The sequence below is a fragment of the Calypte anna genome, chromosome 1, assembly GCF_003957555.1.
Source record: "Calypte anna isolate BGI_N300 chromosome 1, bCalAnn1_v1.p, whole genome shotgun sequence".
NCBI classification, from domain to species: domain Eukaryota; kingdom Metazoa; phylum Chordata; class Aves; order Apodiformes; family Trochilidae; genus Calypte; species Calypte anna.
In genome coordinates, this window is record NC_044244.1 from 189,024,361 (window position 1) to 189,078,247 (window position 53,887).

Below are 53,887 nucleotides of genomic sequence, written 5' to 3' on the forward strand. Positions count from 1 at the left end.
AAGGACACAGAGCTTGGTGACAAAGGAGAAAGATGGTGAACAAATGAATTGCTTTTGTACAGATGACCCTGAGAAAGGCCCAAAGTCAAAGGCAATTGAAGTATTGGACAACAGTGTTCAAAAGCTGCCTGTAGTGGTTTCTGCCAGGTCGAGGGAAGCAGAACTTTGTGGATATTTGTTGTAAATGAGCAGGACAGCACCAAAAAATGTGTCTGATCCCTGTCATCAAATTCTCCTCTTAATGGGAACAACCTGGCTGGGCCCCAAAGACTAACTGCTCAGGTCAGGGGGACAACAGTATAAATGTTTGCAGTAAATGACTTCTGGGCTCAGAACACATTTGTTTAATCAAAAAGATTTGTGTAGTGATCAAAGAAAATACTCTACCAAAAGCCACATAGTTTGTAGAGATTAAGTGCATGATCCAGGCCTAGGAGTAGAAACATCTTTAAAGATCATTGCTGTAAATCTCACTGCTTTCAGCAGAAATCAGGGGTGCACTTAATGGTCAAGATCTACTACTCTTAATAGGAAAATTTTGCACAAATACTTTCTAACCAGGGCTAAAAATACGTGTGCACAGAGAAGCCAAGAATAAGTTATGGACAATAATTTTACATTTGTAAAATCAAGATAACAGACTAGCTAAAACATGAAGAGGTGAAGTTCTCTGCACCTCTGCAAAATGACTATTTTTGTACAAAATGTCAGTCTGTTTCTGGTTTATGGACAGATAGGTATGGAATATATGGTGATTTCTGATAGATGGGAAGAGTGAATCTTTATAGTGTGAATATTAACCACACCATTATTTTCCTTCTCCCTACTTCTGACTTATGCTCATTTTCACAGTAGTGGTTAAATGTATTTTAACTATTAAAAAAAAAAATCTACCCAGATTGAGATCCATGCTACAGTTAATTATCATGGATTATTTTTACCAGTCATAGTTTTCACCCTGCTCATGGCATACCTGCATCCTTTAATGAGGCTGCTGGTGACCTGGTTGGCCAGAACATAGAGCATTGGAGGAGATGCTGTACCATAAAGTACATCTGCATAAACAAGGCCCTGGTATGTCTGCTAGAAATCCAATTATTTTTCTACTGTGTGGGGAGAGCTACATAGCTCCATTTGCTAAGAAAGAATCCCAGAAAACAGGTTATATGAATGGAAAGCTTCATACAAAGCTCTTGTTCTTCCAGGCACACATACATTGATGTTACCTAACACAGGTTCTCTGCACAAACATGGATGTAAAAAGCTCCTTTTTCCAAGCAATACTCTATTTGGCTATTTCTGAAAGCACCTGAGTGACTGATAAATCAAACACTAAAATACCAAGGACTGTCACTTCAGAAAGGTTCCCGTTAAGTTTTCCAAACAGTGAAATGTCAGGGCCACCCAAAGAACACCAGCTATGAATGGGACTTGAGCTCCTTTGAAATGCTGAGCTTCATGCACACTGACTGAACAGGGACTCTGCAGAGAAAATATGGGAGAAGTGGAGGAGGGAAACAAAACCCATATGTAAATTTCTGGCGCTGTAATTAATTCCACCAATAGTGCCCAATGCTAGTTAATAATGGAGATAGATAACAGAAAGTATTCTGAAGGGAGTGCTGCAAATGTACTTATCAGTTTGTGTTCTTGTCATTCTTCATGACATTTTCCAAAGTAATGCCACACAGGGAGAGCTGGAAGAACGATCGAGTGGAATGACTGATGTTGTGACCGGGCTTTTGGTCTGCATATGATGCAGAGGGACAGCTTTATCATGGGGATTTATGACAGCAACATATGGCTGGTGGTATCCAGGCTGTCCAATAAGAATACTACAAACCAAAGAAATGATACTTTTACTGATGTTTTGTACTTTGAATGTATTTCAAAACTGTGTCTTCTCAGAACTGGTAGAGACTTGGTGTAATTTCTTAATTTACATGGCAAAGAGACTGTTCATCTGTGGTGTCAAAGGTAATTGTTGAGCTAATGAGATTTCGTATAATTTATTCAGTTAAATAAACAGACGAGATTCAGCTGGTAAGAATGGCCAAGAGATTAATTTGAAATGTGCAAATGAAGGAATTGAATCTGGGGAAAGTATTTCTTGCTGTAATTTGCAGGGAAACTGCACAATCAGAAAAGCCAGAAGCTTTTCTATCATGTGGTGTCTATCCTTACACCCAAGGACAGGCTGGATCCTGTAAGTAAACCAAAGAGCTTTCAAACAATTCAGACTAATGGAGTAATTGATGCCAACAGCTGATTGTCATCTTTGATGTGGATCAGCATCAACAGGGGAGAAGGTACTTTGGTGGAACGTTTCACATGTGCAGAGAGCAAGGATATAGAGGTTGGAAACCCCAGCCTGTGGTCCTGCCTGGTGCAGGAAGGTGAGCAGTGAGTGAATGCAGAAGCATCTGTCCCCCCCTTTGCCCACCACAGCCTGACTTGCTCTAACATCATACTGCTCTCCTCTTGCTCTCCATCCCACTCCACATGGTTCATCCTCATCGCTTCTCAGCTTTGCCACAACAGCTCAGGCTCTTTATCCTAATTCCAGCTGCTAGGAATCAGCCATGTCCACACCTCAACTCCAGAGTCCTGCCTGGTCAGTCCCAGCTCCCTCCCAACTTCGATCCTTGTCCAAGACATCCTCATCTCCCCTCCAGTGCACCAGAGGTCTGCTCCTTTACCTCTGATTTCAATCCATATCTTTCAGTTCCTATTTTTACTCATTCTCCATCACTTCCCTCCAGTAATTCTGTTCTCTTTGTATCCATTCTCCATATCACAGGCCAGGTCTGCTGGAAGCTGCTGTCCCAAGGGCTACTAAAGCACAAGAGCATTAGGAGGAGGGCAGGAACAACTCATTCAGTGTTTTCGTGTTTAGTACCCTGCACAACCTGTCCCCAAGCCTACAGGGCTCCACTGAACAGGCAAAGTCTTATTACAGGAAGTATCAGATATTCTTAGTAAAATAAAAATAGGAAACAACAATAAATTGCTCATTTCATCTTCAGTACTGAAACATTTCCCCTTGCTGGAATGCTTTGGAGTCTTGCTGCTTCAGCAGGAGAGGTTCAAGTAAATAAGACCCTTTTGCAAAATTATCTGGACAGAAACTGACATTTTAATTTTCCTCACTAGAGCTTGGGGATAGAGGTCCAAGTGCAAGAGGCAGTCTTTTTGAAAAAAGCAGCCAAAGTATATTGTGAAAAGCCATGAGAGATTCTCTGAAAGAACCAGAGATTTTCCTGAAGGGGAGCAGAAGTAGATTTAAAGGCTGAAGGAGAAGAATGTAGTATACTGAGCCATGAAAGCACTGGGGAGAATGAAGGGACACAGTGTATCCTAACTCTCAATAAATTTTAATCTATTGTTGACACAAGAGATATCAGGAAGGAAGTTGGGAAAAACATTGAGAGTATGAAATAAAAGGTGCCTGACCTTGGCATGACAGAAGGATTCTTTCTTTCTCAGAAGCTCCTTTAACAGCTCCCTTACATTGCTCCCTCTCTCTTTCCAGAAAAAAAAAAAAATTAGCATAATCTCTTCTTAGGGATTGCAATGGATTCTGTATCTCCCTTCTTGTTCTTAAGGGATTTATTTTATTTTTTTTTATTTCTTTATAGAGGTTTGTTCCTTAAAGGGACTTCTTTCCCAAGCCCAGCAATACTATAAACCCAGAAAAATGAGAGCCAAGGCAAAATGTTAAAGGCATCACTATACACTCTGCTATGGAAAACTACATTTAGGGGGTGCACAGAAACTTAGCTCTGCCTAGGGACATGCAACAGAAAAAATGTTCTGACTTTTAAATGTTGGCCATCTCAGCTTAGACTAAGGATAGAATTAATCTGGCTATCTATCATTCCTGTGTCAATATACAGATCCTTGGCTACACAGAGCTGTCAGAACAATGCCAGTTTCCACTTGTGGGACCAATCACAGCCCCATTGTCCCTGCCAGTGGAAGATGCAGCTTCCATTTGGTAGTCAGTCATTCCAAAAAGACGCAGGGATTCTTCCTGTGCCTCCATTATGGGAAAAGATGTGCTTGTGTGGGAGTATAATTTCTTTAGGGAACAAACCAATGTAATCCCCATGAGTCTGCATGTGAACCTTCCTGGTTTCTCATGCTGTGCCAGAGGACATTTACATAAATATAATAAGTGATGCAACCCTCAGTTTAAGACAGAAACTGCGTGGTGTGCTTCTCACTTCACCAAAAAGCCATATCCTTTGGCAGGGATAAATCTCTTGATACATTTCCTCAAGAGCTCAGAATGCCAAACAATAGAAAATTAACAAGGCAACTTTCCCCAGATGACAGGTGAAGTTACAGTCTATAAGCTTTTTTCTTTTCAAACTCATACCTCAAATGTGCAAGCACCCTATGAAATAAACAGGACCTGCAGTGTGGAAGAGCTAAAAACACTACAGAGCATTCATACAGTAAAATTAATGTTGCACAAACTGTATTTGTTCCTTTTGCCCTTGTTTAGCAAGACTGAGAATCTGTGCTAAGAAAGGATCCAGAACCAAAATAGGGGGGATGTCAAAGGTCCCCAGTGAGATAGAAACGGTGTGTGTCTGTCGGTGCTGTACCCTGGCCTTTGATTACTGCCCAGGAATTTCCTGACCTGTGATTACAAATCAGTACCATACCTCTGATGGTCTCCCAGAAAGTTCACCTACTCCTGACAATTGAGATTCATTGAATACCCACAGGAAAGAGTCAGTCTCACCCTGAAGAAAGACAGCAGGACCTGCTGAGGGAAACTGAGGCACCCCATGTGAAGTGACCTTAAAATTTCAGCAGATGAATAGTAAAGCTGAGTTTTGTAAATTTAAGCCTTGTGCTCTACCCCGGGCCACATTTCTCTGCTGTGCTTATACTACCAGATCCCACTCAAAAGTTCATTGAAAATGAATAAAAAGACAACTATTGACTTAGTGGTCTTTGGACTTTGTTCTGCAGCTCAATGGATTAGTGTCATGGTTTATTCAGAAATATCTACAAAAGGTAGAGAAAATACCCTATTACGTTTGAACCCATTCACTTCTCATAACATATTTGATTTATTTGTGTGTATGTAAAGAATGCTGTCAGTAATGAAGGTGACACCCTTTCACTCAGATCAGAATGTTATGGATCAGCTGGGCAACTGGCTGGGGGCTGCATGGAGACTTGTGCCTTGTTAGTATTTATTAACTCTGTGAGAAAATGTATTTACTAAATCACAAAAATAATGCTAGTGTGGTTTTCCCCATTTCCAATTTCATCCTTCATCTCGTTTTTTGTGGAGGAAACGTAACACATTCCACTGCTGCTTGCTGCAGAGATGACAAAATCCCTCGTATCAACAATTAAACTGCAGCCATGAAAACAAGCTCAGAGATTTCTCCTCCATTCTTTCAGGCAAGGGAAAGCTCATTCCCACAGTTTTGCTGCAGAGAAGCTCAGGAAATTCATTAATGCTTCAGAAGGAGGTAATCAATCTCTTCAGGTCAAAGATGAGAGGTAATGGCATCAATGCTTAAAGAGCAACCCTTCGGCAGTTCATTTGGTGGTGGCTTTGGATTATGGCCATTCATTTCTGAAGCTGAAGGTCAGGTTTTGTGTGCTTGTTTCCCACTTCACATCATACTTTTTTTGTTTTCTTTTTTTCTCTTTCTTTCTTAAAAGGAGAAGCTTCATAAAAGGCAAAATGGCAAAATAATATTTCATCTGGAAGTAAATGGACGTCCCACTACAGAAACACCTAACCTTTGACATGCATGTGATACATAAAATGTCTACATAAAAGGGCAGCATACATTCAGAGGAGAAGTGCTGTGAAAGATAAAGGATGGTGCAGAGCAGTTTATGCCAATTTCTGCACCTGAAGGCCTGTGGCCATTTTATTCCCAGGAAGCACAATGTGGCTACATTTGGAAACCTGAAGAATGGATAAACTGTGAATGAAGCTTCATTCTCTTTTAGCTTTCTGTTCTGCCTGCCCCCTGGATGCTGAGAGATCTGCAATACCCCCTCCAGCCTCAGCTCTGTTCACCAGATATGAGCATCCCACACAAACAAATGCAGATTAAAGAAGATAGCTGTTCTTTATATACAAGGCACTATTTTTGGTAAAGAGGAGGGTCACATAAGAATCTCTGGCTTCATGCTCTGCACTATTAGTAGGTGCAATTTATTTTCAGCACTACCTGCATGCTCTAGTTAACAGCATCTCTAGATGAAAGCCTGTTTACTGACTGGCAATATTGTGTTTGCTGATGAAAGGAAGGGCAGAATAAATTACAGGATGCCAATATTTCAAAAAAAACAAGGATGTGTTAGTGAAGTGCCCAACTTCTTTCTAAATAGTTTAGGGTTTCTGGGTTTAGCCAGACCACATGAAGAGGCCCCCATACATTTTCAGAAACACTGCTGGAGGGAAATGGGTCTTGTGCAGACCTGTGCTGTGAAGGAAGGACAGAAGTCCTGGAGAGGTGGGTGAAGAGCTCATGGCAGATGCCCATTGTGACAGCCTTTGCAATACAGCAGTGTGGGTGGACAGGGCTGGGTGGCTCCCTGTGACATTTCACCATGAAGGATCCTGCCCCCCAGCATCCATGCAACTCTGCCCCAGCAACAGCTATTAGGCCAGAGAAATTATTAAACCATTTAGTGTCTTTCCACAGAAAGTCTTATCCTTTGGGTGAGCCAGCAAGAATACCCTGGATCAACAAGACAGTGTGACAGAAATAAGTATTGTTTTCCAAATTAACTGAGCTTTCTGCACCCATGGGTGGAGAGAACTGCACAGGCAGGAAAAGGGCATCTATTTTGGCTTATTTTTCATTTCTTAACCAAACTGGGGAAAAAAAAAATCTCAAAAATGCCCATGGGCTCTGCAGATGTAGTTGCAGTGTGTGAGTAAATAAAAGGTTAAGTTAATTCAACAATCAGATGCCCTAACCAAAACTGAGGCCATCAAAACCAGAAAAACTAGCTCCAGACACCACAAGTGCTCTCACAATCACAGCAGACTGTACAAGCAAAACAGTCAAGGTCTAATTTTACCACCATATCTGCTAATCTGACACCAAGATACTTTCTTTGTTGTTATTGCTGAATTAGACTACAATAGCATAGCTCAAAATCAGAAGAGAAGACCAGGGATCTTTTATATGAGTTTAGATTTCTTTTTTTTTCTTTTATTTTTCCCTAATCTTTTTTACATCTGTTGAAGATTTCACAGTGTAGAATCCAAGGAATAAACTGAAACACAGATTAAAAATGCAGCAGTACCAAAAACAGTGCTAATCTCAGTTTATGTGCTCACATGGTAACTAAATCCCATATCATCCCTTCCAAAAATGATCCAGGCAGATTAAATCTGACAGGACAGCATGGGGTAATTTGTGCTGTGGTAGCATGCAGTGCACTATTTTCAGATAATTTCACATTTCCAGAGCATTTGAACATTTAGCTTTGAAACTCTGGCACATAAAAGGGAAAAAGCATTTGAGAAAAATTGTTTTCTCTCATTCCTCCTCACCTGCTAGTTCACTTTTGAAGAAGCAAAGGGACATGAGGACAGATTGCCATCTATTGGTGTGACCAAGAAATGCTGGGAGTGAAAACGTCCTGGTCAAATGCAACTCGAGTACCTGATTGTCAAAAATCTAGAGGAACTAAGTCCCCCTATGTAGCACTTGCTTAAGCACATTAGATATTGTTTGTGATATACTTACAACCTAATTTAATTAAAGGACAAATTTAGAAAAAAAAGAGATTTCCCTCTTTTTCCTATCAGAGGTATCAGAGACTCTCTTTGCACTCTGCTGTTATTTATAAAGGCCTTTCAAGATACATCCTGGTTTTGCAAAGCAAGTTAGAAATAATTAACAAACAAATTTATTGCCTCTAACAGCTCCTTATAGCAGAGGAAATTTAGTTTTCTTGGGAAGACAAAAGTGTTTATCCCTTTTTTGCAGAAAAACTCAGAGAAAGGAAGAAGTGAATAAATAAAATTAATTTAGGAATTTCAAGGCATTGACCCATTAATTGATAAGCCAGAAGAGGGTATGCTATATAAGAGGGGCAGGGAAGGAAGCACAAAGAGAACACAGAAGAGGTGAGGAGACCAAACAACATGGATATTTCACATTTTCAGCCACCTACCCCCTCCATCAGCATTTCTGCCATGCAGTCAGTATTTCCCAGATAATCTTTTGATTTTGTTGACTCTCAGAGTCAAGAGCAGACACATTGCCCCATGGGTGATGCATTGTGCCTTCCACCAGCTGGATGCTACTCCACTACCTGAGCAGTTTACATGACATTTTATGATTTCCTTCATGGTAGCACTGGTTATGGATATAGCACTGTTTATTCTAACTCAGCTACTTTTGCCTAGAGTTAATTTCACAAAAGCACAAATATAGGAACAGTCATCAGCAAGGAGAACGATAGTGGTGGGAATCTATTCTCCCATCATACCTGGGTCCAGAGCAGGGTATGGCCTCTGGCATTAATAGAAAAGGCTCTTTCTATCTGTGAACCCACAGAGAGGTTTCTTAGCACAGATTGGAATTTCAGTCCAGGTTTCAGTGAACCATGGTTCCCCTTTTTTCTTCCTCTAAACATTCATATTATGATAGCTCAAGGAGGTCTTACTTTGTTTTCTTTCCTCACTCATAAAAGGAACATGTCTGTATTGGGGTAGTCATCAAGCTCTATACTTGAATTTTCTATCCTTGTTCCATCCATAAGCCTCTGTCTGTTTTTACATTAAGTTTCTGGTCTCCTCTTAAACAGAAATGACACCTTGGCATGAAATCCCCTTCTTCCCAAGATGCAGAGAATTCTTCCACTCAGCACTGATAATGTGTGGGAGCAGAAGGGCTGCAGTTCCCCTCATGCCTTGGGAAATGCACTTAGGAATAAGGATTCCCACTGCAAACCCTATTATGCAAACTAAGGGCTCCCAAACCTCTGTTCTTGTGTGTGTCATCTTAGAAAGGAGTGCATGAAATGAGAAGACCAGAGAAAGCTGTTCCTGGGGCTCTGGGCTTTCATGTTGGCCAGTACAAGCCAGTATAGCTCCTTTGCATCTATTAAGAGTTGCCACAGTTTAGACCCATCCAAACACCAGCCCTTACCTTCCAACACCTCCACCACTTCTGGCCATCAAAACACTCTCCAAAAACAACAAAATGAAAACAACACTTCCCTGAATTAGGAAAAAGACTTTCCCCGACTTACTCCCTCTGTTAGTGGAAGGTTTAAAGAGGCTGATGTTAGTACATAAGTAAAGTAGAGTACCAGGGAGTTGGGCAATAATGCAGCTCAGAGCTATTTACCAAGTAGATTGGTTGATGTTAATGATTGTTAGATCAGCATGGAAGCAGCCTCTGGGGGTAAATAATAAACAATATTATCAGAGTTAGAGTGCAGGGAATATCAGATTCCACTGCTGACTGACAAAGTGAGAGACTGGGTTTTTTTCCTATTAAGAAACCAATTTATAGAGTTGTGAAGTTGCTATGTCTCTGTTTACTTGGAAATAATATATAGCTCTGATGTTCATTTGTTGTGTAAATATTTCTCAGTTACTTGATCTCCAAAAAGGCAGTTTGTGGTACTATTATGGTATGGGAAGGCTTAGTTGCTCATGAGCATTTGCTCACTTTGGTACTGTGAAATGAAATGTTGAGCTAAACCACATTATGAGAAAAAAAAGACTAATAATCACTAAGCCATGAAAACATGATTTCTTACTGAAAACAGTAAGAGAGTTTAATACTCAGAGGAAGAAAATTCTACTGAGGGATTTTGTTACTGTCAGTTGATTTTCAAGTGGAAAGACAGTCAAGGCCACATTCAAACCACCTAATAAAGGTGCTGAGTTTTGTTACAGCAACTGCTGCAGTAAGAAAGTTTAAAAAGCACCTGGTACCCTAGCAGGTGGCCAATCTACACTATTGTCCAAAAGTTCCAGGTCTTGGCTCCATATACAGTAGAGATTGAAAAATACTTCAGTGTCTTTGAGGCAAAGCACCCAAACAAGAGTTACCTTGTCTGCTTAGGCAGCTTGGGAACAGACAAAATACATCCCCAAGACCCTTTGCGGATGTTTGGCAATAAAAAATTGTTTCCATCATTATTGTGCAAATCTGTGTGGAAGGTGAGGTGTGTGGTAAATATAGGGCCTGGCTCTTGCTATTGACACCAAGTTATAAGAGGAGCAAAAACTGCTGAATTCAATGGATGAGAAACACATTCATGCATTGGACTCAGACTACCTCCTTCTGCCAACTAATGTGTCTGTGCAAAATTCTCTAAAGCAAATTCATACGTGGAAATGCCTTATCTTTGGAGTCTTCACCTTCTTGAGCATTCAGAAGTCTTGGCAATAATTTTGAATCCCTTCCACTTATGTCAGAAGTGAAAGGCTGCTTATTAATATTACAGTATAACTATCCTCAAGCACTTGAAAGAAATTTCAAGCATTTCTTAATGCGTGTAATAATGGGGTCCTGGAAATATACAGGACAGAAAGCTGTAAACAGGTGACCGCTGAAACTTTGAAGTCCTGGGAGCTAGTTTAGAAATTTCTCTACTAGCATGAGATGAATCACATCCACACAATAGAAGGAGCTTATGATGTTACATTCAGATTTATAGTTGCTTCAGTTAGGTCAGGTAAATCACCCCATTTCCACTCCTGTCATTCAATTAAGTTCTACAGATTCAGGGTTGTGTGAAACATTTCAAAGTTGAGAGCTCCACTGCCACCTTTTAAATTCCTGTCCATACTTTCAAATGCTCATTTGAATGATATTCGTAAAAATAGTTATACTATGAGAACAGCCAGCACAGGATCTTCAGTTATTTAAATCATGCTTGTAGCATTGGATAGAATTTACTTGATGTATGCAACTTATATTGGCCATTTTCAGAAAGAATTTCTCCTCCATCACTGCATAGTTTCCCAGCATTTATGACATGAAATATCCAGCTCAACAGTGCCTAGGCATTTTATTTCAACACACTGGATGGTGAAAACATAAGAATGCAATGACAGCCCAAATCCAGAGAAGTCCTGATAAAGCATCAGCATGTAAACATCTGTTCTGTTTTTATCAATATTCACTGTAATATAAATAAAATTGTAGGGGTTTGGAAGGGAGGCCATGATATAGTTTTAAAGAGAGATGTCTGGAAGTCAAGGAAAGTTTGTCCTTATCATAAATTATACATTCAGCCTGAGAATACTGAATATGTTCTGTCTTATTCATTTTGGGGCACTATTCATCACATTAAAAAAAAAAAATCAGATTTCTTTAAGTATTCCACTATTCCAGATGTGCTTTTCAGGCTTCTGGTTATAGATGGGAGAAAATATAGGATTAATAGTGTTGATTTCATTGACAATGGACTTGGCACAGGTTGATTCAAATTTCAGGGCTTGATTTTGCACTCATTTCCTATTGAGCTATTGGCTCTATTGCACTGTGTAGGTAAGGAGAGAAGGATCTGATCATAGGCATGGAAAGTTGCAGCATGGACTGCAGTAGGAGGGAGGTGGTTAAGATAAGCAATATATGCAAGTGTAGCATTAATGACACATCAGTATTGCCATAATGTGACAGAACCTGCAATCAGCATCCTCCAGTACAGCTAAAACTATAGTTTTAAACTTACTGATAATGCTGAGCAGGGGAGTAAGTCAGAACACAAGAACTGTGCTGTCAGTGCTGGTGCAAACAGAGCAAAAATTATGAGAAGCATTGTGGAGAATGTAAGTTCAAGGACTCCCTCCTTCCCAATTTCTGTTTCTCAGTTTTTGCCCAGGTTCCCAGTCAGCAGATGTAGCAAGTTCATCTCATAAGAGAGAGGAATTAAAAGATCAGTAGATCTTCCTGACAAGGAAGTTACACTACATCTACATACAGCATCTTTACATAATGTTGATTTGGAGGGATGAGATTTACCAGGAGCAAAACCATAGTATATCCTCATACTTTTACAGAAAGGCTGTATAAGCACTCATTAAGCCTATTTCATGCAGTGATATTTGTATTCTTCCTACAAAAAGAATTTCCCCTGGAAACTGAGTAGTCTTTCCCAGGCTTGCCTCTCAAATACACTGTTGACACAGCCACCAACACAGGGCATTGCCTTTGAACACCAATGCTGTTGTCCATTTTCACTTCATAGAACTTCATTCTGCAGCATTGTTCTGAGTCTGAGTGTGCTACCAGGAGCTTTGTCCTTCCAATAAACTTAAATCTGACACAATTTCTCTCTACTTCAAAAGGCCCATGGTACACTGCTTTAGCTGTAAATTCTGACTTTGAAGGAGCACTTGTTTCCAATCCCCTTTCTTTTTCATCTGCTTCAGCAGAACCTTTTATGAACAGAGCAAAGTCTCAATGACTAATTGTATTTTTGTGCAATATTCTGACTTTTGTGTTGCTGTGCAACCAATTATTCTGTAGCACCTGCTGCTGCAAGCCAGTAAATATTACCCAGTGTTCCTGATCCTACATGCTTTTTCAAAGAACTTTTCAAAGCTCTTTGAACATCACAAGTGGGTGACTTGCTAAGGTATTTTGTACCAAGAAGCTCACATTAAAGAACAGAAGAAAGAAAAAAAAAAGAAATAATCAGGCTTGTTTTGCTAACATGTGTGCTAAAGTCAAAAATTTGAATAGTTCTTCAGCACTTGCAGTGCAGCACTGGACTATATATATATATATATATATACATGACCATCTTCACTGTATTTTGCTGAAATTTTTCCACTGAGCTTTTAATACCAGGTTGTTGTTCCTTAACATCTGGTTCATATTTAATAGTAATTACTCATGTTGAAAAGAGCTTGGGGTTTGGGGTTTGGAGGGGACAGGAAAGGGTTTCAGTAGAGAAATGAGCTTTGCGCCATTCAAAGGGAATCCCATTCATGACAAATTACTTTCTGCTTTACCTTACTGAAACAGGGCTCAAAAAGACCTGTCTGGTATTTTTGTCCAGTAATTTAAAAAGCAGCTGAAGCAAGATTCAACTGCTTAAATTAAGGCATATAGCACTACTTTGGACCCACTAAGTTATTCAAACATCAGTATGGAAATGTCAGCCATGTCAGCAGGAAGACCCACGCCATTCTGGTTGGACAAAAGTATATCAGTATATAGTCATATTTGAAATATGTGGCTATAATGATTCAGCAGGAATTGTACAGACATTGCAACTTACCAGCAGTGATGAGAAAGATAGGTAGAGGTCATCTGGAAATGTTAAAACATGAGCCTTTAAACTAGCAGCAGTAGTACAAAAGTGATGTAATCACCACTGATAACCAAAATACTAAAGATGCAGTAGCTACAATGCAATTACCATTGGTAATTGGGATCTCTAGCTGCTAGAGGAGCTAAATGAGTTATCAATTTATTTGTCATTAAGAAGAAAATTTAATACAAAATGCTCTCATGTGCAGGAGACATTTGATTGACTTCTATCCTGTGCCAGATGAAGAACTATGTTTCTGAAACAAATCCCCCTCCTTGTATAAATGGATTTTGTCCCCCCATACTAAATGGAAATACATTTAATTACACCCCAAAGGAAGTCAATCCTTCCATTCTACAAATATTGAAAAGACACTTTAATTGAAATTCTTTATATTCCAGAAATATTTCCATCACTGATGTGACTCTTCTGGGGGCAGCAGGCAAATTTTATTTTCACCACATCTGGTGACAATAATAGTTGCAGAGCCATTATTACACAAAGCATACACTTGGGGTGATATTTACTAACAGAATGTAGATTTCTCTATTTTAACTGCTCTCTACAGGCTTCCTTTATAATCAGTGGGGAAAAATAAATATTTTTAGTTGTTATTTTTCTTATGCTTAAGTAGGCATTTAAAATAGGTCAAAAGAACTGCAACTTAGAAGGGCCAATTTCTCTACATCAGAAACACAGAACTCAAGGTTCAAGGTAGCTCACAAGCAAATGTCAGCACTGCAGATAGCTAGATGACATTAATTCAGTCCTGAGAATAAGAGACACAGATTAAAGTAATGCTTCTTAGCAGCAATTACCCATGTTATGAGGTATACTCAACTGTGGATTAAGAGAGAAACAAGTTTAATGTACCTTTGTCTTCAACCTCATAATAGTCCTGCTATTGCCACATTACTTCCACTGGGAAGTAATACACCAGTGGTGATAAACTGATATTTAATATGACAAATAACAAGAGCTGGTTATCAGTTTTGTAATGCCCTTATTAGCATATTTTTCAGCAGCACAGTTCATCATAAATGTCTAGTTAAATATTAGGAGAACAGCATCTGTCTTGTGTTGTAAAAAATGCAATAGAGAGGTTTACTTTGGTATGATAAAATGCATGGGTGTGGGAACATCACAAGGATCACACAGCAAGAAGAGGAATAGAAGAATGATGTGTTGATGTCACTTAGATTAGGAGGTCATCATTCCCTCAGCACATATCCATGCTTCTTTTCAGGATAACCAGACTGGGAAGCAAATGATAATAAGCAAAACTTGATGACTCGCGGGTGGAACAGGATGCAGAGATTAATTCCAGTTTCGAAGGGGAACAAAAAAAGAGTATCCAAAATCACCAACCTAAAATGAACTCAGAAGGCATGAAGAGAAATCGTCTGCTTGTCTTGTGTGTCACCATATGGAAACTCAGCCTGCCCACATACAAGTATCTGGGTGCTTCAAGGGGAACAGGCTAGTCAGACACACCTTTTGGTGTTCTATGTCTCAGTGGGGATGAATGAATGAAATAAGTTTTGGTTTAGAATATAATCATTTTCCCCTCTGTAAGGTCTCCTGCTGAGATCTGCTATGCTGTTGTTACAATGCTGCAGCATTACTTCTGACAAAGTACTTCTCTGTCTCCGTAAAAAAAACAAAAAAAAAAACAAACAAACAAAAACAAAAAAAACAAACAAACAAACAAAAAAAAAAAAAAAAAACAAAAAAAAACCAAAAAGCAAAACAGCTTCTCATCAGCCCAAATCTGCTGTTTTCTTTCCTGTCTGTAAATATACATGGGCAGGTATTATTTCACACTAATGTAAAACTCAAAGCTTCATGACCAGATTTTGGGAGGCATAGCTAAGAAAATATTCCTGTCCTGTTTAATTTTTAATTTCAGATTAGCAGCAGGACTATACTCACAATTACATTATTTCACTTGGGAGACAGGTAAGAGAAAAACTGACAATGACAAACTCTAGCCTAGGAAGCTCTGAATTATGAGACACAGGGTAGTTTACAGCTGGTTGTGTTCCAAAGCTTTGTGAATAAGCATTTTGAAACCTGGCACTCAGTTTAAGAAAGACAAATGAGTACTTGGGTATATTATTCATTCAAAAGTCATAGAGCTAAGCCCTTTGCTGGCATACATTGCCACAGCTCTACTTATTTCAAACAAGAGTTGATTTGGATCAGATGAACCTCCAGGTCATATTTTATAGCATGCTCAATTTTTTTAATAATTATTGTAGTTCTAAACAGGATTTCTCACTGCTCAGTTATTGTCAGCATCATACATGAAAACAAAAAGCCCTGCCACTAAGTATACCATACCTTCTAGCTGCAAAACAATGAATAATTATTTTCACGCTTTAAAGAAGATTAGATTTGATACTCCGTGTTGAGTTGTCACTGATAGCTGAGCAACTACATCTCCTGCACTCCTCAGGTGGACTCAACAATGATGTCTGTATTCAGTTTCCAGGTATTCCTTTCACCAGGGTGCTAGGTCATCAGGAACACTCTCTGAATGCAAAGCCCAAGTGGACAATTAAACTGGCTGTACAGAACTGGGTATGGTTTCCTATATGACCAGTTAAGAGGTGGCTGTAGGAGCCATCTGAAAAACTCATACATCCATTGTTCAGAACTACAGAAGTATTATTCATGCAGCACTCTGCACCTCCATTTGTTACTTCTGCCTTTAATTTACATATCATTACAATTCTTCCTTAGAAATAAAAAACTCTACATGGCTATAAGTACTGTGCTCCCATGTGATACACAGCAGGTTTTTTCTTGATCTGTCAATGATTTTATGGCTCATTCCCTTTCCTTTTGTATGACTATAGTAGTAACATACTGGGTGCTTGGGGAAGTCCTGTCTGTAGGTTGTTATTCTAACCATATGTGAGACAGAGAGGAAAAGGAAGGCAAAGGGAAAGGAGTGAAAAGGACAGAAACACAGGAAGGAGAAGAAAAATCAGAGGGAGGAGAGGAAGTGAGAAAGTAAGGCACATGGGCAACTACAACACATCTGACTGCACTGAGAAGTGAAATTGAGTGAATTGTAGATCAAAATACAAGCGAAGAGGTGGTTTCTTCATCCAGTTCTCCTCTATGGAAACCCTCATGGATAACAAACAAGCTTGTTTACCCCTAAAAGTTTTCTCTCTGATAAATACACCTCTTCTTTCTTTTTATTCAACAGGGTTTTTTCAGTGGCTTCATCTTGAACACATCCCCATCCTTCATCTCATTCTACCATGGTTTAATGTACTTGACCCTCTCCTTGATATAAAGCACATTTAGAATTATCTCACATGAGTCTGTTCTGTGCTGTCCAGTGTCATGATCTCTTCTGACTTCCTATGCCAAGCAGCCTTGGGCTAAATTTACACTTAGATGGAAGATCTTCTGAAAAACACATCTATACAAAAAAAAAACAAACAGTAGTTTTGGTAGCTCAGAACAAAAGGTTATTCTCTGAGTGTAGGCAATGTGCACCTTTACAGAAAGGTCCTATAGCATTTGCTATAGGATTACGAAAGGCCAGACCATTTTAAAACAGATTAGGAGATTCTTCAGTAGGGAGTCTACACCCTGTCATATTTTACGGCCCTGGCCCATTCACAGCGATAAATCCTGTCTCATTCAAATGTAAAATATAAACATAAAGCGGTGGGTGGTTTTTGACAAGTATAAAATGGTCCTTGTTCAGCAAGCAACCTATAAAACATCCTATGAGTCCAAAATCAGGCTGTATTTTTAACCATGAACATCTATGAATGTTTGTAAATTTGGTTCTCCCATCCTGAGGATATGACCAGCAAAATATGTATTATGGGAGTGATTGGTTGATCCTAACTGTTAAATAAATGAAATCTGTTCTTTTATGAGGTTGTAGAAACCTAATATAATAATGGCTATGGAAGACAGCTCAGTAAAAACTGATTTATCCCTGTGGATTATTATATTTTCCCATACATCTCATGTAGATCTGGAGCCATCCTTTCCCATAGGACCTCAGGGGAATTTGGGTTCGAAGAGACCCTAGAAGGTCTCTAGTCCAACTTTTTACCCAAAGCATGTTCAGGTCTGTGGTCACACCAGGTTGTGCAGGTTTTTATCCAGTCTGGTCTTAGAAACAACCTCTCTGGGCAACCTGTGAATCTCTCTTTTCCACATATGCCTGCTGTCTCTCATCCTCCAACCATGCATCATTTCCTTAGCTAAGGCTTTTCATTTGGTTTTTGTGTTGTCATAGATATGCCTTAATCTTTAAATTGTATTTATGAACCTTAATGCCCATAAAAATCCTGGTGATACTAATGAGATTATGCCCAAGTGCAAAAGCATCCATACCAGTTCTATTGCAGGACTGCAGACTTTGCAGACTTTTTCTGAAAGCAAAGCAAACCAAGTATCAAGTAAAAAGAAAAAAAAAAAAAAAAAACAAGAAAAAAAATTTGAGACTAATAATAAGATATTTTATATAAGAAATTTAAAGAAAATATTTCATGTTTAAGTAAGACATTTTCTGTAGATATCATTTGCTGAAATAAAAATAAATAATTAAAAACCAAAACAAAACACACACAAAAAATCTTCTGTTAGATATATAATTTAACAAAGCTGGTTATGTAAAAGAAACTGGAACAGCAGGTGACTAAAAGAGTCCAAGTTGAATCTTGAGGGGCTTTATGCAGTAGTGATCTACCTAGAACTATATGAAATTTTCTATCACCTTAGCAAAATGACATATCAGCACACTAGCTTATCCCATTCATTTGAAGACAGAGATAGGCAAATAAATGAAAACAAGATTGGAAACTGTGACATAAAAATAGAGAAAACAGTATACTGCAAGATAAAAGGAGCCTGAAGGGGGATGATAAAACAGTTTAAATACCCTGAAGGAAGTAATATCAAGGAATGAAAAGAATTATTCACACTATGTAGGAAAGCTAAACCAACTTGAGTCTACCAGGACCTGCAAATTTAAAAAAATAAAATACTTGGGCAAGACAATATGAACATTTTAGGAGAATAACAGTGCATAACTGGTGCTCCATCAGGGAGAATGTCACATTCCTCAAGTTTCTGGAGACCTTTGCTCTCTTGCTGATCAGCCAGTTGGGTCCTGGCCCTTTATCAGCTGTCTCCTTTCTTAGTGGCAGGGCTCACCCAGTACAGTTCCTTGCCAGGCAAGTTGACTGCCTTGGTTGGCTCCTCTACCCAGCAATATCAGGGATAATTAGAGACCATCCATGGCTCATCTATAACAGAAACATCTGTGGGAGCCAGACTGCTTCATAGAAGGTTACTTGGAAAATACTGGAGGTTGTCACACAACTCCACATGAAGAGTGGCCCAAAGCATCAGTGTGGTCAGTGGTGGAACTCCATAAGCTGCACCTGCATTAGCAAGTAGTGATGACCTCTGGGAGTGAATCAGCAGAACAAAAGCCCTCTCACTGAGGATGCTATGCTCAGACCACATCTAATTCAGAATGTTTCTTTCAGATGACATCTCATATAGTCCTATCTCCTGCAAGTTCACTACCATTTAGAATGGGCGAGCTGTTCTGCTGCAGTAGCTCTTCCAATCTTGCTTCATCTGAGGCAGTTCTAATTTAGGTGCTCTGAGACCACTCTGAACCAAAGCAGAGAATTATAGAAAGACAGAACCATTGAACCACTTAAGCTGGAAAAGACCTCTAAGATCATCAAGTTTAGCTGTCACTAAATCATGTCCTGAAGTGCAATGTCTACATTTTTTTTAAACATTTCCAGCAATGGTGACTTCACCACTACCCTGGGCAGCCTGTTCCAATGCCTGATCACTCTTTCAGTAAAGAATTTCTCCTAATATCCATTCTGAACCTCACCTGGCACAATTTGAGGCCATTTCCTCTTGTCCCATCACCAGTTATGTGAAAGAAGAGACAAGCACCTATCTCTCTACAACCTCCTTTCAAGAGGGATGGTTGGGAGATTCACTTCAAACCTACATGCTTGATCCAAATTAAAATGCTAATGGAGATAAATCCAATTGTTAAGAGTTTGCAGGCAATTATCTTAGCCCTCTTCAGGTGGGTCAGAAAATTCTGGGCTTCCTTCCCAGAAGCTTTTTTTTTCTGCATTTCTACGTTTGTGCTACTCACCCTCACACTTCCAGTTTCTGCAGGGAAATACATCAAATATTTTTTTAAAATCCTATTTTGTAGAACTCAAAAATTTTTTTTTCATTGGAAATGGCCATCTGTGTATATCACATCTAAACAATAAGCTTGCTTTTCTCTGACACCTTCTCCAAGGCCAAGACCCCCAAGAACCTGGCCCAAAGACCTCCTGAGATTCAGAGGCCCCAAGAAGGAAAATATTGTTTTGGACTATCCACAGAACAAAGCACAGAGACAGTAATCAGTCTACAATAGAACACAGTACCTACTTGAGGTTGAGGTACTATTTCTGGAGAGGTAATGATGCCTCTTCAAATGCACTAATACTCTGTGCCACTACAACTCTCCAATACGGTTCAGGATTAAAACAGAGCAATCATACATGGGAAAGAAAAATCCACATATATTACAATTAGATGAAAAAAATGTCCTTTTCAAAGCTCAGCACCACAGATCATCTTCAACTGTAAATCCATTGTATTAGTTATGATGACTCTATGTAGGCCAGAATCCGTTGAAATAATAAAGGACATGACAGCATAACCAAAAAATAAAAGAAAATGAAGGTAGGCATTGTCTTCATTATTCCTTTATATTGCAATAACTTCTGTGGGATAAATCAAGTGGATTTTACAAGCTGTGTGTTACAGTACAGATTCATTTTTCATAGCTTTCATACACATTTTTCTGCATTAAGCAAACAACTGCCAAGTAAAGGCTAAACTGTGCTTTTGGAGTCAAGCCATCCCTCAAGCAGTTTCACATGAATCACATTGTGTTTATTGGTAGCCTCAGACAAACAAGCAGTAGCCCTGACTAATGAGAACAAACATAATAAAATAGTTATGGCTCATTGCTACTGGAAAAGAGGGCAGAGGTAGCAGAACCACATTCCTGCTCATTCTGATCTTACACTGATGCTTCTGTCACTGCCAGATAGGACAGACATTCTTTCCCAAATTATTTTCTAAGGAAGGAGCACCTGACCAAAAGCAAGTAAATTAGGTATGACCCAGGTTAGCTGGATTTAATTCCCTGCCTTGATGAAGACTTCCCACATGAATCAGACAAGTAATTTTTCTCTCTCTGTTCCCAAGCTCTATGTATGGAAATACTTATTCCAGAAAGTATTAAGAAAATGTTTGTTGCATATTACAGGAGACTATGGCAAGAAGAGCCAGACAGTTCATGATCTTTCCCATGTGGAACAAGTCTAATTGTTTTGAGAGCAGCTATATACAAGCATGCTAACACTGTTATAATATAAGACCCCGATTCATTACTGTAGTTATCTTCCCAGGAACACATGGAAAAGATTATACCCGAGTAATATTTCATAATATTTTTCTTTAGAGCTTGAGAAATCACTGGGATGTTGAAATACAAGTGCCATCGTTCGTTTCCCAAATCAAGACAGAATGCACTGGATTTGGTGCAGCAGCACCACCTGTTGGTAAATGTCTTTACCTAAAAAGTAAATAGAAAATTATCAAAGTGGACCATGACATGAAATGTTACTATATAATTTGAAAACTTTATCTTCAAGTGTATCATTTTACTGTCAAGACCCATATATTAAACTAGGACCTTCATCAAGGGGTACCTGTATTACTAGTGTTGTAGAAATATTCTTCAATATGAATCATTCTTTTACTACAGGCAACATTTTCTTAAACCAGAATTTCACCTTTTCTACACACAGCAATTTTGCAGCAGCAAAGGATGCCTAATTTGCACAGAAGCTTCAGATCAAAATCCGGGTGGTTCTTCAAAGTGAGTATATGCAGAGAAGAGTGATCCTGGAAGAGGCAAAGCCATCGTAAGTGGCAAACAGTTTATCAAGCTGTCAGCAGTGTCATTTCTGGCTGTGAAATCTGAAAGAGCAGCAAATTTAAGGTTAACAAGTGATCATTACTTTAGGAAGGGTGGCATTCACATAACTGTGAAAACAGGGAAATCTCACCAGCTCTTACTGATGAGACTGTTTTTCCAATGTGGAATAGTAACTCAAATTACTAGAAGATTGTAGGGAAAATACACATCTTATCACCTTAAGCTCAGAAACAGGCTGTAGTGTGCAGATAAATATTTTGCACACTGTTATACTTCTCTGTGGGGATGTTAAGCAGGGATTGTGGCACACTGTAATAAAGGGGAATGACATGGAAAGGAAACTACCATCAACAGCAGAGATCTGAGCATTATTCTGTGGGAAAAAAAAAAGAAACACCAGACAATTTCACCAAGTAAAATCAAAATTAAGGAAATCTATTGTCAATGAATCTCACGTCTTCACATTTTACACTGTGACAGCACTTCTGGACCAAGAACACATCCTCAGCCATGTGCTGATGTGCTTACATCATGTAGCACACAAATGCCCATTGCTCAGAAGCTCTGCTGTGTTTTTGCTGCAGGGTATTGTTCTTGTTTAGTGCTGAGACCATCCTTAGACAGACCAAGCCATCATATCACTTGTTCTCCAGCCAAAGAGCCACTCAGAAATGCTGTTCAAAAGCCCTGTGGTCTTCTACTGCCAGCACAAGCTCAGTGTGCAATGCACCTGCACCCACTGAGATCTGTTCTTTATCCACAAGTGCTGGAAGACAAGGATGTCTATGTCTTACAATAAAATATTGATACTTTGTTTTAGACCTCTAGCAATGGATTACCTGCTCATTTTCATGCAATAACTCATTATTTTTACTATGGATTTAGGCTTAGACAGTTTGTCACACAACAGTTTGCATCCTACTTTGGAGAGCTGTGAGTCCAGCCAGGCAGTTTACATTACAAATACCTTGTTTTTGCCAGTCCTGCTTCTGATTACTCACACCTGACAACATGATCAGTGTCAGCAGTTTCAGTGCTCAGTTTCTCGTACTGGTTATGTATGATCAATCACACAGCTTTCCTCATTCTTAAAATTTCATCACTGACTGACATATCCATTTATTTACACGTAAGTAGACACAAGCTACAGATTTAACTTCTGTCAGAGCTACAAGGATAAAGGGAAATAGAGCTGTGTGGACGAGAAGCAGCAGCTGGGTCTCCTCAGTGCTCACTTGGTCTCTCACTGCCAGCAAATGAGGAAAATTTCAAAGGGGTCCCTGGAGGACACTCTACAGAACGTGGTCTTTTCCACTTTTTACTGAAACAGGGTTTTCACTTCATTTCAACCCTCCACAGAGGGTTTGCACACTGTAGCCTCTTTGGAAGAAAGCAGTGTTCACTGCTCTGCAGATGGAAGCATTACCTGCAAATAACTGCACTGACATTTTCTTCTTTGCCCTTTCTCTCCTGCCACAACCACATTAACAAGTCAGCAAAAGCAGGAAATGCAGATCAAGATGTTTCAGATGACTAATAGAGTTCAGATACCCCAATTAATTTGCTGTCCAACATAAAGCATCTTAAAAGAACCTCAATTTTTCAGCAAGTAGTCATTCAGCATTATATGAAGATAAAATAACATTCAATAACCTCAAAGGAGATGCCAAGTACCAATTTAAAGCAAATGAGAACATCTTTGGGTTTCATTAGGACTTCTCACAGACTTGGAGATAAATTATATATTACTTCTAAAATATTCACTTGTGTCTATGTAGAAATTACGCTTTTATCCCCTGCATATTTGAAAGGGCACTGTGCACTTCTGTCCTATGCTGAATTTAACTCTATATTTGCAAAGCATTTTTTAATAACGTGGTCCTTCTTTTTCCTATACTGCAAATAAACAGGGTAGTGTATTGCTTGTTACAGTACTGACAGGACACCAGAATACTCCACTTATAGCATCTTTTCCTTTGCATCATCTTCCACCAACTGTCTGTGATTTCATATAATTGTTTGGGTTCCCCAAAACAAGCGGGTTTTTTCTCCTTCTTTGAGATGAAACAGTTAAAACTGGTAAGCATTATGGTACCAAATTCTAAATATAATCCTAGGAAGTCTATTATTTGTTACACAAATATTTTCATTGAATAAGTTCATTTTGGGATAGACCTCACCTCTCCTAAACAGAGTCAGAAAAACAAAAAGCAGATTTCGGCAAAACTACCTGGGGGCTGTTCAAATGCCTAGGTTTTAGGATGTAATCCACAGTCAATTTTATCTCTGGCATCTTTTCAACACCTACTTTTTTGACTGACAGGCAACTTACCTGCCAATATGCTTTCCCTTCATACGTACAAAACAGATGTCTGAACTTTGTAATAATTGCAATAACTTGGCATGTTTTCTACATAGTACATATATATTGTCCTTTCAACCATGTTTCTCACATCTGCATTCAAGTATATATATTCTGTATCTGTATTGATATCTATATCTAGCCACTATTAGAATTTCCTGCCATATTTTCCCGTGTTCTGAATCAGCTCATTCAGTGTCTTTATTACTTTAATTGTGACCTCACTAGCAGTTCCACACATACTGCTGTATTCCTATGCCCCAAACAATTTTATATTTATACTGTGAAGAACTGGAAATGGGGAGAAAAGCACAGGTGAAACAATGCTCTCTTGTTGCAGTATTGGTTGAATATGCTGCTCTGTCAGAAGGTTGGCAAGAAGAGATTGTGAAAGATGAAATCAATCTAAAAAGCTGATAATTTTAAGACCAAAATGCAAAATCATGAGTGCAACGGCTTACTCTGGGACTCTTCCTTTTTCTTTGCTTTCCTGCATAGTTCCAACAGCTGCTGCCTGCTTGATGTATAAGCCAGGCAGTGAGAATGATGATCTCTTGAACTGCTGTTTCAGTTTACTGATAAATAGATCAAACACAGAAAGCTTTCTTTTTCTACCTTATTTTATTGTGGGGACTCTTCCTAATCTCACATTAAAAGCCTGCTCCCTCCTTTTTCAAACTGTCCACCAAGTTAAAAAACAAGCAAACAAACAAAACCCAAACCCTACAACCACAGTTACCATACAACTATAGTTTCTATAGAAACTATCCCTAAAATACAGGACAATTTCTTCAAGAAGTATGCTGACAAGTACAGAGTGTCAGCAAAGTGATACAATGGTTAAGAGCGAAATGAAGAATCAGCTGTGCTCCAGAGACTGAATTTCTCACAAGTTTCCTGCAGTGAAAGTTTCTCTGCTGAAAGAGGAATGGCTGTTTTAATAGGGAACTGACTTACCAGTGGACCACACTAAACATCACAAGTCCATCAGAAAACAAAGAAAACAGAGAATTAAAACTTAGGCCTTTGTGTCTTCAAGTTGCTTCTTCAAAACAGCATCAGTTCCAGCCAATGGGAAATGTTTTCTGCATTCCTGTTCATATCTGTGAAAGAATGACAGAATTTCTCTGGATAGAAATAGTGTTATCTGCTCTTATCATGGTACTGACATCTTCCAGTCTTGCAATACTGTGAGAAAAATAAATCTCTTGTCATTTCAGCCCATAAACGGCTCCCTTCGGCATTCAAAAGTCTGTAGAAACCATAATTACAATTGCAAAAAACCAGACAAAACCCAAGTAAGAGATCCCACATGCGTTCCCGACACATGACATCTCAGGCATAAGTGCAGACACTTTTCTACTCAAAGATGCTGCCAAATTAAAAAAAATGTCAATGCTATTTGTTCCTGCTACTGAAAAAAAATACGTTTTCTGAACTGCACTTCAAAATTACTTTGTATTGAAAATGCCTCCTGAACACAATTCAGAGATGTTACAGGAGAATTCTACTACCACCTTCTGGCTGACAGAAACATTTTGCACTTAGTTAACCAGCATACACTGAGTTTGTAATGCACCATTTTTTCAGTCGGTACTCTTCACACATTACTGCCCCACATTCTTTAACACACAAATAGGAAATACACAACAACAAAAAATTAAACCTTCATTTTACAAACTTTTCTGGAACAAAATAAAATAAATAAATAAAAAGCAAAAAAAGCCTAAGTATTTAATTCCTTTTTAAAAAAAAAAAAAAAAAAAAAAAAAAGAGGTTTGAAAATCATTGTTCTATAATTAAGAATGTTTAAATGTTTCATAATTGAAAGGAAAATTTGGACACAGATCTAAGCGGGGATTTTTCCCCTTCTTATCCCTCCCAAAAAAGTGTTATGGTTCAATCCACCTTAATGAAACAAGTTATGAATGAACAGAGAAATCTATTGTTTGCATTGCTAAAAACTGTAATTCACAAAAGGTGCAATCTTGTAAAGTCTTTTGCATACATAATTGAGTCCTACTGACATCAGAGAACTAGAAACAAAGATGATGAATATGCTGAAAGAATGCTTTACTGCAATGCAGTTGCAGTAATTTGAACTTTAAAAGAAGAGCATAGTCTAGACCGTAGCCTTGTTAGCTGTGTTATGGCCTTTTCTACTGTTGCCACAACTTATTTTTAAAACTTCAGGAGTGCAGTAACAAAATCTGCACTTCTTTATTTTGTGCTTTTTTTTTTAAAGCAACTATCTAGCCTTTAGCTGAAGAAAAGCCTGAGGTCAGAAAGTTAAAGGTTCAGAAACATGATGAGAAGGAAAAAGAACTTAATTTTTAAATATTTTAACTAAACTTTTTTTAAAAAACAATGCCTGATTTTGGACAGGAATGAGTTTAGCAATGCCGACCGAGTGCAATCACATGAACAAAGACTACAGGAGTAAAGATCAGATAATTTTCATAACCAAGACCCAGTTGTTTCTTCTCACATGTTGCTGCTGTTGCTGAAACAGGAGGACAGAACTGCCCCTCACCATACAAAAGAACCAGATTAAGTTGTTAGTTCCTTCCAGAATAAAAGGTAAAAAGACAAAAACCTGGAGATGGGTCAAATGTAATCTCAAACAACCAGTCTGGAAAATATCCACCAAATTAAAGTGAACATGTTACTACCCTGTAACTTTTAAGCAAGTAATCTGTATTTAGTTTCTCTTCTCCCACCAGTATTCATGTGATCCATCAACTTTATTTTCAGATTCCTCTGAGTCATAGCATTAGTACACTACATGTACCTACATGAATTAGCTGAGTATTTTCTCTCATCCAGGGAGCTGAATTTTTCAGATTTCATCATAGCATTTATGTTTGTTTATTTATTCAAAGGTTCTGTTGTATTTCATCCTCATTTCAGGTGCAGGAAGAATGGAGATCATTATAACACATAAATTGCTGCAAGTTATTACAAAGTACCACTCTGCAGAATGGCTGTACACATTGCTGCTCTCTGCAGCTACATCAAAGGCATAGAAAAACTTAAATGGGGAGGCATTAAAGTATTATTTGGACTTTGCCCATATCCTATTGAACTTGATAATGTAATTTTCAGTCACCTTATCAGGACCTGAAAGCAGACTTCTCAAAACTGATTAAAAATTATCATGATTTCTAAATTTCAAAGGCCCCTTGAGAATCCAGCTGTAAGTGACTAAGCCTCTCTCAAATTGAAATGCAGGCATCAGGTTACTTAGGTGACACCTTTGAAAAATCCTGCCTTAAATGAATTTTTACCATTACACATCAAGTCTATGCTACAGTCAGATATCAAAGGCAGGTGGTGAGCCTTAATGAAGCATCCACTCCAATTTAGCAGTAAGCACGCAGGTGGTTATTACAAGTGGGTGCTGTTTAATCCCTCTTACCTCCTGGGAATAACTAGCATTTCAAAAATGGTAACAACAACAATCACAGAACAAGAAAAAGAATTCTAAGAAGCCAGGCATTCTGCTTCTCCCTAAGATGTGACATTTTTAGATGTTCTGCCCATCAAATCTGAGCAACTGGACCGTTTCTTGCAAGCTCTGCAGGCTTTTGACTCAGCTTTTCAGGGATTTGTATTTTTATTTTAAACCTCTACTAAGCTTCCTAAAGAATGATTTAATTTTTTCACATTTTGATATTTCCAGTTCTGAAACAGAGCTACCTGCCTTGACTCTGAGTCCCCAGATTCCCTTTAAATTTCAAGGGTTGCCTCTCTGTTCTAAGAAAGCTGAGGGATCCCAAAATACCCTATGCCACTGACAAGGAGCCAGAACACTCAGGTGCCATACACACTGCAGCCCTACTCTGGACCTGAGGTTTGGCAATCTTCCCCACACCCTGTCAGTTTTATTCAAAACTGGTTAAATTTGGGTTTGTGTTTTTTGGTTTTTTTTGTTTGGTTTGGTTTTTTTTTTGCCATTCTAGGATTACCAGTTCTGCACAAACGAAATCTTGGCTTGCAGAGAGTAGGACCCAAGGCTTCTCACCGAACTAGAAAGTCAGCAGATTCTGCATTTCAAGAAGTGAACTAAAACATGCTGGTTTTCCACAGGTTCAGCTGAACATGAGGAAAAAAATGGGAGTGACAGGGTACTAGAAGAGGCTGCCCAGAGAGGCTGTGGAGTCTCCTCTGGAGATACGGAAAACCCACCTGGATGCAACCCTGTGCCACTTGCTCTAGGTGAACCTGTTTTCACAGAGGAGATGGACCAGATGATCCCCAGAGGTCCTTTCCAATACCTACCATTCTGTGATCCTATGACAGAGTTATCTCCAGGGGAGCAAACGTTTTTCTGAGTCCTTAAGACCACAGGATGGTCGGTAGCTCTGCACTCTGGAAGGAAACACACATCCCTGGTTGTACAAGTTTCATCTGTCCCACTAGCCAGTTTTAAAAAGTGAAGACAACATTGTCACAATCCATGTGTTGCTTTGACACTTCAAGTTTTCTGGTTCAGATTGTGGCTAATTAATCTCAAACTAAAAAATTATTTTCTTTGAAAGAAATAAAACTCCTTCAGCACAGGAGAAACTCATTTTCGAAGTCTAACCATCCAATTTGACCCCCTGACTAACAAGATACAGGAATTTCCTAGTGCAATTCCTCCTTCTAATGTACAATCTGTGCTTCAAAGACACCCTTTTTATGTATATGTGTGTGTATATACATATACACACACGCACATAAAACCAATAGATACCATACAAAACCAATCTTCATTCTAAAACTTCCAGTGATGGAATGATAACACCCTCAATCATCAGCACACCCTAGAATGTGATTTCAGGATTGCAGGTATGTGCCTTCCATTTCCAGGTACTGATTCTTCTTATGTGTCTTCAGTGACCCTCTATAATTTTATGATCTTTTGAGGTCCCTTTCAACCCCTAACATTCTGTGGCTGTGTATCAAACCCAGCAGTTTTCCATGGGTTTATGATCAAGTTTAAACTTCTCTAGAATTACTTGAAAATTCGCCCTGATCAGAACATTTCCAGACATTTTATATTCATGAATAATTAGCAAAATAGGCTGTGTTCTTACCACCAGCACGACAACCACCCAGAGAACATTTCTCACCAACTTCTTAAGTCTATCCATATGCATACTGACATACAGATGTCTGGAACAGCAATACATTCTCTGTGTGTCTGTTCATGGTAAAACACTGCTTCCAATTTTTTTTTAAGAATAGAACTTCTAAGATCAGAAAAATAGAGCACGGGTAAACCATAAAAAAAGACAAGTTTTTATTAATACTTGACTCTTTGCTAATTCTCAGGCAAGACAAAATACAAATATCCTGTTGTTAAAGACATCATAGAATTTCACTTGTCTAACACTCTGGAAGATTTTGCAATTAAAAATAAAGGACAAAACTCATTGAAACTTATCTATGTACTTTTACTGTTTTCAGCGACAGACCCAAAATTGAGTTACCAGCCATCAAGAGTTATTCTGTGTAACTCAATCTCTGTTAAAAACAGAAGTTTCTACACAAAATATACAGGAATAAACAAAGCTTGAAAGTCTATTTTTATCCACATGACTATTTGAACAAGTTACTCTCTAAATTTTCAAAACTGGGCTGAAAAATCTTTTATGCCTCCATATAAAGCATGGAAACTGCATTTTTGAAGCTGTGTAGACTTCTATGAGATGATTGGTGACTGTATTCTATAAAGTGATATTTTGGACTGACAGAATACATGTCATTTCACTTTATTACAAACCAGTATTTCCTTGTACGCTGTTCTGTGACACAAAAAACTCATTCCATTTAACATCATGTACAAAGAAGACAGCTATAGCTAAGTAACCTTCTGAGAATTGGTATGTGTTTTTAACAGCAGTTTCCAGATCATTCATTTTTTTTAGTCTCCATCACTACAGAACTTTGAACTATGAAATAAATACATTTAAATACATAAATACATTCTCAATGGAATTGCTCCTGGAAGACATGAAGGCATGTCTCCATGTCAGTGACATAGTAATACTTTTCTGGAAATTATATGGATTTTGAATTTTATTTTTTTCCATATTTGAACCACCTTCCATTACGAAGGTCATAGGAATGTTAGTGTTTAATCTATAGATCACTTTATATACACAAATATTCTCAGATCAGAAATTGGTTGGCTCCTCCTATAATGAAAGCATACTTGCTTACTGCAGATGAGGTGCAACCAAAGACACAAGAAGAAAGCACAAACTATTTGTGGATAAAAACAACTTTTTTTTCTTACATGGTACTTGACAGCAAGTAAGGTGACTTTCAAGTTTTATGAAAAATTACAATCTCGTAAAATATCCAGCAAACAGAAATAACTTAAAATTCTTTCTGTACAAACCGGGAAGCACAGAACATATTCTTATTTCTCCCCTTTCTTTCCAAACTGTTACTACCACGTGTTTATATGTTAAAATGCTCCTGGAAAATAGTAAAGGAATGTTTCTTTTAGCTTGAAACTAAGCAGCTTATCCTCCCAGTCTTAAAACAGGCCTCAGTGGGAGCTTCAGATCAGAAGCAAGTACTTGGTACTTGATGTAGCAAGCATGTGCTCCATGAATATGTGTATCTCTATGAAAGAAATCCAGGTAATAAAGCAGAGCACATTTCACATAAACCTCCAGGTTTGCAGACATTTGGGGATAAAATGGAAGCAGTCTCATTATTCTTTTTGCAACCTTAAACTTCCTTTTAAGAAGCACTTCTAGGGATCACTTAAACTCCTCATTCCATGCAAATCTGCTTCTGTATTTGTTGTATGCCACACGAACACCTAAGCATTTCTCTTTTAAACCGTACAGATGCTTAATTATGAAAAATCAATTTGTATTTGCCTGCAGAAATGCAGACAGCTGTAATTAGTACATGCAACCTATTATAATACATCAAAGAAGCTGGCACATACAGAGCACAGGTAAATCGGTCACCAGACAGGAGCATTTAGCGTAGCTTCCAAGGCACTGAGAAAACATGAAAACTCCAACCATTTCCACAGTAATTTCTGATTTCTTGTTTCTGTGCAAACAGAACAATCCTTAACACACACACACAGAAGTACATTCTTCAAACGAAAACTCATGTATCAAAGCCATTCAGGATGCAAGCATTCGGTTTTCTAATTACTACCTTTTTTTACGTATCCAAATATTATTTTTACGTGACTCGTACAACCTATAGTATCAAAAAACCCAAAAAGTTTGAAGCTCGCCCCGATGAGCACCCCCCACCAGCCCAGCCATGGCTGCGCTCAAAGGTCGAGGTGCTGGCCGGCTCCTGAGGCCTCCAGGCCGCGGCACAGCAAACGCCGATCACGGGAGCTTCCACCGCCGAGCACTCCGGGCTGGAATCCCGCAGCACCCTCGGGCCCAGCCGCCGGGCAGGGCTATGAGGAGGCCGGCTCGGCGCCACAGGGCCCTGGGGACGACGAACCGGTCAGGAGCCGCCGGCAGCACCCGACCCCCGGCGCCATCCCGCATTCGCGCTGCGCAGGCGCCCCGCCAGCCGGGGCCTTCCTCCACTTCCTCCTCCTCTCCCTCCTCCTCTCCCTCTGGCAGCGCCTGCGCAACCGCCGCTGCCCGCTCTCCCCTTCCCCCGAAGCTTCGTGAAAATTCAGGAAGGCTCCGGCTGTCTCTTTCCGCCGAAGAAGGCGCTCCGCCCCCCGGCACTGTCCCGGCTTCCGGCTGCCTCCTCCCGCTGAGCCGGGCACCGCGCTACCGACCCGGGGGTTAGGGGGGGGCAGGAAGCGCCGCAGTCGCGCCGGAGCCCGCTCCGCCGCCATGTCGTTGCTCTGCTACAACCGGGGTTGCGGCCAACGCTTCGACCCCGAAACCAACACGGAGGGTGAGAGCGGCAGGGAAAGGAGGGGGAGGGGAGCGGTGCGGAGCTCGGGGTCCTTCTTGCTCCGTTCACCCCTTTTGCCTTCGTTTTGGGGGACGAGAAAAAGGGTCTCTGGAAGGGCCTCTCGGGGAGGGTCTGCAGGGAGGGTCTGAGGGGCGACCTGAGGCGCCTGGCGTGCCCACCGTCTTGTGTGCCCTCCCCTGCTCCTGGAGCCGCGGTGCAGAGCTGTCAGGCCGCCGGGGACAGGAAAAGCCGTGTGTGTGTGTGTGTGTGTGTGTGTGTGAGATCTGTCCCTTCTGCTTTCGTCTGTCTATTACAACCCTGTCCTGGACCCAGCTTCCCCCCCGGAGAAATTCTTGTTCATGCGGTGCTTTGGGTGGCTGTCGGGCTGATGTCCGGGGTGGTGAGGCGATGCTCCGCTGCTGGGGGGGCTGCTCCGCTGCGGCTGGACAGCGAAACCCGCCCGGGCTGGAAGCTCTCGTCCCTCTAATGCGGAAAAACGGGGCTGGCGAAGAGCCTGGCTCTGAGGTTCGTTATAATAATAAAACAGTTCTCAGCAGTAGGAGGGAAAAGAAGCCATAAGAAGCAGTTTTGTACTTTACTGTCATGTGTTCTAAAGATAGAAAGTAGAGAACTTGAGCAACAGCATAGAAGGCCTTTGGGTGTTATCAACTACTTTTGTTTTTTTGTTTTTAAGTGTAGTATGTAAAGTTGCAGCAGGTAATTAGCGTATCTTAAAATAAGAGTGTGTCTGCTTTGCCACGTGCTCTTGCTGTGCTTCTGTCTACTGAGAATCCTGTACCTGGTAAAACATCCTCCAAGCGCTGTCATTTTAGGTTCGTAATTCCACGAGGGCTGCATAAAGGGTGATCCGAGTTTTCAGCAAGCTTGTCCTCAACAAATTTGTAAAGTAACCCCACTGGCTGAATTTCTAGAACGTCCTCTGCACTAGCTTATTTTTTGATGATCCACAGTATTAGAAGGAGACTAACGTGTTGTAGCATGTGTATATTCTGTGATAAAAAACCTTGGCATGAAGTGTGTTTATTTTTGTGAGCTAAGTATTTCCAGAGAAAGGGGCAGCATTTTAAGTAAAACTTGCTAACAGTTGTAACAATGAAAGCAGGCACAGTTGTGGAGTGCTTCCATTCAGTGATGTCTTCCACCACCATCCCCTGTGCCCCTTTGCCCCAAAAGACAAAGCAGATAGGTGTTTCGTATAAAAAAAGTCTCACTGGGACTTCATGACCTATACTAGTTATTAAAATCACAGTGCTTTGCCACATTTCTGTGTGATCAAGTAGTAGAAAATCTGGTTGTCTGGGCATAATGATAACTGTGTGGTGCTTGAATTGGTAAAAAAAAAAATTACTGAATTTTTTTTTGGTAAATGACTGGAACACTTATGGAATTACCATGCGCTAGACTACGGTTCTAAAGGTAAATGTGGTTATCCCAGACCACTTCAGGAAACCAAGCTTGACATTTGCTGATGAAGCACAATGATTGTAACTTTCAGCATGGATAAACTTCACCAAAGTCAATTAGATTATTACTGCTTAGGCATGTAAATACACATTTGGTTGTGGATCACTGTCCAGCTCAAATGTTTGTGTGTGTTTCAGAACTGTGTTTGGATTTACCTCCAAAATATTGTGAGGATTAAAGCCAGTACCTGTATTAAACACCAAGTATTTGCATTGACATCATCTAATAGTTAAGCTTAGGAAAGTATATTATTAGGACGTATTCTTGGATGAAAATAGGTAGAAGATAAGGATTTCTTCACCCAAAGCAGTTTTGAATCTTTCAGGCGTTTCGCCTTGATTCAACCTGCAGTATAATTATTCCCATATCAGTTATTGATGTAGGAGGCTATTAACCTTCTCTTCATAATCTTATGGCTGAAATAATACAGGTATGTATTTTCCGTAGAAATTCTCTTTGCTTTTATAAAATGAGCAAGTGGCAACTGGCTGACATGAAGGACTGTATGTCTCCTAAAGAGAGGCAGAGAAAACAGCCTGAGGAAAGGCATTAAAGGTATGTCTACACAGTGTGGCTGAGAGCAAAGTTAAGAATTCATCCATGGCATGCCTGGCAAGTTACAAGTTTTACATTCATTTTAATACATTAACTACTAGTTATTCCATACTGTTAAGGCTTATAAAGCATCTTATGTACGAGGTAGAACTTTGAAAGTGGTAGTAGGTTCTTGATTATTTTGTGGTTTTTTTCACCTGTGAGTGAGCATATGAACTTTTCCAGTCCATTTCAAGGCCAGCTCAGATTTTGTCAATAAAACCATGGTGTGAGCTAAGACGTGCACCCTTTGGCCAAAGTTTGAAAGTAGGACTGCCAAGTGACAGTTAAAAAGATGGTGGGCAAAACCTGGCTGACATTATATCCATTATACTTGTTTGTCCCAATTTCTTCACTGTACTGTAGGGTGGGTATTTTGTTTAGCCTATAATTTTGATCTTTCTTAATGCAGTTTAATTTGATTGTTTGGCAGGATAGAAGTACATACTCTGTTATGCTTGTTTGTATCCTTTTTCCTAAGTTCAAGCTCGGTGATGTTGCACCTGCAGAATAAATAAGATCACAGAGTAGATGAAAACTTACCTTAGATATTTCTGAGGCAGTTTGTGTGAGAGCTGTATTTGAAAGAAATGATAGCTTAGATTTTTATTTTTTTTTTCTTTTTTTGGAGTCTGTGTTCTCAGAATTGCTTTTCTTTAATCTTGTCTGATCCCCACAGTTCAAACTCCATTCTTGTAAATTACAGAACCACAGTATCATCAGAGTTAGAAGGGACCTCTAGAGATCATTTAGTCCAGCTCTCCCACTAAAGTAGGATTCCCTAGAGCACATTACACAGGACTGCATCCAGGTGGGTTTTTAGTATCTCCAGAGAAGGGGATTTCACAACCTCCCTGGTCCAGTGACTTGTCACCCTCATAATAAAGTTTTTTCTTAGGTTTAAATGCAACTACCTATGTTCCAGCTTTGCCTGTTGCCTCTTGTCCTGTCACTGGGAACCACTGAGAAGAGTCTGGCTCTATCCTTGCACCCACCCATTAGGTACTTGTAGACATTGATAAAATCTCCCCTCAGCCTTCTCTTCAGACTAAAGATTCTTAGCCCTCCTAGCCTTTCCTCATAAGAGAGAGGTGCATGAAATGCACCTACAATTGTCTTCTCCACGTCTTTCCATTTTTAGGTTGAGCCTTTCTTTGTGAACTACCTATAAGCTCTTGCCATACCATGTATGTTCTCTTTTCTATGTGTCATCTTTTTTCCAGCACTGTGAGAAATTAGGTGGCATTAGGTTCCTAGCTTCCGAGCTACTTGAAGGCATCAAGATGATGAGTGGAATTCGTTATTATTTAAATTTTCCTGGTTTACCAGCACTACCTTTTCACCCTGAAGTGACTGGCAGAAATTGATGGATATGTTTGTAAGTCCTGCTGAAGGACTAATATCCCAAATACATGTGCTGTTCGATTTAAGCTAGGAACTCATGTCTGTAAGATTGTATTAGTGCTATAGACTTAGTCACTGAATGCAAAATTTCTTTTAAATTGACATACTTTAAAAAAATAAAAACAAAGTTTGGGGTCACTTTTTTGCTTCCTATTAGCTGCATTGTGATGGTTTTTTACCCTTTCTTTTTATGGAAGCTTATGAAAAAAATTACTGTTTGTGTTACTTTTCGTATTAGCTGTTTCTAACAACAAAATTTTGCTTTAAGGTTAAAAAGCAGCAAGTGTTTTGCATCACTTGTAGAATCAGGTCATTAAGACATCATCCATGCAGTATATGTCAAAGAGAAGTTACATAATTGGAGCAATGATATTACACTTGAAAAAATACAAACATTAGGTAAAGAAGGAGCAGTTGTGACATCAAAAGCTGTAATGTTGGTGAACATCTATGAATATAGAGTCATCAAAGGAAATTGTGTTTCAGTGTAGTGACTGTACAGAACCAATTAATAATTAACAGTATTGACATGTCTAAATTGTTTATGTGGAAAACTGGCCTTTGGTTCAAGCCCTCAAGTAACCTGAGATTCTATAAATTTTGAAAAAAGAACAAGCAAATTGTCATGGATAAAATAATGAACTCAAGATTTGCGTTAAGGGAATTTTTTAACGGAGTACTTCTAAATTGAAAGGCTGGTTCGTGTGCAAATGGATGTATTTGGTGCTGTAAACTGGTATTTTACATCTGTCTGGATTACTGGTAGGGACTGGTTACTGATGAAGACAAGGGATGGTCCACAGAAAGTTAACTTGCTCCATATGAAAGCAGAAGTTTATCTTAGATGCCTTCTCTCTGGTTTGTGTTGTGTAATGCGGAAAAAAAAACCTTGGTTGTTTAGCTTTAATGTATGTACTCAGAAAGCTTGTTCTATGGAGTTTGTATTTTCCATCATAATTATATGCACTTGAGGAAGTGGGACAGCTCATGCCACACATGAATTGTGAGATTCTTGCTGGTTTTGTAATGAGAACGAATAAAGATTCTTGGTATGCCTGAACATTACTAATTGTAATTTTCTTCTAGATGCATGCACATACCATCCTGGTGTGCCAGTCTTTCATGATGCACTCAAAGTAAGTATGCAGCTAGCTTTTTAAGTCTTAATTTTTTTTCCATATTTGTAAAACAATATGCATGCTTGCTTGTTTTCCTTTTTAGTTCCACATCTTCCATTTGTAGAAACCGAGGTTCATCCTGTCATGTTTGAGCAACCCTCTGAACTTAGAAAAGCACACTTATTCAGACATGAAAAAGAAATTAAAATTGTATTCTTATGGTGCAACTGTCATGCAAATCTGTATGATGTGTCTCCTGTTGATTGACTTTGTGTCTCAGCAGTTTACTTAGGTCCTCCAGATAGGTCTTTGGAGGCAGAGAGGTGTCATACTCTCAGTTCATTAACCTGCTTGAAATTCAAACCAGCTGCTTATGTCTTACCTGGCTAGTGAACTAATGTGTTTATGACATTAGCCTGCTGTACAAAATAATTGTCCTCTGTTAATTGGCCAAATGGGAATGTTGGTTGAGACTCATTGGCTGTGCCTTGGATGCGGGTATCCAGGATTCTTCTACATCTTCACTAGTGAATTAAATATCCCTGTCTCTGGTGCTTAGGCCAACAGCATAGCCCATATTTGTTGTATTAAACTATTTTCCTACTTCAGGACCTGTTGGGTGAATCTGAAGTACCTACAGAGAATTTTTTGAGACACAGCTACCAAAACATATGGGAAATCATTCTAACAATCTAATTGTGTATGACCAGAAACTGGTGACCAGAAACGGAGCCTAGTATTGTCTACTGTGTTAATACAGATACAGATTTAGCCTAGGTGGCATTTCTTAGGACACCAAACTGTTATTTAACAGAGCTTTTGGGCAAATGTTTCTTTCTTGGTTTTTAGGAGCTGTATCTACTGGCAGTGCATCTTATCCCTGTCTCTTAAAGTGGTGCCTTTTGGGCTTGTGGAAGCTTGTGCCTGAGTGCTGGGTAGCATGTTTCCTATGAGTATTGCTGTGGAATCAGCCATCATGCTGTTGGCAAATTGGAATAGACACTCTAAGATCAAATAAAATACAATTCATTTTGTACAAAGCTACTGTTGTGCTCATAACACAGTACATAAAATTCTACCTAATTTAAAGACAGAATCACACAGTCTTCAAATTTGGAAAAGACGTTTAAGATCACCATGTCTAAAACCACCGTGTCCACTAGAGCGTGTCCTGAATTGCCTCATCTACATGATTTTTAAATGCCTCCTGGGATGATGACTCTACCACCTCCCTGGGCAGCCTGTTCCAGTGCCTGACTACTCTCAGTAAAGGAATTCTTCCTCAGATCTAGTCTAAACATCCACTGGTGCAACTTCAGGCCATTTCTTCTAGTGCTATCAATGTTTACCTGAGAGAGTCCAGCACGCACCCCTCTACAATCTCCTTTCAGGTAGTTATAGAGAGCAACAAGGTCTCCTCTCAGCCTCCTTTCTCTAAATGAAATAATTCCAATTCCCTCATCCTCTCCTCCCAGGACTTATTCTCAATACCCTTCACCAGCTCTGTTGCCCTTCTCTGAACTCCCTCCAGCAGCTCAATGTATTTCTTGTGGCACAGGGGCCCAGAACTGAACACAGCACTCGAGGTGCAGCCTCACCAGTGCCGAGCTCAGGGGCACCATCACTGCTGAACACACCATTCCTGATACAATCCAGGATGCTCTTGGCCTTCTTGGCTACCTGGGCACACTGCTGGCTCATATTGACTAACACCCTCAGATCCTTTTCTGCCTGACAGCTTTCCAGCCAATCCTCCCCAAGCCCATATAGCATTAGACATTTACCTCAAAATCTTGTGTTTAGTCCTCCTTATGTACTCACCATTTTAAAAACAAGTGCTACTTTCCCCCCCTCTCCTCATCTTATCTAATCAAATTTTTATCATAATTTTGCATGGGCAGTTTTTTGCTATTATGAATTCTAGATAATCTAAGCGGGCAGGGTGAACCTTTTGTCTCCTCAACTATGAAAATAATAGAACCAGCTACTTGAAACCCCTTGTGTCACACTGCTTAAGCTCTCAAATCAGCGGTGCATGTATTAGTCAACCTGTTGCTTTATAATAAGGTTCTTTGAGTTCTAAGATACACTAATGACAGTGAACAAAAAATTTTCAATAGGATTTCAGTGAACAAAAAACAATAGGATTTCTGGTTTAAAGAATAAAAAGTGCTCTTGATTGATGTAGTTGGATAGATGGCTATGCAGTGCAGATACTCATCTTTGGCATGGAAAATGGGTACTTGAAAGTGCTTAAGGAAAAAAAATTCCACATCAGTTTAAGAAGGGAGCCTGTGCTTTATGCCACCAGTGAGCCTAATATTAAGTATAGTGTTTGTTTTACTTACCAGTTACTTAAGTAACATATCTGCTGTACACAGTTGACACCTAAATTGCCATGGAAATATTGCTGTATGTTTACAGAACTTCCTGGTTAAGGCACTGTGAGTGAACTGGAAGTGGCAGCTGTTACAGGTTTCTCTGGCTGTTAAAAATGCACATGATGAGAGAGTTTTCCAAAGAAGGAAAAAAGAAAATCTCTAATCATCATGTGCTGTGTCTTTAAACAGAATATAATTATTTTGTTTTTTTAAACTGTTGCCAAGTAAGATAGTCATGCTTGTTTTACTTTTATTCCAAAATGTTTGTAGGGTTGGTCGTGTTGTAAGAGAAGAACAACAGATTTTTCTGACTTCCTAAGCATTGTGGTATGTAATCAAGATTATGTACAAATTTTATACTTGTGAAATGGCAGTGATAAATACTAAATGGTACATATGCTCACATTTAAAATTTTCATACTTTTGTTAAAAGTCTCTTAAATCTTGCCTGAGCTGTTCTTTATGTAATATTGAAGTTGAATCTCATTTTCAAACTTCAATGACTTAATACTATCAAAACCTGTGTAGATGCTTGTTAACAATGAAGGAAGGTCAGTATTTTTTTTTGTTACTTTGCTTCATTGTGCAAAGTATGCATTTTTCTTTAATATACATCCAGATGAAGATGTTTTCCACTTTAGTTAAAGGGTGACCTTTGCAGACAGTTTAGGGTGGGTTAAACAGATGATGGGGTTGAAGAAATAAATTGAGAAAATTTGTTGAAATTTTAAATAATTTTTGATTGTGTACACAAACTATACTGCATGTATTGATATATGAATATGGTTTCCATAACAGGGCTGTACAAAAGGTTTCCATAATAGTGAGAAACCTCCTGAGCCTGTTAAGCCAGAAGTAAAAACTACCTCTGAACGAAAGGAGTTGGCTGAACTGAAACCAAAGTTTCAAGAACACATAATTCAGGCACCAAAACCATTGGAAACCATTAAAAGGCCCAGGTACAGTATACAAAATTCTTTTGCCAGATTTGTAGCCAGTTGAACAAGTTAAAGCTTGTTTGGTTCAGCATTGCACCTCTCATATAAATTAAATATTTCCAAATTTGAGGAGCTTGTGTTTGATAGTAGCAGTGATGATGCTGTCTTAAATTTCAAAATGAGATAAAAGAATTTTGATTACAACAAGGTAGCACTGGATCACTCAACATTTAGTTTCATGTGGAGCAAAAAACTCCTAAAGCTTCATAGCTTACTATGCTACTAGCAGCTGTGTTTAGTGTTTTAAACAGTTATAAAATATTTTAAGGGTGCTTTTATCTAGAAAACTTGATCTGATTTATTTTTAATGTTGTAGCATATTTAGGATTTACTCTTGAATTCCAAGATTGTTTTCTAAATTTCTATTCCTTTTTACCAATAAGCAGAAAGCATTGGCATTAAAAAATGTTACTGTAAAGGAGGTTGGCATCTTGCCTTATAGCAAGATTAAAATTTACTGCTTTGTTGTCTCCTGTAAAATATTTTTTGTGAAGCTGACATGAACACGTGGACTTATTTTTTAGCCCAGATGAGCCAATGACAAATTTGCAGCTGAAGGTGTCAGCTTCCTTGAAGCAAGCACTGGATAAACTGAAACTGTCATCAGAAAACGAAGAGAAAAAAGGTAAAGATATGCAGGTTAAGTAGGTATATGATACTAATTGTCACACAAATATATAAAATACTGGCTTTTGTTGTTTCTGAGGTGATTATTTCATGTAATTATGTTCTTATTCTTAACAATCTGGGAAACACCTCCCAGTATAGGGAATGATACTCAAAGTTTAGACATGAGAAGTGTGGAGACTTGTGTGTTAGGAGCAGATGTCGTTAAATAATCAGGTTGCCCGTTTTGTAAGATTTCCTGGTTAGAATGGACATACTGGGAACATGTGACTTCTGAATATGTGACTGAAGCAAGAAGCAAACTTTACTCCTATGTTATCACAAGCATTATGCCATCTAAAGCCTTTCATAAATTGATGAAATTCCCCTGAAGAGTAGTTGGTTCCCCATTCTGTTTTTCTTCTTTTTTCCTTCACGTATTTTATTTGGAATTTGTTTCCAGAAACTCTGCTTCTTAAAATACACTTTTGAATTTCAACATATATTCGTGGTTATTTTGTAGTCCTGTTCTTGTGCCAAAATGTCATTAACTCTTCTTTCTACTCGGTATCCAAATTCTTTACTTGGGTGTATTTATAGACATTTCTTGGAGCATTTTACTTTGTTTAAAAAAACTAAACAAGATCAGTGATTGCTCTCTTTGCCTATTATTGTAATTATTCTCTTCATTTTGTTGTGCTTTTTTTTTTGCCTCACTTAAAACAGTTTAAAGGTACAGAAGGCAGAATCTGATACTTAGATAATACAGCTTTTGAAATGTTTACATTAATTCTGTTTCTATGTGCCATTTTGGCAGACCTCTGCACCAGACAGAAAATAGACAATCTGGGAAAATGTTTTTTTCCTCATCTACTTCTTAGCATTCTTTATTTCTTAATAAAAGCAAAATATTTAGTACTTTGTATAATTCAGTGGCTATTTCCTATAATATGATTCTTTTTACAGAGGAAGACGGTGATGAAATCAAGGTTGGCACGACATGTAAAAATGCAGGCTGTTCAAAAGTAAGTGCTTCAAGTTCCACTCTTAAACCCAGCTGTTAAACTATTAGGAATCCAGTTTGGTTTTTTTTTCCTTGGGTGTTTTTTTCATATTCTACAAGTGATTTAGAAATGTCACAAAGCCCATCAGGGTTAATGAATGCACAGTTGATAACCCATTTTAGTAAGGATAAATGTGAGTTGTTTTGTACTGTGGATGCAGTAAGTGAAAGATTGCTTGTAATTAGTCCTGAACTTGTAATTAGTAAGCATGCCAGACCCATAATACTGATTTTTTTTATCTTAAAATGTTAAGTATAATATTGTTGAGACCTGGTTTACTGGTAACCCTTGAATTTATCTTATAATCTGGATATAGGACAGAAGTATCTGCAGATGTTATCAATGAATACTTTCTGCCATAATCCACAAAGAAAATGTTCTAACACATCTAGCTCTTCTAGTCTGCATATTACATGGTCATTTAAAAAGAAAGGTATTTTCACTGATATCTTTGCATTGTACAGACTGGGACAGTAGAATTTCACTGGTCATCTGAGAGATTTTGCATTTTCTACTGAAACTGGTGGGAAAAGAATTTATTGCAGTGTCTTGTGTTACGAAGAACTGGTACAATATTCAGTGGCAACAATGTATGTTGTTTAATTTCTTTTTGAAAATCCATGTGTTTTATGAATGATAAATGTAATTTGATTTCCTGTACAAATTTCCAGAGAATACAAGTATTTCTATTCTCTGAGTATTCACAGTATTTTTAAATGACCTTTATGATCATACGTGATGTCATCATTAATGTACGCCACAGAACTAATGCAAAGCTTGTTATAGGGCAAGGGAATCTTTTGTCAATGAATGCTGAAAGGTTATTTTGAAAAGCTAGGGCAAGGCATTAGATTTAGATGTAGATTATTTACTCAAAAGCTTTGTGGTACTTATTTCAGTGTTACTGTTGTGGGTTCTGTTTTGTTCTTTCCTTTGGTCTACATCCTGTAACATTAAAACACTTTAAATACTTTGTTTTACTAGACTTACCAAGGACCACAGAGTACAGAAGAAGTGTGTATATACCATTCTGGTGTACCTATATTCCACGAAGGGTTAGTATTCAGTTAACTTTAATTTTTATTTTAATTATATTATGTATTCCTGCTCTATTGGTAGATCTTGCCTTGTTTTCAATCTGTGTTTCTTCTTCAGTCAAAAATTATAATGGTTGAAGAAGTTATATTAAATTAACAGTAATGTTGCTTAAAGGAAAAGCCTTAAGTGCTCACAGTAGTGTCCTAACTATTGTTTCTTTTTTAATCACTTTGTGCACTTTAAAGGATGAAGTATTGGAGTTGTTGTAAAAGAAAAACATCTGACTTCAATACATTTTTAGCTCAAGAAGGCTGCACAACAGGAACACACGTATGGACTAAAAAGGATGAGGTGAGCACCATTAACTATTTATTCTGTAGCTGCCCATTTTGAATGTTTAATACTGAAAAGTAGTAAGTAGCTTGATGGATTTATTGCTATATTTGCATTGTTAATGATCACTACCTCTGAAATAATATGAAGGCTTTTATGAACATTCATGGCATAGAGAAGTGTAGTTTAAGGTAATCTGTTATACAGTATCATTGTAAGAGTACAGCCTTTCTTCTTAATGATACATATAGTCTAACTATTTTATAACAGAAGTGCTTTTTGCAAATTCAGGAAAAAATAGCAGTCTTTTCTTCTCTGTTAATTAAGAATGTTCATAGTATTCCATATAGAATACATTTTATATACATTACTTTAAAATAAAATTATTAGAAGTCTTTCCGAAAGAGCATGAAGAGAGCAGTGGTGCCTGTGATAACTATCAAAATAGTCTTGGGCTTGTATCCTGAGTAACAAAACTCCTGAATGTAATTTTAAGTCTCTTTTCTGTAAACCTTTTCCTTCTTATAGGGTAAGAAAGTAGTCCCTTGCAGACATGATTGGCACCAGACTGGAGGGGAAGTGACTATTTCTGTATATGCTAAAAACTCTGTTCCTGATCTGAGCTATGTAGAAGCAAACAGCACAATTGTGAGTATCTACTTTAAAAAGTAATTTTTTTATCCTTATTTTTGTCTAACCACAGCTTGAAGTTAGGAAACCCTGGCTTCTGCTTTATTTACATGGCAGAGGATGCATAACAGTCTTTTGAGTAACAACTTTTTCTTGGCATTTGTATTGGTTCTGGTATGTGTAGCTTTTTTTTCTGCTTCTATTTGGCAATCCGTACTTTTATGTCTTTTTAAAATCTGCAATAAAACTTTACTTCAGCAATTAAAACCCCAAGTGTGATGGACTTGCATTTCCATATGTGTAAATAATTATAAATTCATAATTTAATTGTATTTGGCTTAATGCAATTTGTGATTACTGAACAGAAACAAAAAGTAGTGAGGCATGAAAACCTTCATGGATATTCTGAAATAAAATAACACAGCCAAAGGAAAAAAAATAAACACTTTGAACATGCAGTAATGTTGACCCATGCATAAAAAGGTTGAACATCACAAGAATGGTTTAAATATAATTAAAGTATTATTTAACTAGTGTATTTCTCATACGTATCCGTAACTTCTCATCAGTTTTCTTCTGCAAAATTGATTACTGCTTGCTGGTTTTAATGAAAACACAACTTGTATGAGACTCTGGGAGCCTTGAACAGCAGATACTATGAATCATATGATAAAATTGTTCCTGTAGATTCCCAGCTACTAATATTAAATGTGTGTTAAAATGTTCCACTGATCTCTTAATCACTTAATCACATTTAGACAAAAAGATACAGCTTCCCAGATGTATATATGGCCACTATTCCACTATTGACTTTGATATCAAAATCTGTTAAAAGAAATTTTCACTTCCTTGTCTGAGGGACAGTTTGATCACTTTGGTCATTGTGGGATCTGAGTACCAGTGTGATATAATTTGCTTAAACATTCTTGGCGTCTGAAATGTTTTATTAGCCTGACAGAATTTTCTGTTGTTTTTCCTCTTCAGGTAAATATCCATATTGTATTTGAAGGAGAAAAGGAATTTCATCGCAGTGTGAAATTATGGGGAGTAAGTATAAGAATAATTTCTTTCTACTTAAAAAAAAAAAAAAGAAACACAAACCCTTAGCTGTCTGAAAACAGTTTGGCCTTCTTCATTACTCTGCTTACTGAAAGAAATTTAGTTGCATGTCATTCAGCAGTTACATCTAAATCTGACTCCAATGCCCCAGGTAATCGGGAATGATGTCATAGTTGCTACTTTGAGCAGAAGGTGACCTCCTGAGGTCCTTGCTGTCCTGTTTTGTTCTGAGATCTTGACACCTTGATAGTGGTGTTGTAGAATACCTTTGGCACTGTCTCACTGCATGATGATGTATGTGTTAGACCTGTATATGTATAATCATAGAATCATTAAGGTTGGAAAAGACCTTTAAGATCATTATGTACAACTGTCAACCCAACACAACTATGCCCATTAAATGGAGTCTTGAAGTATCTGTATGTTTTTTTGAACAGCTCCAAGGATGGAGACTTCACCACTTCCCTGGGCAGCGTGTTACAATGCTTGATCACTCTTTCTGTAAAGAAGTTTTTCCTAATATCCACTCTAAGCCTTCCCTGGTGCAACTTCTGGCTTTTTCCTTTTGTCCTATTGCTAGTTACTTATGAAACAATAACCACCTCCCTGCAAACCTCATTTCAAGTAGTTGCAGAGTGTGCTAAGGTCTCCCTTCAGCCTCCTCCAGACTTAAACCCAGTCCCTCAGCTGTTCCTCAAAGACTTTTTCTCCGTGTGTTCATAGCTTGGCACAGGCAGGTGCTCATAGCTGGGGAATGGCAGAGTGTTGTCTTTTCTAGATAACAGTGGGAACTACATCCACCTGAACATCTACTGAAGTTCAGTGCTTTGGCACTCTTACTGACTTAATTCCCAAACATGTAACAGTGTATTTCCATAATGGAAATGTAAAATATGTTTTCTGTTCCAGGTAATTGATGTTAAGAGGAGTTACGTGAACATGACTGCTACAAAGATTGAGCTTACTATGCGGAAAGCAGAGCCCCTATTATGGGCAAGTCTTGAATTACCAGTATCTAACACACAACAGAAAAATGAGAATTCAAATCAACAATGATTCTAAGAGACAAGTTATTTCCCATTATGAAGTGGTGACTTGCTACTGTAATGAAGTATTTAAATTTTATATAGGATCTTTTTTTTTTCTTTTTTAAATAAGCTAGATCATATCTTCCATCCCACAAAGAAATTTGATGCACAGTAAATGGGGGTGTAAACTTGACAGGTTATAGCTATTTCTGCTCTTACTTCCATGACTATATTTGTTCCAGTTGGAGTGTTGTCTCCTTGGGGACTTAAGAGTCTAAAGAGCTATTGCCCCTTGAACCTTATCTACCATGCACTGACTGTCCATATTGATCTGTTTTCAGTCCACTGTGTGTGCTAATTTTTCAAGTGTTCAGTTTAGACTCAATCTGCTGGGTGGCACGTGTTAAATTCAGCACTGCAAACAGGAATGCAGGAACAAAACTCAGTGTATTAAAAGATTAGCATGCAATTCTACATCTAGAATAAAAATGTGCATGAACATGAATATGAAAGAGCACTTACAGAACTCTTGCATTTTTGTTTTCTGAAAGTAAGGTTTGTTGCAATACCTGTTCCCTGTGGAGGGATGGAATAAATGGTATTTTGGTAGGGATATCAGTACTTGCTGACTCTTTTGCTATCTGTCATGCATAAAAGCAGGATATCATATTAAAGTAAAAAAAAAAAGTTGGCAAGAAGGAATTTATTTTTTTTACTCCTGTACCTTTAGTATTTGAATTGTTAAATATAAAATTGAATGGTCAGTGAAATAAATGACTGACTAATAACATTTTACCTGTGAAGAATATGTGAACAGCAGACTAATGTAGAATGACCAAAGGGCTGTATATATTTGAGAGTCTTTAGAATGTCTATTCTGTCCTATTCTACAACATTCAAAATTATGAATCTTTTTTCAAAGGAGGTGGATATGTGTAGTGGGAGAAGCCAGTACATGGTGTGTCTCAGGAAAATAATTTCTTTGTGGATATGCATAGCTCTTGTTTCTGAGGATGGTAATCTAAGAACTAAATTTATCTACAAGACAAATATTAAGAGAAACAAACAAAAAGCTTTAAAATGTCTGTCTAAATAATAGTACCTTTAGCTAAAGTTTTTTAAAATATTATTTATTTTGAGCAGTGTAAGGGAAACATTGTAATTAGGAATGAGAACATTGTTTTCAGTTCTCCATCAGTAAATACTTGTGGCTGAAAACATGATAGTTTTAAAGATGAGACTTCTGTCCAAGCAACAACTCATGCATGTTGCTTTCTCTTTCTGCTTGAAATACTTTCTCAAGTTCAGGCCACTGCCAAAGGAAAAGCAATGTTTTGGTATATGTCATGGAAAATGTACACCAAAACCTATCTGTGTAAACAAGCAGTCCTGTGCACAGCTGAAATGCATGGATGCTCATCAACCTACCTTGGTAGACCTGGAATAAGACCAAGAGAAACATAGATCACAGTTAAAGCATTTTGAAGTATGGATTTCAAAGACTCTTACTGTGTTCCAAAAGCAGGTATTATAACCTAGAAGATCCCTTCCAAGCCAAACAATTATATGAATTAATTTGATTTGAGCATGGAGTTCTTTCTCTAGCAGTTCTTGAAATCATACTTCATGCTTTAAGTAGTAGGAAATAGAGTAGCAAAGAAACCATCCCCAAACTCCAAGAAAGTAACATCAGCACTATATTTATGAAATTTGTTTCAGTGCTTTTTTTGCCATTGGTTCAAATTCCTGTTTCACTGACTTGGGGAAGTGTGGTTACTTACTCTTTAAACCCCCTATTAAAAACCTCCAGCTCTAAGTTATGCTTAAGAGATCCTATTAACTTCTAATAATGCTTTCTTTCTTTTTTTTTTTTTTCTTTTCTTTTCTTTTTTTTTTCTTTTCTTTTTAATACATTTGAAAATATCTACTGCAGTGCATATGAAAAGATAATTAGGATATTCACTGCAGTGGCAGTGTGCAAGCTTACAAAAGCATGTGCCTGCAAATAGTCCTCTAAAAACTGAACAGTTGTTTCCTGATGTGCTCTGAACCAGCAAGGAGAGCTCATGTTACTGTAATAGAGCAATCACTTCAGTGGGTGAAAAATTCTAGCTGGCTGTAGCTAGGAACATGGCATCTGTGTTTAGTGTGCAGAACTCTGAACTTGGACTGTAAAATGAGTAGTGTTTAAATGGCAGAATAAAGTTCTAATTTAATGAACAAGTTGTCTATCCATATGGATATAAAAATACCTTAAATATATTGATTTCTACATTCTTAATACATTTTCAGTTCATTTGCATCCTAGCATGCAGTAAGTTTACATCATGTAAAATCCACTTAAAAGACCTACAAGGGAAATTGTATTTCTTGGGAAAATAGAATTTTTTAAGCAAGTCATCTGCTCCCTTAGTTTACTGAAGGCTAAATTGAGAAAAATGTGGCCAAATGGACCCTTTGATGTTAGTGCAGGCTTTGGGACCCCGTAACTTTGTTACACTCTTTCAAACTACATTCTGCTGGTGGGCAGGTCAACTTGATGATAGTGGAAGAAAGTCCCTGTAAACATTGCCCTCATTTTTGATTTTGCTTTTTTTAAAATTCTTGCTTTTCTTGTTCATACTTTCAGTAGAAAGTTAAAGATATCTCAGGAGTTCCATAACGACTTTCACCATTAGTGACAATAAAACTGCTTTTAAAATTCAGTTGTTTAAAAAAAAAAAAAAAAAAACCAAACAAACAAAACCCAAACAAATAAAAAAAACCACCAAGCACAACATCCCAGCTTTTAACAGACAAGACAGTATAGGGTATAGGTTTTACAAATAACCTGGTTTTCTGTATCCTGTGATATTTTTTAAAATAAAAGAAAAAAACTGCATCCACCATGAAGCTGCAAAAGCTGTATAACTTACTGAATTTGAGTGCTTTGAGCAGTTGCTCAGAACAGTCTCCAACACATCAATTTTTGATCCTGGTATTTCATGAAAAGATGTCTTGACATGGATAGTGGTAGTTGACACTTCAGTGGCAATTTGGGATTTTTTTTGGTAATGTCTGTTGTTAAGGGAAATCCAACTGTAGTGAACCAAACCAATTACAATTCTTCTCAAAAGCTATGTTGAAAACCTAACAAAGGGATTTTTAATTACTTAGACCGTATAATAAAATTTCAAACAAGTATCTACTGTAATAATAGCAGTTAAATTTACCCCTTTTTTCATGTTTTCAGAAGTTGTGTGACTTGCTGCATTCTAGGTATATTTTCCAAGTAAAGGGTCTTTTAAAGCTGGTTCAGTTTACATGTTACACATATTGACAGTGTATTACATAGCTCAGAACTGACTGTCAAGACGCATATAAAACTTGTCCTTCACAGTCCTTTTCTGATCTGAAAAATAGCATGGATATACAAATGTAATCCTTTCATCCATGTATAAGCCCATTTTTCTACCTAGCATTACATATATGTGTAAAAACATTTCTTGGAGCAGTTGGAATTTCTTTTTAATGTTAATAAATTGTTAAGCACGGGGCTGTTCTGCTGCTCAGACTTCTATGTTTTACATGGCACTGATGTAACTTGACAAAAAGAACTTCCATTGGATGATCTTCTGGAACATGTACATTATCAAGTCACCATTTCAGTAGTTTAGGGATTAGTTTTACTAGGAATTTTGCCTTGGAAAAAAAATCTACTTATTCTATGTAATGGTGCATTTTTTGCTTGCATTCTTTACACATGGCATGAGTAATGGCTAAATACTGTACCTCTTAATCATTAGTCTTTCTCTATTGCTACAAAAATTATTTTAATCTCTGTTCAGGAATGAGATCCTTTCTAATGAGTTATGTGTCTGGAACACTGTTTTCAGGTGGTAGTACTTTTGCCATTATAAGAGTCTTGAATTGCAGCTGAGCAGGGAGGTGTCTTTTTGCATGGTTGTTTGATTCTGCACAAGCCTAAAACTTATATACAGAAATTGATCTCACATCTTCATGCTCTAGTTTTTGGTTTTTTTCTAAATGTACTCAATAAAATTCTTATTACATGCGGGTTGCATTCGTGGTTTTTCTTGAATTCCTCTGTTAGGGAGGAGATCTTCCCTTTAGAGTTACAACAACCTGGCTGTCAAAATATGGAAGTGGGCATTTTCCACAGGTCAGTCTGTATATAGTAGGGAAACCCTATGGCAAAGGGTTTTCCCCACCACTTGGATTTTGTCTTTGCTGGTTGCTCTCTAACCCAACAGCCCAATCAGTGTAGCTGAGTTCTGGAGCAGTTTGAGAAAGTGGCTTATCAGAGAGGGGGGCCTGTAATAGGAACTTTGAGAAAAGTTTGGGGTAGGTGTTTTAACCAAAGATAACCAGATACTGTCACAGATATTATAAACTAATACACAGTTTCTGAGCCAAAAATTGCTGGTCAAGCAAATTCAATTTCTCTGAGTATGCAAAATGAATCATGGGATCACCCAGGTTGGAAAGGACCTCTGAGATCATCAAGTCCAACCCTTGATCCACCACCACTGTGGTTACCTGACCATGGCACTGAGTGCCACATCCAGTCTCTTTTTAAAAACCTCCAGGGATGGAGAATCCACCACCTCCCTGGGCAGCCCATTCCCATGTCTGATCACCCTCTCTGTAAAGAATTTTTTCCTAATATCTAACCTAAACCTCCCGTGACAGAGCTTAAGTCTATGCCCTCTTGTATTACTGGTAGCTACTTAGGAGAAGAGACCGAACCCCCCCTGGCTCCAACCTCCTTTCAGGGAGTTGTAGAGAGTGATGAGGGTAACTGTTAGGAAGCTGGGATGTTAACAGTAAGGGTGGGTGGTCAGTGGGTACAGTCCTTAAGCCTTCTCTGTAGGCAGCACATATTTCAAACTCTGTTCATATAATCAATGTTTTTCTGTTGAACTGAACATTTTGTTTTCCTGACACAATGTTGACATAAAAAGGAGTAAAGAATTACTGATTGCTGTCAACTATGAGTTTATAATCAGGCTGGTGAGAGCTAAAGGGGCTGTAGGAACAGCCTACCTGTAATCTGGAGTCATGTGAAATATATCTATGTTTTTCATAGAAACATAGAATCATAGAATTGGCTGGGTTGGAAGGGACCTCAGAGATCATCGAGTCCAACCCTTGAACCACCGTTGCGGTTGCTAGACTATGGCACTGAGTGCCACATCCAGTCTCTTTTTAAATATCTCCAGGGACGGAGAATCCACTACTTCCCTGGGCAGCCCATTCCAATGCTTGATCACTCTCTCCGTAAAGAAATTCTTTCTAATATCTAACCTAAACTTCCCCTGGCACAACTTAAGACCATGCCCTCTTGTCTTGTTGAAAGTTGTCTGGCAAAAGAGACCAACATCCACCCGGTTACAACCTCCTTTCAGGTAGTTGTAGAGAGCAATGAGGTCTCCCCTGAGCCTCCTCTTCTTTAGGCTGAACAACCCCAGCTCTCTCAGCCTCTCCTCATAGGGTCTGTGCTCGAGTCCCTTCACCAGCCTGGTTGCCCTCCTTTGGACCTGCTCCAGGACCTCGATATCCTTCCTGAACTGAGGGGCCCAGAACTGGATACAGTACACTGATCAGCCTGTATTATGATATTCTGGCTACCCAGAAAATACGTGGCGTTTTTTTCAGCCAATGTGTTTCTGTGTGAGAATGAAGCTTCCTCTTAAATAAAACATTTCTTTTACCTGTTGGGAAAAGCTATTCAAAAAATTACTTCCTTGTTAAATACTAATAAAAGCTACATTGCAACAAAAGTAATCCCAAGGTAGCTGGAGGCAAAACTGCTGCCTTACAACCATCTGCAATATTTTATTCTGGAAGCCTTGTTCTCTGGAACGTGTTTTTTAATTCATTATAAATATTGGTAGTGCTGTATTACTGCTGAATTCAGTACTTGGGGAAAAACTAACCTAATATTCTTCTAGCCTACTATGCTTAACCTAATTTGTTCTTCCTTTATTGAAAATCAGGTTGTGGAAAAGGCAGAGTTGATACTGTGGTCTTCTAGACTCTAACAACAATTTTTTATCAGAACACCTTGTAATCATTATGTTGTTGTATACATAATATTAACCCAAACTTTAAATGTTCCACCTTAATCTGTGAAAGCAGTGAGCATTTGGAGTGCCTACTCATGAACAAAACCTTCAACAAGTGTTCATTTCAGAATTATTCTTTAATCTTAGTTCTGCAAATGGGAAGTCAGTCAACACTTCTGTTACTAATTTTTCCTTAATAATTTATAGCTTAAACGAGATGCTTATGCTTTCCAAGAGCAGTTAGCAGCCATAAAGATGAAGCTGGTAAAATGAATGGAGAATACTAAACTGTAGTTAAAATGAATTTTTAAGATTAAGGTTTTCCCATGTTTCTAGAAAAACTAATTTGTTCATAAAAACCTTCTAAGGATAATACAAATTTAAAACTCCAAATGTGAATGAGCCAAAACACTGAAATTTTCATATTATCTCTGTAAAGGTTTGCTGTGTTGGTATGTGCTATGTGAGCACAGTGACATTGTTCAGCATTTCTGTTTTTGCTGTTATTTCATCACAATAATATTTAAGAACACAGGAAAGTCTATTATATTTATTATTGAACCCCTATGCTGATACACATTACCTGGAGATTGTAGTGTGGTTGGGACTGGTACAACAAAAAGTGGCCAAAATTTCAATGTAGTTGAGTGGCAGTACCAAGATGCTGAGTGCACAATTTTTAAGCAAAAGCATGTGGCATTATAATGAGGTTTTGCATTTCAAAATTCTGTTATATTAATGCAATTTTATAATAAAGTATCCCAGGGTACTTGAGTAAACATAAGTTTTATAGGGTATATTGCACCCTGCAGTGTTGTATTTTTTCTTTCCTTCTTCATATCTGTTCTTCACAGAAATACTAAGTACTGTTTTCTGCAAACCAGAACAAAGCTACCAGCAGCAGCTATGAGAGAGATGGAGGATTTTGCTATTACAAAATTGAGCATAAAACTGTCTGAGAGGTAAACACTGAGTCCTGCAGTTACAGTCTGAATCCTATCTAAATATCCAAGTCTTCAGATATCTTCAGATATCGTTTATCAGGCTGCAAATGACAGTGTAACTGATGGGAGCAAAACTGAAGCCCAGTCAGGCTGAATTATTTAAAATGGGGCAGTTTGAAAAATGCAGAAAGAAAAGCTAGTCCCTTCCATCCATTTCTTAGATTTTTCCAGGACTAGATATTAAGTATGTACACAAGTAGCTATAAGTAGGTATCCTTAATTCTTTCAAAACTTCTGGGTGACCCCTAGATAGTCCCTGAGTGCTGGTATCTGCTGACAGCTTGATAAATACAGTATTGCCATGGCCAGGTGGCTATTACCTTATTTGTTTTACCTTTGTTTCTCCTTTTATAGCTGGATGGTGGAACCATATTTTTAATACAGATAGCAGTAACAAGCAGGTTTTCTGCATAAAACAACTATTTATGGTTCTGACATCACAATGCAGAGGAGTACAAGCCTGATACAAATCAAGGACCCTGGAAACTGGGACATGGGATGTGGTGTAGAGGACCATTGGCATGGGACAATTAGAGATGTGATATAGGATGGTACTGGAGACTCCAGGAAGATAAAAAACCCACAAGCATTTTAACTGCTTTGTTATTGAAAGGTTTGTCAGAAATAGTATATTTATATTTTATTATATGTTATATTATATTTATATTTATTTATAAATAGAGACTAAACATTCATTGATTACATAGTTAAGATGTCAAGTCTACTAACAATAGGCTTGTTTTTATTTATAAATGGTGGGGTTTTTTCTGCCCATAATAAGACAGGGAGGATGCTTGTGTTGTACTCCTCTGCATTGGCAAGTGGTGATGCTACACAAGTGCCTGCATTTCTGCCAGGCAAGATGCCAGGATAATTCTGGCTGAGCTATGAGTGGAAGATGATGTTTCAGTGCAGGCAAGAGCTGCCAGAGTATCCAGGAAAGGGCATAGACACATGGCTTGGGAGACAGAGCTGAGGAAACCAAAGCTTCAGAAAGGGTCATTGGTTATGAACATGCAGAGATTATTTTATAGGCTGTCTACAGAAGGACAGAATAATATAAATCATGTCTGTGGCAAAGTCAGCATACAGCATCAGAGCTGATTGTGATCATCTGCTTAAGGGCTGATTAAGTGCTTTAGGACCTTTAAAGCCTTTTCCTTAATAGATGCACTGAGTCACACAGTGCATTTGGGTTTATGGCTGTTGAAAAAAAAAAGTGCAATTTTAGATCAACTGAAGCAATTTAAAAGTTTGACCTGGACTTGACAAATTACTTTTGCTGAACCAAAAACCAGACAAGTCCAAACGCCCTGTTCTAACACTTGAGCTGTATGGTTACTGAGATTTATGAAAGTTCTTCAGCTGGTGTACTTGTGCTTCAGTCATCACAATCCTTGGGATAGAGAAATTTTTATTCATTGCTCCACAAAGGCAGTCTCTTGAATCATGACTCAACCTGGGGAAAGGTTACTAAATTACAGAGTTTTGAGAAAAGCACTGGTAACC

The 53,887-nt window shown here is 38.3% G+C and overlaps 1 protein-coding gene across 1 annotated transcript; it reads left to right on the plus strand.

Moving 5' to 3' along the window:
* Positions 1 to 31,315: 31,315 nt before the first annotated feature.
* Positions 31,316 to 49,358, plus strand: CHORDC1 (cysteine and histidine rich domain containing 1). Its single transcript, XM_008500539.2, has 11 exons — positions 31,316 to 31,568; positions 36,138 to 36,187; positions 38,821 to 38,877; positions 39,349 to 39,509; positions 40,073 to 40,173; positions 41,121 to 41,179; positions 42,203 to 42,273; positions 42,502 to 42,607; positions 43,118 to 43,237; positions 44,204 to 44,266; positions 45,188 to 49,358. Exons 1-11 carry the CDS (start codon positions 31,505 to 31,507, stop codon positions 45,332 to 45,334), a joined length of 999 nt encoding a protein of 332 aa, XP_008498761.2. The 5' UTR covers positions 31,316 to 31,504; the 3' UTR covers positions 45,335 to 49,358.
* The last annotated feature ends 4,529 nt before the right edge of the window (positions 49,359 to 53,887 follow it).

Bases quoted from the DNA above. Each gene is read 5' to 3' on its own strand.
- CHORDC1 (XM_008500539.2), top strand. From the start codon at position 31,505: ATGTCGTTGCTCTGCTACAACCGGGGTTGCGGCCAACGCTTCGACCCC. The intron at 42,274-42,501 runs GTTAGTATTCAG...TGCACTTTAAAG, and splicing joins GTACCTATATTCCACGAAGG to GATGAAGTATTGGAGTTGTT. The intron at 42,608-43,117 runs GTGAGCACCATT...TCCTTCTTATAG, and splicing joins TATGGACTAAAAAGGATGAG to GGTAAGAAAGTAGTCCCTTG.